Source organism: Thalia democratica, chromosome 1 (assembly GCF_965202585.1).
Source record: "Thalia democratica chromosome 1, ktThaDemo2.hap1.1, whole genome shotgun sequence".
Lineage (NCBI taxonomy): Eukaryota > Metazoa > Chordata > Thaliacea > Salpida > Salpidae > Thalia > Thalia democratica.
This window is the reverse complement of record NC_139165.1, coordinates 98,420,294-98,492,382: the sequence shown is the minus strand read 5'-3', so window position 1 is coordinate 98,492,382 and position 72,089 is coordinate 98,420,294. Positions and strand designations below refer to the sequence as shown.

The following is a 72,089-nucleotide window of genomic DNA, read 5'->3' as shown; positions in this document are numbered from 1 at the left end:
TAGTATATAAGTTTATTTAATTGTGATCATCGCTTTAGCGTGAAATAATTGTTAAGTAATAAACTCAATATAACTTTTGTCTTAATTGTAAGTTTAGTTTATGCATAACTTTCTAACATTATTGTTTCTACATGTAATGGCTAAGTGTGTACAGACACATTTAAAACAGTGTGTATGACATAAATTAAAATAGTTTTTGTTAGGCATGCATTTTTATTTTTCAAACAATGTTTTATGGCAAATTAAGTTAATTTGTTTGCGTTGCATATGCATACTATTATATACAATTGCTGTTTTTTGGAACTACCTGTTTAATAAAAACTAGTTTTACAGATGGTAATTTTATTAAGTTTGTACATTTTTAATAAAAAAATAAACATTCAAAACTATTTGAAGATTTCAAATCTCAGGCCAATTTAGTCTTTTTTTTTAAAGAGTTTGGCTTGAATTACTTTTTGTATACGAAAATATCAGACTAGTTTTTTCTCAATCAGGCTGGCTTTTTTGCTTTAAAGAGTTACAAATTAAACTTATGATTTATGTTTTGTTTAATTCACTGTGTGGCTTGAATTATAATGTATGTTAAATTTAAAATTTTAAAGCTGATATAATTTAAAATATTATTAACATTATTGTATACATATAAGTAAGTAAAACTTAAATCCCAGAAAAGCTTGGAATTTGAAAATTTATTGTTAAAAAATCTGGAAAAAGCTTTAACTTGAGAATTTTTGAAAAAACCTGGATTTTTAAACACTTTTTATATGTAAAATAATGAAATCTCGATATGAAACAAAAAACTTACCATAATAATGTTTTTTTATTAAAAAACACACTTAATTAGCTTAACTTTATTTTTTTGATACTGATATATTATATAAGGCAGTTATTTTTACTTTTAATTTTATTTTATATAAAAAGCCGTATAAAAAAGTGTACTTTTAAAAACTTTATATTGGAGCGTTGCACCTTTGCTTTTAAAATGTTTTGTTGTGGTTTGCATTGGAATTAAACCTTTTGCATTGGAAGATTCTTCTAAAATGTCAAATTTAGTAAAATCACCTCTATATAAAATTTTCAGATAAGCAATATTTGTTATATCAGTGCTCTCATCTTAAGAGACTTATTAAAGTCCTAATTTGATTTGTACGGCTTTAAAATCTTCAGACTTTTTCTAAACACGACTTCTTGTTTTTATTGATAACAAACAAAAATATTTCATTACCACAAATATAAATTCTTTAGAAAATAAAGTTCTAAATGGTATATTCTTTTCAGCAAATAGTGTTGCTGCCTAATAGCTTGCCTTAACAGTTTCTTCGATCATTAGTTCTTGATGAAGATAATCATGTGTTTTGTTGGAACTGACTTTAGCGATTTATTTTTTTGGTTTCTCGCAATAACTCCTAGCTACCGTTTTCTAATTCTAATAGTTTGTCTTATACTTATTATGTACGCTTTTGAAATGCAATATTTTTATTACAGAATGATTGCTATAATGCTCAATAAAAATAAGTTTTTCTATTTTATTAATGGCTTAATAAACTTTTATACTTTTGTTAAAATTTTTTGATAAACCTATATGTCCATTTAAACTAAATTATAATATTTATTTGCTATATATATTATTCACTGTTAATAAGTTCGTTGTTTCTTTATTTTAAATAAGATTGCCAAACAAACAGGCATGTTTAAAAACTTGAAAAACTCAGAATAGTCTAAATCTGTTTAAGACATTTTTTTAAAACTCAGGTTTGTGTCATACTTTTATTTTAAACACTTTGAATAAGTCTTCGAATTTTAAGAGTAGTTTTTATGACTGTAGTGTAAGATACTAGTTATAATTTTTTTTTGTCATCTTAAATATTGTGTACTTTATTATAATGATGATAATTTAGTTAGGTATTTAAGCTTGATTAACAGCAAGTTTTTAGCTTTTAGATCTTTTAATAAACTTATGATTGTTTAACATAACTTAAATATTTTTGCTTTTAAAGTGACAACCATATAACATACTAGTTTATTACTAACAAGATGTTTTATTAAAGTGTTCGAGAATTAGTTATGTTAATATACTTGTTTTAGCTTTCTACAATACAAATAGGTGTTATTTTTTTTAGCTAGCTAATAAATGAGTTTTTTAAAGAGCGTAAGCTATTTAAGACCAAAAATATATTTAAAAAAAAATTTAGAAATATGAAAAATGGGTTAAAAATATAAAAATTGTATAAAAGTACCCATAAATGTTTTTCAAGCTCGGTTTTTATAGAGATCTGGGTTGTAAATTAAATTACAAAAATTTAAGTTTAACTTAATGAGTCCTTAAAAAAGTACATAGTTTATTAAGACTTAGGGATATTAGTCAACGTGAGTTTTATTCTAATAATTTATTATAATTTAAATAGGCATTATATTTATAGCAAAAAGATATTTAGAATAATAAAGTGATTTAAGGTAAAACTTTCTCTAGTTTTACTAAAACCAAAGTATTAATCAAATGTCACTAAAACTAAAACTGCGGCCCGCAAAGACTTTGGAAACTTGAAATTTGGCCCGCGAGCACCAACTACCTGCCGACCCCTGACCTATATGATTCAAAACAAATTATTAAAACATAACTCATAATGACTTAAAATAAAACCTAAAATCTCTAAGACAATTTCATAGAAAACATTAAAAAAGGTTTGTTTCTATTTTGAATTCACCATAAAAACTACTAGAAATTTCGCTTTAAAACCTAAATATTTTAAAAATCTGTTGACCTGTAATCTAAAAATAGTATAAGGATGGCTAGGTACTCTAAAAAAATGAGATCTTGACTTTTAAAGTATTCTCATGTTAGTGGAATTCCTAAATACTTATTCTTAACTTTTATCTTAGACAGATAATATTATAGGGCACTCTATTTGTAATATAAAGAATCAAAATTATCAAAAATTTTCAGTTTAAGTATAAATAAATATACAGTTCTGGTTGAAAATATAGTAGCAACATTTCTAACTGGTTATAATTAAAGTAATTCAATATTACAAGATATTTAAAAATTGTTAAAGATGTGTAATTTAACAAGACAAGTTAAAAGCTTGGTTCTCAACATTTTAGTGTTTTCTTTTTTTTAATTTGAATACTTACAAAGAAATCTTTTTAGAATTATGTGGTTGACGATACAATCACAGCTGCGGCACAAACAGCAGGTAGATATCATTTTACCAGGATTGAATTGAGACCTATAGAAATATTATTGTAAATAAAAATATCTAAGAACTAATTTCTGTTTTATGGAACATTTAAACTATAACTTTCTATATATAAAATCAATTGAAAAGAATCTAGTTAAGCATATTTTGTAATTATTATGAAAGAAAATGAATCAAATAACATAGTTGGAAAATTGAATTTTTAAAAAATACAGTTATTTTTTACAAAACTCGCTTATTAAGAAACTAGCCAAACATTTATAACCTCTTCGACATGCATTGTCCCCAGGGAGAGATGTTGCCTACTTTGGGAAACCCTGGCCTAAACTGTCAAGTTCCTGTTTTTTCCATGATTCAAAGTTTTTTGTCACCCTGTTACTACAAGTTTTAATTTCTAATGTAAAATTGTCGTTACGGTCAATAATAATTAAAATATATTTTATTTTTAATTTACGTCTAATGTTGTTTTTAGAAATAGTTGAACAAAGTCTAGTTTTATATGTAGAAGTAAAAAATTACTAGTAAAACTCTAAACTTGTTTTGTTCTGTACATTATTAAAAACTTAAATATACACATCTAAGTTCTCAACAAAATGTTTTTCAAAGTGCGTTTTACAAGAACAGCTTTTGGTTGCTTGCATCCACCTCCAAATCAGAATCGAACATTACGAGATTGAACGACTCAGCAGTGATCCTTCCTCTACATTGCAGACACTCTTTCTTCTCGCTCTCAACAATGTTATCAGCGCACGAGCAACACAAAGGGTGTCCGCAGGAGGGCGCGACGACGTGATGGCCTTCTTCAATGATCTCCTTGTAATCACTGAGACACACTGAACATTTTAAATCTTCAAATCGCTTCAAAACTTCGCTTTTGTCATCGAGAGTTGCCAACTTTTGCTTCAATTCAGACTGAGAAATCCCTGTTGCTGATGAAGCTTGACACTTCTGAGTTGTTTTGCACGAAACGTGAGGGGGAACTTTAACTTCTGCTGTTTGTTCTTCGCCCGAATCGTTTCGTTGCATTTCGTAGACAGCTTTGACTACGTGCGGTTCCCAAGGGCTAACACGGAAAAGTTTCAAATCGTCTTCTAAAACACTGTTTTCTGTAATGTTTGGATAGGTAATCGTGTTACTGTCAATTTGAGCGTTATTTTCGTCAAATAGATCAACGTCTAAGCTTATCCACACATCACTACCCGCAACTTCTACTGCCTTAAACGTCCTCCTTGTTATTCTTATTGTTGTTAAAACCATTATAATATTTTTTTATATTCTAAACACGTTAATAGTTTGTCTGATGTTTTAATAAGAATTTTAACAAAAGTTGATAACTATCTAATAGCTCATAACAAGACTATTTAATATTGTTACATTTAGCTAGAACAGTTAGTTTTTTTATTTCTTAAACACTTAAAAGACTAACAATTTGTAATTTTTAAATAAATTGATTGTGTATAGTTACATGCAAAACCTTAAACACCAGTCCACTATGAATTTTTAAAGTTTTTCTACAAATATTTTTACTTTTCATGATGTGAACAAGCAAGCTTAAGTGACAAGAAACTATGCCGAAACAGTAGTTTTAAAAAATGTGTAAAATAAAATTGAAAGGTGATGAAATCTAAAAACTGATTTTTAAATCACTTTAAATGTAATACATATTAAAATCATAAAAACGATAAAAAGGAATTGGGTAGGTGTCAAACTTGAACAAGCGGACGAAATTGAACAATGGGACTAAATTTCACAAAGGTACGTTTGCACGAAGACACTTGCACGAGCAGACAATTTTGCACAGAGATATTGTTGCACGGTTGTAATTTTTTAATTAGTTTTATTTTTAACAGTTTTAGTAATATTACTTTTTTTTTTACTATCATTGTTACCCCTAACACTTTCCCCTGGCTGGTAACTTTTTTATAATTATTTGTTTTTTATTTATACTTTATATTATATTTCTATTTTTAATTATTTTATTTATATTTATACATTATTACAGTATTAGTTTTTTTTTTTTTACTATCACTGTTACCCCTAACCCTTATTCTCGGTCAGCAATTTTTTTTTTGGTTTTTTTAATATATACTTTTTCCGGGTTTTTTTTTTATTCTCCATTTAAAAATGACCGTCCGTGCAAAATTAACCCTTATTAGAAAATTGTCTTCGTGCAATTTTTTCATAATTTTCCAAAGAACCAGGGACGTAGCTAGCTCTAAAAAGTTACGAATCTGCAAAAATTAAAACACTGAAATAACTCGTGATAACGTACTAGCGGAAACACAGCAATTTAAACTATTTCTAATGTTATTAAAATATAATATAAAAAAATGCAGTATGTTAACCCATGAAAAATGGAATGTTGAAATACGAGTGATAACTGTATACAAGGCAATTTAATTTGCTCCACACCCCCTATGACTCTTTATGTCTTGCCACTTGTGTAAACCCAGAAAAAAATTATTAAACGGGAGGAAATTTTATGGGTAGTTTTAAATATTGGGTACTTTCAATTGCAGCAAATTTGCAAAAAAATACCCGATATTTTGATGACGTCATTATTTTTACTTTGGGTAGTTTTGAAGCTTAAACTTAGTAAGAATATAGAAAATTGCTGTCTAGGCCTATGACAAATTCACTTTTTTATTTTTTTAAGATATGAAAATAATCATATCTGAAATAAAACAATTGAACAATACTAAACACTTCCTTATGTTAACAAAATTATAGAAAAAATTTTTTATAACTTATAATTTTAAATTCAAACACAAGTTAAACAAATGATTTTAAAAATTTTTCTTTTATAGTTTATTGATGAATTTAAGTCATAAAAAAAATTGAACTAATTATACATGAGTTATGTACTTCAAAAAAAGCTACCTTTTTAAATTTTGAAATAAGATAAACAGGGTGGCCAATGGCCGTCAAACCTAGATGCTTATGGGAATATTGGAATTTTATATAAAATCCTAGAATGAATTGAAACTCTGATCACTTATTTTGTCTAAAAAAGTCAATAAGACTCGCACTTAAAAAATATACTGAATTTAAAAAAATTGAAAGAAATTTCAAAAAAACTTTAGGAGCCACCTTGGTACAGGAAGGGTGTAGATCACTTTTATTACAAGTTGATGTCACTTAATAAATTTTAAAATAAACTACAAGTATCTTAATACAGATATTTTATACCAAAACCAATTTTTGATGTAATATTAAAATAGGAGAGTACAGTAGGTTTTAGTTGTCATCTTTTTTTTTTTTAAATTTTATTAATAAATATTGAAAGGAATACTTCCTTAAAACTTGAGCAGGGTGCCAAAACACCTGGAATTCAGGAACTTGACAGTTTAAACAAAAACTGGATAAACCTTGAATTTGTGAAATTAACAAATTTGAAAAAATCTGGTATTTAAAACAAAAATCACCAAAATATCTGTAATTTTTAAACTACTTCTACATATAAAATAATAAATTTTTATAGAATATGATAACTCTAATTCATCAAAAAACTATAAAAGAAAATTTTAAAAGTCAATAGCTTAATTTGTGGTCTTATTTAAAACTGTAACTTACACAAAAAATATCAAGGTTGAAAATTATATTTCCTTAATTTAGTTAACATAGTGATTAATTCAGATACAATTATTTTCATATTTAGAAAAATAAACAAAGTGAATTTATCATAGGCCTAGACAGCAATTTTGTTCACAAAGTTTAATCTTGAAAACTACCCAAAGTAAAGTTAATGCAAAATATTGAGTACTTTTTTTGCAAAATTGCAGCAATTAAAAGTACCGAATACTTAAAACTACCCATTAAAAGTCTTAACCTTCATTAAAAATAAGTACAAGAAATCACAATTTAACTCAAAAACACTTATACTGTTTTGAAAATCAAACATTTTATGTAGTCAATAGTAACAACAAGTTATGCAAATTTTTGTAACAAAAAATTGTATGACTTTGATTTTTGAAGCTACAGCTTCCTTTAGTATCAATTTTGCATTGTAGCTTTTTGACAAAATAAAGCTTTAACGCCTTAAATGTTACAATTTGGATGTATTTAATTTTCGTTTAATTCTTACGACACTTAAAGTGCTGAAGAGTATATATATGTCAAATTTATCTCTCAGAAGTGCATAACTAAGTATAAATGAATACTAAAAGCTAAGAAAGCAGAGTCTTTTCAAGCTGAAATAAAAGCAAGTTTTTTGCAGAAACCTACCAAGCTACGTCCCTGCAAAGAACATATATTTTAGAAACAAAAATGTATTGAAATTTTGAAGGACTAGTTTGGTATTTTGATGGGAGTGAAGCATCGGAGCAGATGCTCTGCTAAAAGATTAACTGAAAAATTTATTTAAACATTTTATAACAATTTTAAAACAATTTTTTGACAAAAAGATATTTCTTTACAAACATTTTTTTTAACTGTAGACTGTTTATTTTATTCAAATGGTTAAAATAATCAAATTAAACTCTTAATGTTGTTTTAAAATTCTACGACCGGTTTGTCCTTTTTGGGACTCATCAGGCAGGCTTAGATGCGAGAAACTGCTGTTGTGATCTTAACCAAGCGGGCTTAAGTGCAAATGCAAATAAAATAACTTCACATCATAAGTCTAAATATTTATAGTCTTTGTAAAAAACTTTTTAAATTATTACCTAAATTAAGAAATACCTGCAAACTCAAAAAACAGAACATAATAGATCGATATTCTTAAAAATAAACTAGCAAAAAAATAGCCTAACATTTAATGGATAAATGTTACATCTTAGCAAATAACTAATTATTTTTACATGTACTTATGTGTACTTTTTGTTTAATCATTTTTTGAGTAAAATATGTGTACTTTTTTAAGTTATTCTGTAAAATTTATAAAAATGAGAATTAAAATAAAAAATTATCTAAGATATGTTAGTAATAATATTGTACAAACAGTTTCTATCAATTGATTATTTCAAAGTATTAATTTATTTCATTTTGACAAGCTATTAAGTTTATTTTAAATAGCACCACTCATTTTACTGAAAATTAATACTTAAAGAAAATAAAAACAAATTATACAGTAATCTTCCTTTATTCTACCAACATATGTTTCTGTGTGTCAACGAATCAACACACTTCAACTGGGTTCTGTAAAAAAAATAATTACTGTAATGAGAGAATAGAAGCATTAGACTATATTTTGAACAGTTATACTTAAAGAAAACAAAATATAAAATGCTGTTTATGAAAATGTAAAAGTCTGACTTGTTTTCAACAAGTTGATGTTATTTTATTGAGCTTATTATATGTTATAACAAACCCAATTTTTACCACTTGACGAAATTCAAAGCGCCTATTGAGCTGTAAGTTATCAAAGTCAATGGGTTTAAAATGTACAATAAAAAAGGCAAAAAAGAACTTTTTTCAAAAACCTTTATTTTATTTTACATATATTCTTTCTGTATACAAAAATTTTAATGATAAGCTTTAACTTATATTTGAAAGTTCATATAACACCTTTTTTATTATTGATAATTAAGGCCATGGTGGGGTAAAAAACTATTAGTTCTAGGGATTTGTACGGATTTTCAAATATTTTCAATTTTTTTAGAGATTCATAGGGATTTTCCAGAATATTGCAAATCTTTAGGGATTTATAGGTAAATGGGAATCTTGATAATACTATAAAGCTAATTTAAATATGGTTTTTAAATAAATATGGTTACTAACAAACGGGTTTTTTAATGAAAATATCTTAAATGATACAAAGAAATTTTTATCTTTATTATAAAGTTTTAGTATCTAACAATATTGTGTTACTTTGCATTTTATAATTTAAAATTGTAGATTTTGTTTGAAATTCTAGTTTATTTTCAAAATTATAAAATGTCCAGGTTTTTTTCTTAATTTGTCAAATTTCAGTTTTTTTGGCATCACTGACCACAGTTTCCTCAAGTAGCTCATTTTAGAAACTTTAGGGGGCATAAACTGAAAAGGGACATAAGGACATAATTCGAAACTTGTCATAGATATTTTTAGTTGAGGATGAAAAGTAAAAATAATGAAAGATTTTAAGCATTTTCAGGGTTGCCCTTAGTTTTAGAGAAATTTGTAAATATATAAAATATTTGATTTTAATGTAGTTTAAGTAATGAAGTATTAACAGTTGAACTTTCAAAATTAAATTTTAAGATTCAATTAGAATAAAGTTGTTAGATTTGAGGTAGTTTGTATTTAAGCGGCAGAATGCTGTATAATAAGCTGAATTTATGTGTTTTAATTTTAGAAAGAACACTACTGACTGTACTTTTTGAGCATAGTAGGCCAATTTCAATCTTTAAGTGATATTTTGTGACCCTGGCACAAAAGGCTCCGGTATCAAGATTGGGGAATACCCAGTAGTATATGATTGGAGCCTTTTGTACCAGGGTCGCAAAACGACACCAAAAGATAGGTTTCAGCCTATACAGTGCAAAAATTACAGTTTGTGAAATAATTTTGAGTACACATTAGAGGTTGAGTACTAAATTTTATATCAAAAATTAAATAAACTAGTTTACCAATAAATTTTTAATACGATTTTTGCTCGTATTAAAACAATTTTTTATGTTGTTGTTATATAAATGTACTAATTTAATAAATCGTAGTGTGTATTTTACTTTTTTAAACTTTGCTGTAACGTAACTTTATCACCTAAGATACTATTTGTAGTCAAAAATTGAAATGAAAATTTTGTTGTTTGAAAGTAGTTGTAACATATACTTTGTTTAAGTTAAAATCACTTTTTATAACAACATCGAAAACTAACTTTATTAGTTTTCGAGTTTTTTAATATTTTTAAAGTTTTTAAGTACTTACTGTTATGGTATCTTAATTTAAACAGATTTTTTCACGAAGATCTTATAACATTTTATTAGAAGCTGATTCACAGAGTTTTGAACTAAATAATATTCATACAATTAATTAGTTTTCAGCAATATTAATATTACAACATTAAACTTCCCCAACCCTCTTAATGTGTCTTTTACCCCACATACAACATTAGACCTGTAGCTTACAATGACACTTGTTCAGACGGTTATAATGACATTAGGTCAGAAAATTTTAATATCAATGAGTGGTCATAAATCGCTTACCTTCCAATGCGGTAATTTATGGACTATTCTACCATTATTTTTAAATATCTTAGTTGTTTTGTAACGTTTCAGGAAAACTTAAAATTAATTCATTAGATAGTGTTTATCAAGGTCGTAAGTTATTACTGGACTGTTTTATTTTGTTTAATAAATATACCCACAAATTTTTAACCAAAAATTTTGTTTAGTATGTTGAACTGTTGTTTTACAGTAACAGTGGTTCAGTATAATTTGTAGCATTTTTACTTGGCCATATTTCAGATTACTTATTAAGCTTGCTAATTTTATTTAATTTTATAGAAAACTTACAAACTTCATTCTGGTTTTCAAGCATGTCCAAAATATTTTTTTGTATAAATGAATATATTTTACAAAGATTTAAGTATACAAATAGTAGACTGAGTATACTGTTTAAGGTTAACTTAAAGCAACTTAATTTACTATTTTTGTAGAAACCTAAATGAAATATGGTGTTTGAAATTATTATTTGTTTTATTATAGTTACATTTTTAGGGCTTAGAAAACCACTGAAATATAAAAAAGTATATTTTACAAAAGTAGAATATTTAATGTTGTTAATAGTTTTTTTCTGTTTAAATGTATTTTTATTATACAAGCTAAGTTAATGGCTGAAATCAAATCTTTAAAAAAAAACAATAAAAAAGTGTTTGAATATAAATATTTTTATCTATTTCAATCACATTATTATATAAAATATGACTAGCTAAAAGATTTTTATAAAATGTTTAATTATTTCATTGTATTTCACTTCACCTTCTTTAAAGAAGTTAAATCCAATATTTTAAGTATTTTGTTTGTTTATTTGTTTTATAAGTTAAGCTGTAGATATTTTTTACGTCCAAAAATGATTTTAGAACTACTTTAATTCTTTGAAGTTTACAGCTTAAACTCTATTGTTAATTGTATTATACACAATAATTTGAGTACATTTTGAATACAACTCTCAAGTAAATATATTTCTTAATTAGTTAATTTTAGTTAAGTTTTCTTTTCTTTCAACTGTTTGTTTTATTATTTATTTTTTATTGAATAACAAATTCTTAGACCAAATATTTTATCTTTTTTTTTCGTTTAATAAAAATAACATAAACTATTTGCGCTTATTACAAATGTAGCCAACACAGATTTACTGTTATTTATACGTTATTTCTAGCTAAAAAACGTTTAACTTATTGAAACAGAAGCCATTAAAGTTTTTGCTTTTTTTAATGTAGCTAAGTTTTTTTTTTTTTTTGGCAGAAAAGTCTATATGCTGTCAACTGTAGCTAGGAAAGTTTTTTATTATTTCAAATATGGATGTAAAAAACTTACAGAGTCACATAAAATACTTCAAATAGATATTGTTATATGAAAAAAAAAACGATGATCAAAATATTCAGTTCTAGGAGCTAGTGCATGTAGAATTTTACGGTTATCGAATCGAACACTATAGATACCTTTTAATTTAAAACTTAAGTCTTATCTAAAACATTAAAACTTAAGTCTTGTCGGATTCTTTACACTGTGAGAAATGTTTTCATTTTAAATTTTAATCTATAATTATACCTAATGTAAAGGTCAAAGCGATTTTTGGCAACAAAGTAATTGATTAAACATTGAACAAAAAAAAGTTGATAAAGTTAGAAATATAATAATAACTTTAATTTATAATATTTTAGCAATTCCCTCTATTAAACTTTTTTTTTCAAAGTTTTAAACAAAAGTGCTCAAGTAACAAACGAAATATTTTAATCCAAACGAGCAGTTTGTAGACTTGTGCTGATCTGAATCGATCAAAAATGTTTACACATATAAACAAAGTAATCTTTACTTTTAAATTTAGATAGGTTTTAGGGGTAAACTTAATTTGAAAATATTTTTTAAATAAAGTTTTTCTGATGCTTTGTTTTATCCTTTTTTAATACAAAACATTTATAGTATTCTATAGCTGGCATAGATTTTTTATGCTTCAAATTTTCATTAGACCTATTACTGTTTTATGTTATATAGATAATAGTTGTTTATATATAATTTTTTGTTGCACAATGAAAGTGTTCATTAGAAAAACAAAGCATGATATAAGTTTTTTTTAAACTACCAAAAACTAAAGAAAATATAAATGTTTAGTAGTATGTACACGAAATATTGCAGAATAAAAAATTTTATCAAAAGCGGTATGTGACATATAAAATTTGCTAATAAAATAGTCATACTTTTAGTCTACTTAAAATGAAAATGATATATTGAAGCTTTAGCATAAACTTTAAAAGTATATTTTTACTTTACAACAGCAATGTTAGCATACAAAATTCAAAGCCCTATTATTAAAATGCTACGTATTGACATGGAAACAAAAGCAGCCTGCCACATCAACTTTTTATTCAATTTGGCCTGCTTGTTTATCATTATGCTCATCAATAGCATCATATAAGACCTGGTTACTGATAATATTTTCTTCAACCGAAATTGAATAACTGACAAGTCCTACCTCCGTCAGCCATGATTTAATGCCGAAACCAAGTCTTAAATTCAGGAAGCTGTGCTGCTATCAAAATGTTCATTAATGTGAAAAACGTTCAATTTTAGAATACAAAGTACGTTTGACTCGACGTACGTTGTATTCTATCGACTGTTGCAAATTGTTACTATGTAGGCTGTTATTACTAGTCTTCCCACTACAGTGCTGGGTGGAATAACTGATACAAAAGCCAAGTCAGGTTGCAACTTATCATATTTTGAAATTATAGTAATGTTGCTTTTGAATTGGTTTTGATAATATCTATAATCATAAAAATATATCTGTACTTATAAAGCACTGCTTTGGAAATATAAAACTAGTTGTTTTGAAAGCTACTTGTCGCTTATAAGTATTTTATCCAGAAGGAGAAAGTTAACAAATTTAATTAATTTCTACGAACTTTTTATGTCATTTTTGTTCAAAAATTCCTACTAAGAAGACATTTTTAGAAACTATTTTTTATGCAAAAGGAAGTATGCAAAATTCTTTTTTCCTTCTAAGAATTTTTTGCAATTTAAATAACACAGAAAAAGCACAAAATTCTAGAAGTTAAACATATTCGTAACTTGATAAAAGTACATCTTTGTAGTAGTTTATCTTAAATAACCAAGATATAAACACGTATGTATAAGTTTGATTACCATATTTAGATTAATAATTAAAAAGTTAGGCAATACCAATAAAATAAAATTTAATGTTCATTACTTCATAAACTTCGATTAAAAAAAAAACAGTTTATTACAAACCGAGTACAAAAATATCAACAACTTTCTCAATGTAGATCTACTGAAATCAAAAATTTGAATCTGGCCTAGTAAGGATCGTTTTTCATTACATTATGACACACCGTCTGCTTGTAAAGTTCTGCTAAACTTTTGATGATAATCAGTTTGCACAAAAATAAAATTGAATAAAGTTTCAATTTAGATGTATGACATAAACAAACTTAAAAATAAACTGCATTAATATCTTCACAATTATATTATTTCAAATTTTTACAAAGAGAAAAAAAGTATAATTTTTCAAAGGATAATCGACTTGCAAAATATTAGCTGAATGAACTCAGTCCGTTACGTACGAAATGCCGCTACATATGGCCCCACTGTTACTAAAAAATGTCGTGCCCTATCAGAGCGTACTGTAGAAAAAGATACAAAACTAACTAACTAATAATAAAACTAAATCACTACAGAAAAATCAAATATGATCATGAAAAAAATAGGAAAATTTTTCAAAATTGAATAACAAAGATCCTTTTATTGACATGTACGAAAACTGAAAATTTTCTTTGATGTTTATAAGAAGTCTTTGAAGCTTTAGTATTTAAGTAGGAAGATTTATAAGTATTTACTACAACATTCATCAACTACAACTTTATAAATAACTACCACTGTGAATTTGTCTATATTTGATGTCTAATTGTATCTTTTTAGGACTTTTTCTTGGAACTAAATACTATAGAAGTTTTATGAATACAGACATTATGTATTAACATAAAAAAATGCATATTTCTATTAATTTCATCTCTATCAGTCCAGATCTAATTTTGAAACCATGATCCGGTAGATCATAATTTTTTTTAAACTAGCATCTGGCCGGATTAGGATCTTAGTAAACATACCGGATCAAGTAGATTTATAAGAGATACATAATCTGCGTTTTATTAGTTATCTAGTTTACTTATACTAGTTTTTTATATTTATAGTTTTTTACATAAGCTGAAATTTATATGTAAATAATTGATTTCTAAATGTAATACTTTTATCATTAAATAACAGTTTCGAATTACTTACATAATACATGCATTACAGAAAAAAGACTAAGCAAAACTTTTTATAAAACATTTAAACTGTCATATTATAAATATTCATAAGTTTAATATTCTATCACATTGTACGCAACTACTATTTATAAAAAGTTTTTTTTTAACAAAAGCATTAAGTTATCTGAAAATTTCATAAAATTCAAATATTCTTAATAGGTGCAAAACATTTTTTTAAAAAACGTATATAAGAAATCACTATCAACTGTTACTTACTTTCTTAAAAAAGTTTTTTTTTTATTAGCACTACAGTAGTAAATGCAATTACAGATTTGAAAAGTTGTACATTTGTTCGTTAATTATCCAAACAATCGTTAAATAACTTCTTTTTTGTTTAATATTTTTTATGCTTACTAAGCTTTTTTGAAAACAAAAACAAACCTGACTTGTAATTTTACTCTTGAAAGTAAGAAAAGGAAATTAACTACATAAGTCAGGTTTAACACGAAGATTTTTGCATATACTGACATTGTTCGATTTAGACCCACACTAACTATCTGTTGGTTTTCGCCAGTTTAGTTTCCAGATAAAGATAATGCCATATTAAATAAGTTATTGTTCTGTAGCTAATTAGAAATAGAACTTTCTATAATTTTTTTTTAAATTCAGAACTTGCATTTGAATATGGCCCCTGAAGTTATCATAAAAACTTAAGTTTTTCAGAGCTTAAATTATTATGTAACTGCTACATATACCTTTTAGATTTATTTTTAGAGTGCTAGCTCATTTATTTTTAATTAAATAAATCTAAATGAATAAACACTAATATGTTTACTTTTTGAAATTCCCTTTACCAATAAATATACTTACATTTAGCAAATAATCGTTGAACGCGTTAAAAAAAGTATATTATTGGTAAGCAGACTTGCCAGAAGTTTTATAGGGTACATTAATGTCAGCCTAGATGAAGTCAATTAAAGCTTAACCAGTATTTTTGGAAAATGTCAATTCAGATTATCTAAAAAAACTTTCTTGCTTAAATTTTTTTTAATTATTGAAAACATTATGACTTGTTTTTTTTAAGCTCTTTTGTTGCTAAGTGAGTAACAAGTGTTGAGTATTTATCAGTACAAATCTTTGAAAATATGTTATAGAAATGAAATTTTTTGTTTGTTTTTTTTGCAATATTAAAACAGTTTTAAGACTTTTTGGCACAAGTCTTAGAAATGTACAGAACTTCTAAAATTACTTGAAAGATCATTTAATGTTTTTTCCTAAATAAAGTATTCAGTTTTTGTAGCCTCAATGTTAGTGAGACTAGAAAACACAATAAAAAGAATACTATATTTCGGCTTTTTATGACAAATCACAAACAAGCTAATTACTTTAAAACTGTAGATAAGAGGACTCATAGTTCGTAAATCGGAGGTGAATATATCTGTTGGTATATACTAGTTAGTGTATCAGTGTGGTGTAATTGAAGTCATTTTATAGAATGTTGTGCTTGCAACGACTAAACAGAAAGAAAAACTTGTCTGTTAAACTTACATAAGGCTTCAACTACTTTATTTTTAAATTTTTCAGGGGCCATGACCACATTTAATTAAGTAATTTCAAACTGAAAATAGCAACAAAAATATTAAAAAGTTAAATTTTTACATGTAACGAAGTAATCACTGGTCTTACTTAACTGAATTCAAGTCCAATCAGATGCTAACCAACAAGATTTAGTTAAATTGAGAAATGTTAGCTATCAATTAAAAGATTTGGCTTACGAACCCCTTTTGGGCGACTAAAGTAAATAAAAGGGCAATAACTAGTGGGGGGGGGGGAGAAATTATTTTAAAGTTAGGCAGTAAGTGGGCAAAAACTAAAAGAGAAATAAAAACGAACTTATACTAGTTATTCTGATGGTTGTAAGGGTATTTGGTATAATTAAATAGAATTTTCAAGCTTACATTAGATTAGGGTTTCCTTAACTATTTTTACAATTGCCCCATTAAATAAATTAAAAATAACTATTGCCCCTCCAACAAAACTACTCAAAAAGCTACTATTTTAAACAATCAGAAATTTGCTCTTTATCTGCAACTCAAGAATGTCTAGTGTAAGTTTCAAAATTTTAAAATCCCTCTTCCCCTAACTAATTATTGTCCCCAACTTATTAAAATCGCTCCCAGGGGGCGATATAGCCCACTTTGGGAAACCCCGCATTTAGATGATCTGGGGTTTGTAATGAAAAGTAGAATAATATTTAGAGGTAAGTAAAGAGACATGAAAATTATACTTAATGTTCTTGGGTTTTTAATGAGTAATTATAAAACGGTCTTAAAAATAATTGAAGAAAGATTTGAAAATTACAATAGAAATTTTGGAGGTTCTAATTAATAGTATAAAAATGATCTTAGGGAAAATTGAAGAGAGATTTGGACCATACAGAGTTAAAGAGATCTATAGATATTAATATACATAATATAACATAAAGAGATCTATGGATAATATTTTATTTCTGAAAAGAGGTAACTGTGGAAAAGAGTATTTAAAACCGAGATTTAAATTAAATTAAGAAACTCAGATGGTTCGCATTATAATATACTTCTATTTTCATAGTAAAAGTGCACGTAGACAACAGTTATTTAAAATATTTACTATAATTAGAATAGATTTATCATTTAAAATACACATTTTATAAAAAAGGCAAAAATAAGGCAATAGTAACTAGTAAACAAAAAACTAACAGTGAGTTTTATCAACATTTTAAAAAACTTTTAAGTATAAGTACAAAGCAATCCGTGGTTTGCCGACCCTTGCAAGCCTTAAACTTATAAAATTGCATAAACTTTTCAATATTTCTGAAAAAATATTCACGTTCTAATTGAACTAAGATTAAAATCAGATAACATAATTTGAAAAATTACAAAAACAAGGTAGCATTAAAAACGTGCAATAAATGAACAAAACTTATAATGCTGTAATATCAAACACAAATATTGTTCGGGCAATTTGCGTCCTTCTCCCTTTAAATTCTTCTTCCATACGAGGGAATGAGTCCTAAGACATACTAAACATTTACATTCGAAATACATTTAATTTGTACAGACAAAATCTTTCATTAACAGTTTAAAAAGAATATTAGAACATTTACGGTAAGTTTTAAATTAATTTTCATTAAAAAATATGTTTTTAAAACTGACAAAAACAAATGAAAAATGTATAAAAACTATTTAAATAATAAACAATAAGTAAACCTTACTATTTTTTTTTTGATTAATAAACAATACTAACTCTCACTCCCAGGTGCTTTTTGAGAAGTATGTTAGGGGAATCCCCATAAACATCAAACCTTACAGACTTCCAATTTTGTGCAGAGTTAGAAGGTCGGAGCATTTGTTGAAAATGGGCCTTTTTGTTGATGCTGGACAACTCAACATTTGACATCTGCAATTCGGTAAACTAATCAGTATACATGATAAATGTTAAGTGCAAGTACAAGCAAGACAACATTTACTTGTGCCTCATAACATACATTTCAAAGTTTTAGCAATTATTATTAAAATATTATATACGCAAACAAGCTTGGTTGATAAATAAAATTAAACTCTCAAATCAAACATTTTGTTTTTATGTAACATGTATATCAAGTATGCTAAAGTTATAAATAAAAATAATAAAAAGTAAAATTTTAAGTTAACAAAGTAGTGGTCTTCACAGTGTTCAACACTAGCAAAACTTGTAGAATTTTTGTACTCAATGTTAAAATATTTTTTTATAACTTTTGTAGAGTTTTATCTAAGCTTGATGTTGATATTAATATTTGAATAATATACAAATTAAATTTTGATAATATATAGATATGAGATATAGCAGGTTAAAGTCAGATATTACAATAGAAATAAAATACTAATACAATGAAGAAAGAAAAATCTATCTCCTCCAAAATTTTTAAATAAAATTCTTTTTAATATTTAGAAAAATATGTAGTCACAAAATTGATAAAATTAAAAAAAAATATGATGCCCAAGTGGGCTCTGGATAATAGTTGTATAAACTCTAAAGAAAATAAAATGTTGCCTACTTGAAAGATAAATCAAAGAAATATAAACTTGAGAATATATGTTCAAATGAAACATTAAAATATATTTTAATATTTTTAGATAGTAATTTTTTACTAGTGTTCAATTCAAAGAAAACTGGATACAGTTTAGTTGTATAATTGTTAAACTAAATTTGAAAAAAAGGCTTGAAATTAGTTTACAAGTCTGTCAAAACTTAGTTTATTACCAAAAACACAATATATACTATTTAGGTTTGTAGCATATCCACTCTACAGTTTTTTAAAAAAAAGTAAATCAGGGTATCCACAGATCTAGATGAGTAAAATTATTAACAAGGCTTTTTACTAAAATTTTCCTAATTTTTTCCAAATAAATCAATAATTTAAATATATTCTAAAATATATATTTCAACACTTGAAACTTTGTAAAGCTTATACTTCCTCTTATCATTTAGTATAAAAATTTTAATAAATAAATCTACTCTTACTTGTTTTAAATACTTCAGTCATTGTACAAAAATTACAAGGCAGTTAACTTAACCATTGAATAAACCTGTCTAATAACTTATTTTTTAAATTTAAACAACTTTAAAAAAATATAAATAGGTAAAGTGTACACATAAACTTGTTACATAAAACACTAATTTAGAGCTTAGTTGTAAAGAACTTATTTATTTATTTGAACAAAAAACACTTTAATTCTAAATTCTGCAAGATTAACGTTTGTGTATATATTACAGTTTCACTATGGAAGTGTCCTTGTCACAGATCATCAATAATAAAAAGCATAGAAAAACTGCTTGTTTAAGTAGGGTAGTTGATCAATATGTTAATAGAAAACTATTGCAGTTTTTTGTAGGAATTCTTTTTATGTTTTTCAAATATGAAAACTAAGTAATTTTGTAAATTTTAGTCTGACTTTAATGGATTTTTTATCAATATTTGATTATTTGAAGGCTTAGAAAACAAAAAAAAATGCAAAATTGAACTAAAAAAATCAAACGTTTATTTAAATTTTGTCAAATTTCCTGACTCTTTTCAAAAACCCCTATTTTTTCCAGACTCTCCTTAACTTTTGTTATTTTTTTAAGTTTTTTCTCACTTTTCCTGAACTTGTGGAAACCATCATAAATATAGCTTAATATACTTAAATTATGTATCATGGTCAATACTAGGTAGTTAAATTATAAATAGACTAAATTTAGCAGTTAAACTTTACATAGTAAACTGTCTGACTTAAGATGTTTTCTGGCTATAACTACATTTATTCCGTATCTCACAAGCTTAATTGTTATGATGAACTATACTAATGATTGGAAAACTATAAAATTAGTTCATAATAAATTAACAAAACACACACAGTATGTTTCATTTTGAAACTATTCAATATTCAACTAAAACTTGTAAATAGGAGGGATAATATTTGTATAAATTGTAATGAAAATAAAATTTTGCCTAATTGAAGGATAAAACAAACAAATATAAACTTGTGAATATATCTTCAAAAGAAACATAAGATAATATTACAATATTTTTTTATATGAAATTTTTACTACTGTTCAATTCAAAGAAAACTGGATACAGTAAAGTAGCATAACTGTTTAACTAAATTTCAAAAAAAGGCTTATAATTAGTTCACAAGTCTGTGTCAAAACTTAGTATAATGCCAAAAACACATTATATATTCTTTAGATTTATAGAATATCCACTTTACAGTTTTTAATTAAGTTAAATTTCCTAGCTTAAAAATGTAAAGTTCTAAACAACATTTAAAAGTAAAATAAAAATAACTTCTTACCATTAATTAGATTTATTTCTACTTTTAAAACTAGCATCTACTTTAAATCAGGGTTTCCACAGATCATGCTGAGAAAATTGGCTTTTTATTAAAATTTTCCTGACTTTTCCAAATCAAATTATTAATTTAAACTTTGAAAAAAAAATGATTCAACACTTCAAACTATATAGAGCTTATACTTCCTCTTATCATCCAAAGTAATAATTGTAATAAAAAATCTACTCTTACTTCTTATAAATACCTAAGTCGTTCTACAAAAATTACAAGCAAGTAAACTTAACCATTGCATATCTGTCTTAAAACTTATTTTAAAAATTTATACAACTTTGAAAAAATTATAAGCTGCAAACTTTAACTAAAGTTAAAAATTAACTGACAGTAAACAGTATATACCTAAGAAATGCGTATTGAGCGGAAAGTTAAGAACAAAAAAAATTGTGAACCCCCTTTAAAACAAGTCTAGACACGCCCCTGATTCATTATCATTATGTCATTGAAAGTTATAAAATAAATACAAAAATTCTGTCTACTAAGTTTATAAACTGTTGTGCTGTATTCTAATTTTAATTTTTGTTCTAATTGTTTTATTTGGAGAACAATATTTTAAATTGTTTCTTTACTTTTTTTTAAGTCATAAGTTCTTGATAATCTAAAAAAAGACACAAAACTCATTAATAAAGACTCAATAATAAAGCTGTTCGCATCAGAATGATCCAAAGTTGACATAAAACAAGGTTTTTAAACTTATAACGTATCAAACAGAAATTAAAGCTTAAGGTAAGTCTGACTTGCATATTTGCTTCAACATTGTTATTATTTTCTAGTTTCTACCCTTATTATAAATCTACCTTACTCAAACGTGGTGCACGACTAACCAAATTCGGACAATCCAAATTCTTAATAAAAAAAAACGGATAAAAATAAATAGGTAATGTATATTTGTCTAAAAAAAAAAAATTCATATGTAAATCATATTAATATCTAAAGGCTATTTTTTTCTTTTGCAAAAAGTTAAATATTTTTTGAGATATGGCTTTCTTAAAGTAAAAAATATAGTTATATTAATGATTTTAAAACTTTTCAAATAAGATAAAAGTGGCTTGTAGATATTTTAAAATATACATACGCTTTTTTTTCAAGTTTATATTACATTTTAAATACATATATTTTTTTAATAACTTTAGTTGTCGGAATTTGAGTTTTTCAAATTTGAATTGTCATTTACCCCTTCAAACGTATTAAAATTTAGCAAAAAAAAATTTCAATAAGTAAAACTAAAAATAAAAACAAAAATAAAGTATATTTGCTGACTTAGCAAATATTAGTTACTGTAATGATCACGAACAACTGACCTTTTTGTTTAAAAGCCCAATCACACTAATCATAAGCAGTAAAAAAACAAAAGCAGTTAAAAAAAAGTTCAAACTGTTTAATCTTGTTAATTCTACTGTTTCTATTCGAATTAGTTTTACTAGATCAGCTCCAAACATTTTTTTTATTGAATAGTGTGTATTGTTACTTTAGTGTATAGTTACTGCTAGAGGCGTAGCTCAGGGTAGTGCACTGCCGGAATGCATCACCTCAGAAATTTGTAAGAAAAAAATAAGTATTTATATTGTTTATGCTATTTTTTTAGATAAAAACCTATTTTGAAACACATTTAAGCTACAGCAAAATAAAAATTGACTTATTTATTTTTTCTACAAGAATGGTTGCATCTTTACAGGGTCCAATTTTAACAAAAACGTAAACTATCTACTATGAAAAGTGTTTTTTTTATTTACAGAGGTAAAATATTATATTTCAAAAATAATTAATTTTAAATTTATTTACTTGTTATAAAACTAAAATTAAATAGTTAATATCAAGAAAAAAAACATCTGAGTCCACTTTTCAAGTAATAAAGATTTTAATTATGTACAGTATTGCTTAATAACATTATTTTTTTGTGATTTTTAACCGATAATTTTTTCTCTTGATCCATATCAAGTTTATTCTATATTTAGGTTATATTTTTTAACTTATAACTTGTTTGTATGTAAAGTTTATTAGATATTTATTAAGTTTTCTTCAAAATCTATTTGTACAGTATAAATTATTATTTCTTTTTACGTATATATTTACATTGCCTTAAGTTTTTACAACAGTTATAGTTATGAGAATTATCAACCATAATTGAGTTATAACATATACTAGAAGTACTAAACATTAAGAAAAAGATTTTTTTTAAATACATGCAAGCACATACTAAGAAAATTTATAGGTTTTCAAATAGTATAGAATGATACAGCTTTTGTTTTATACTCATGTTTATTCTTATTTAAATATTTACAATTTTTTTTTCTTTTAATATTTATATTCATTAGCAAATAAATTTTATATAACACTTTTTTTTTCCAAATGTTAATATTTTGTACTGTTTAGCCTTATTCTAGAATTTCTAACTCAGGCTATTCGAGCTAAGTAAATGTCAATAACAAAACTCATATTTCGTAATGTTTGGCCTTATTCCGGAATTAGGAATTTTAGAATAAGGCTAAATAGTACAAAGTATTAACAGTTGGAAAAAAAAATGTTAAATTAAATATATTCGCTGATTAATATGAATATTATAAGAAAAAAAAGTTTTTTTTTTTTTTTTTTAATTCGAGCTAAGTAAAAAATGATAAAAAAAGGTCTTTCTAAGGGGCCCCACACTAAAACTCAAGCCCCAATCGAATAATTTTTATATATTTATTAAAGACAAAGGACAGCTCTTTAAAATAATAAAAAAAGTTATTATTTAGCTAATAGGATAAGGAAAATAATTTGATCTAAAGTTTAGACATTTTTTGAAAAATTCATTTAAGCTAGCTTTACACTCGTGATTTCTATAATCAATATTGGAAAAAATTAGTACAAAAAAAAGTACAACCAATATTTTTCTCTTGAGTATATTTAAATAATAATACTTAATATAAGATATCAATAAATAATAATATTGATGTTTTATTGATCTAAAGTTTCATTTTCATAAAACTTCTTAAAATTTTATAAATTGAATGGTGTGAGGCTCGATGACCCAAAGGTCTTTCTCCACACAAATCCATTGATCATATTGTGAGTGTTCAAATTTTTCTTTCTTTCTAAAAACAAACTATCATCTTAGGGACAAGTACTTGAAATGTATAATAAGTAAATTGAATTATATTATCAGGGACAAAAACTATTGTAGATGTTATAAATGTTTACAAAAACTTGCTATATTTGACATACTTTGCCATATTTTGCCAAAGTTGCCATATTTTTTCTAACTTTATTCTTTTTGCTAAAATTCCAATATATATTTGCCATAACTGCCATGATTTGCCATATTCGCTAATAATTGCCAAAATTTTACCATACTTGCCATACTTTAACATATTTGCCATTTTCTGCTATATTTGCCATATATGGCCAGTTTTGCTCTATTTTTCATATATACCAAATAATAATGCTAGTAATATTTTTGTCACATAAATTTTTTTATTATATCTACATTAAAAGTTTTTGACACTGATAACTTAATTAAATTATACTGTATAAATTTAAAGTTTTTGTCTCTAATAAGGCAATTTAAATTTTATATCTAAAGTTGGTGCTTCACCTCAGAGTTACAATAAGTCTGACATTTAAAAAAATCCTTAATATGTACTATTAAAAACTTCATTAGCTTCACCAACTGTACTAAAAAGAGTTGAGTTCCTGAGAAAATGACTGTCATCAAAATAAAAATACATAACTTACATACAAAAAAGGGACCTGAAAAAATATTATTATAAAATATTGAGCCCCTAAAAAACTATATGTTGAAAAAAATTTGACTAAAAAACATTAAGTTTAAAAAATAAACTAAGATACAACATTTTGTAAAACATTTTGTGCAAAATAGTGAAGGGTAAAGAGTGGAGGTTAATAAAAAAATTACATGTTATTCTTATTTTAAATACTTTAACAGTATATTGAATTTTAATATAATAAAAATGACTATTATAAAAGTATAATAGTTAATTTCTAATATAGTTTTCAAAATAAAATTTTTAGTTGCAACCGGTCAAAGTCAGAAAGTACAATAGGTTTATAAAAAAAGGAGCAAACTTAAACACCAACAAAATACTATTTCCTGAAAACTTATATTTTCATTCATTTTTAGATTAATTGCTTTCATATTTTTACAGACAAATCTTTATAAAATTTTATGAATTGTTGGTGGGAAGTTTTAAATTTTTAAGTAAAGTATATATTTTTATTTACATTTATTTTTACTTCTTTTGTCAGTTTTTTTTTTTTTTTTAAATATACTTTATGTTTTAAAAGAAACATATAAACATTTTGGGTGCCTTACTTATAATATAAAAAAGTTTAGTTATTGTTTCAGTTTTCCCTTTTAAAAAAGATTCTTTTGTATACTCTAACAATGATTTATCTTAAAAATTAATATGAGTTTTTTTTAATCTGGTAAAAAAAAACTTAAAGCTAAATCAAAACTGTATAGTATAAGTTCAGCAAAATTATTCTAGAGTAGATGTAAAAAGCAAAGCTTTATCTTCAGGTATAGAAAATATCTAGTTGTGTTTATCTTTATGGGAAAAATTTTTATACAATAAAATCATTCTAATACCCTTTAAGTTATAAATATAATTAAATTCTTTATTTTAAAAAATATTTAAAACTTTTTTAGCTATATTTAATATAGCCTCATACTCAGGTAACTCAGGGTCAGTGAAACTTAGGGTATTTTGGTTTTTCTTAAAAACACAAAGAGATTCAGGGAATTATTTTAATATCAGGGTAGTTTTAAGATTTTTTAAAAATCTCCAGACAATTTTTTTAATAGGTTTTTAAATGAGATTAAGTTGATTTAGTTTAAATATTTTATTATTTAATAAATAAATATTAAAAAAGTAATTTTTAGTGATTTTGACCATTTTTTATTTTTTATAAAGATTTTGAAAAATTTTAGAGTGAGTCAGGGCAATTTAAGGTCACTCAGGGCAGTTTTTTGACTCAAAGAGTGGCAGCCCTGTTACTATGAAATGTATAACTTTTATTTTTATTTCTATAATAAAAGTGTTTATTTGTTTACCATATGTAATTAAAAAGAATTTTGTTGATCAAAGTAATTGCTACCTTTTAAAGTTTTTATACTTTTGTTTTATCTAAATTTTATTCTACTTTTAGATTTAAATTTAGAGCTTTAAAACAGTAACCATAAGTAAGCTCACATACTTTTGAGTCTTTAAACTTAGTCAAAAAAAATTTTTTTTTTTAATTCTTATATTTACTTCAATTTCAGTTTTTACTCATTCTTTTTACAAAATATTTTCTTTAGTATATTTTTTTTTTCTTAAAAAAAGTTTGCTAGGTTACATTAGCAATTTAATGTAGTTGTACTCGAAAATTCTTCATCTACGAAAAAAAAATGTTTAAAAACAGGGTATATTTTCATTAGCTGCACCGCCTAAGAAAAATACCACGCGACTGGTTACTGGTCAGTGATATCTATTGATCATTCATAATATATTCAGTGAAGAACTTTATAGGTTTAAAGTTTTAATATGAATCAGGTAAATGTTGGACATCAACAAACATCATCAGTTAATCCATATAAAAACTTCAGTACGAAAAAACGAAAAATCCAAAATTATTGTAAAAACTTTGGTGCAAGTACTGAATGCCTTTGTTTTGTCTTCCAATGCCAAAAAAAGACCAGGAAAAAAACTAAATTTTTCGAAAAAGGTTAATCATATGTTAATTTTGTATGTACTGTCAGTTTGATTATAATGTAGCAAAAAAAAAACATAAAAAAATATGATAAATAATGACAAGTTGAAATGAGTAAACTTAAACTTAAAACATAGTTATACTTATTCTGGTAAATAGTTTATTTTCATAAACACTACAAGTTCTATAATTAAAAGTAACATAACATACATTGTTTTTTTTTTGACCAGTAGGTAATCAACTATGCAAAAATACTTCACAAATAAATCATATTTATAGGTTGTTTTTATCTATCGCGAAAAAAAATGGAAGGTAAGGCTCATGTATTGTTTATAAATAATTTAACCTAAATCATATAACCTACACTTTTTAAAAATTCCAAACTAAAACTTTTTAAAAGCTTGCTCATTTTGAAAAAAAAATATTCATATTAAAACTTGTCTACTTTTTTTAATATAAATTTTCACTCAGTGGACCAGAATTGCAGTGAACTCGACTTTTTGGGGAGGCTGTAGTTTTGCAGATATTAAATCAGAAATTTGCTTTTTTGAACACTTATTCGCTATAAATAAGTTTTCGTAAAAAATTATGGAGCTTACAATTGTTATTCAATTTAGACTAAAAACATTTTAAACGATTATTCTTGCTTTGTAAATATTACAATTTTAGTTTAGATTGAATAAAAACAATAAAAAAACTTTTTTTTACCTCAAAATTTAACCAATTTTTATCTTGTTTATTTAATATTAAGCAACTAAGTTTCGTAAAAAAATAATCGAGCTTACAATTCTTATTAAACTTAGACTAAAAACATCTTAAACAATTTGTCTTGCTTTGCAGATATTACAATTTATGTTTAGATGGAATAAAAACAACATAAAACTGATTTTTTTGACCTCAAAGTTCAACACTTTTTTCTTGTTTATTTAATATAAACCAACTAAGTTTCGTAAAAATTAATCGAGCTTACAATTCTTATTAAACTTATACAAAAAACACCTAACACGATTCGTCTTGTTTTGTAGATATTATTTATTTGGTTTAGATTAAATTAAAACATCAAATCATTTATTTTTTATTTACCTCAAAGTTCAACTAATTTTTTTCTTGTTTGTTCTATTAAAAACAACTTAGTATCGTAAAAAAATAATGGAGCTTACAATTCTTATTAAACTTGAACAACAAAACATCTTAAACGATTTGTCTTGCTTTGCAGATATTATATTTTTGGTTTAGATTAAATAAAAACATCAAAACATTTATTTTTTTGACTTCAAAGTTAAACCAATTTTATTCTTATTTCTTCTATATAAAACAACTAAGTTTTTTTAAAAAGTTTATGGAGCTTACAATTGTTATTAAACTTAGCAAAAAATATCGAAACGATTTGTCTTGCTTTGAATATATTAAATGTTTGGTTTAGATTGGTTTTAAACAAAAATAACCTTTTTTTTTTTGACCTAATGTTCAATTTTTTTCTTTGTTGTTTGTTCTATATAAAACAACTAAGTTTCGTAAAAAATTAATAAAGCACACAATTCACATTAAACTTAGACAAAATCATCTTAAACGATTCATGAACATTTTAATAGCTTCCTTAGATGCTTGTCAGCAATCTTTAGAATATCTTTCTTTAAACTTGAAACTTATTATTATTTTAACTAGCTTAGTCAAGTCATTTAAATAGAAAGTAAATGAAGGATTGATTTTTGAATTAGTTATATTTCAAATTATGAGAACTGCAAGATTAGTAACAGTCTATTATGATGTATGAGTAAAAATATAATTTTTAAAATAGCAAAAGTATAAGCATGATATTTTTATATAACATTTTACACAACTTTTAAAAACGGTAGAAAAAATATGATTTAAAATAGGTATTACAGTTTTGTGTTTTAATGCTCCTCTATTTTTTTACGAAACTTAGTTGTTTTATACAGCATAAAGCAGAAAAAAAAAGTTGAACTTTGAGGTCAAAAAAAACGTTTTTTGATGTTTTTAGTCAATCTAAACCAAAAATGTAATATCTACGAAGCAAGACAAATCGTTTAAGATTTTTTTGTCAAAGTTTAATAAGAATTGTAAGTTCCATTAACTTTTTACGAACACTTGTTTATATCGAATAAAAATTCAAAAATGCCAATATCTGATTTTAAATTTCTGCGAAACTTCAGCTTACTGACTTATTTACTTACTCATGGATAACAAAAATTGAACTTTTACCTGAAAAAATTATTTTTAACAAAAACATAGTTTTGCAAAAATTTAACTAGTGTAATGTTTTCAAAACTTTTTAAATGCATATGTTGAGCTTGCATAGGAACTTCTTTAACTTATTTTTACTAGATTGGTGACGAAACAAACGTTATACAACTCAAAAATATTTAAAAAAACTACTAATTAGACTTATTAAACTTATTTTCAAAACAAATGCTTTAAGTAATAAATAATGAAATATACAAAATAAAACCAACTTTTTAAAAGGTTTTTACAGTAACATTTGATTTGTTATTAAAACTATTCTGAAGCTTTTCAAGCCTACTTGCGCCTACCTGGGTAATTTTTTATGTAAACAGCATCTATAGACTTGGTTTAAAATTACAAATGCGCTAAAACAGGGTAAATTTACTCCTGGGGGTAATTTCCTCGTTTTACTGGGGTAAATTTTGTTTGTTACAGGTAATGTAAGATAAAGTTTGTTTATTTTGCTTTTACTTTATAATTTATATTTAACTGTAATTCTTTTTAAATTGAGTAAACTCTTTAAATTTTACGATTTTTTGTACTTAGTAAGCTTAAAGTTTAATAAGTCTAGTTATAAAAAAAAACAATATTAAGTATATTATTGGTAAACTCGGTATTTACCTCCCAATGAAGGGTATTTTATCAATTACTTTCAACAATGAGGTAAAAAATAATAAAAAAAGGGTTACATGACAATTAAATTCGGACAACTCAAATTCCGACAGTTCAAATTCTTGGAAAAATATTTAAAAATATCTATATCTCAATAAATTATTGAATTAGAAAAAAAATAAAATATACTTATGTAGATATTATTATTATCTATAAGCCACTTTTTTTTCTAAATTTTAAATACTTTTAAAATTTTTTTTTAATTACTCAAAATAACTATGTTTTTTACTTTATTTAAAAAATATTTCAAAATATTTTTAGTTTTTTTTTTAAAGACAAAATTGACTGGTAGATATTAATACGACCTACATATGTATTTTTTATTTTTGACAAATATACATTACTTTTTAATCTAGGCCGTTTAAATTTTTTTTCAAGAACTTGAATTGTCGGAATTTGAATTGTCCGAATTTGAATAGTGATGCAGCCTAAAAAAATTTATTAACCGCTAAGCTAGAATCTTAACAAGAATTGTGAAAATGCTAATGGTTGTTGTGCAAATTGAGCATTAAAAGAACAAAATTTTAAAATTTTAAGTAAGTTTTTTTACACTGAATAAATAAAACAATTCCTATTCCGAAGGTAGGTCTTGACTTTCCGTTAGTTAAAAACCAAAAAGGTTTTTTTTATTTATCTTTGCTACTTAACGGAAGTCAAGTTACAACTAATTTTAATTTGGTCTAAGGTTTTTTAACACATCGATGTATGACCACATTTCTATTTTACTAAAAATACAGACTTTTTTTTTCTTTTGTGTCTAAAAAATAAAAACTAAACTTTCATGAAATTACTTATTGTCAGTATAATTGTTTTTTTTACAATTGAATAAAATTTACTCTACTAAATTTTGAAAAGCATATATACAATATCAGAAACGACATAAACTTTTTCAACGTAATTTAGGTTAATTCTTTTGAATTGTTAATGAAATGAAAAATAAAAACAATTAATGAAAACTTATTTGTTTAAGTTCTTTAAAATACTGATGATTGTATTCGATATCTGAGTTTTTTTCATTAAACCAAATTTAGGATGCCTGAAAATTGAACAGCACAAATTTATGCCAATTTTGAAAGCAAACAAAATTTTTCTGAGCGAAGGCTTGGAAAACGAAATCCACTTCGAAGACAAAATCAACGAAAGCAACGCAGCAGCAGCCTACTTCGCGTCACGGCTTTACCGCCTCCCAAAGTTGTCAGAACTATCGTTGAGTTTCTTAGAACACCACTTCTCCTCAATCGCCCACTCACGAAAATTTCGAGAGCTCGACTTCCTTTCCGTCGTCAAAGTGTTTTCCAGCGATCGCTTGAACGTTGATTCGGAGCTGCAAGTGGCAAGCGCGGCAAACAGTTGGCTGTGTCACGAGTTCAGCAAAAGAACCAAATACGCAAATCGCCTTTTGTTCGCAGTCCGTTGTTCATTGTTGTCGGTTCATGCATTGAGCAGTTTGTTAAGTGCAAATTTTTGCTTTGCCGTCAACGATGAGTGTGCTTCTACCATAAAAAAACTCAAAAGTGACAAAGTCGGCTTGAAAAATTCCCCTTCCGCCAGCAGGTACTGCAACCACATGAAATTTGACGTTGTAGTTTGCGGAGGCGTTGACATTAAAGATTGTGTCGTTAGCGACGTGCGCAGGGTCAACGCGAACAACTTGAACGAACCGACCGCCATGCCGAAGATGAAGGAAGGTCGAACAATGTTCCAAGTGGTTTGCAACGACCGAGAACTTTTCGTGCTCGGTGGCAAGGGCGCCGACGGCAACAACGTTCTTTCCGTTGAAAGATTCTCGCCGCTCGGCGGAGCGGGAGAGTGGGCGAAGGTGGGCGAAATGCCCGACGATAACAGCGGTTTCAGCGCGTGCGCTTTCATGGGCGACGTTTACGTTGTCGGCGGCGGGTGGCGAGGAAGAAGGTGCTGGAAATTTTACACGAGGTACTCGAGGTGGAAGGGCGTTGCGGAGGTGAGCCGGGCCAGGCCGCTCTCCGCGTGCTGCGCGTTCGAAGGAAAGATGGTTGTCAGCGACGGGCACGACGGCGTAACGCTCGAATCTGTTGAGGCTTACGACCACGCGGCCGACGCCTGGTCGCCGATGCCCGGCATGGTCGAACCGAGGTGCGGTCACAAGTCGGTTGCGGCGAGGAGCAAGCTTTTCGCGGTCGGAGGGTGGAAAACGAGCAGCGAAGTTTTCGATTCAAACTGCGGCAAGTTTGTTTTGCTGAAGGCGCCCGAAGAAAGCTTCAGCAACATGGTGCTGCCTTCCGGAGCCGTTTTGATCGGCGACAGACTGGTCGTGCTGTACAGTCGTTTGAGTAAAGTGTTCTTTTATGACGTCGTCAATGGAACGTGGGCGTCGGAGTCGTGCGAATGGACAAAGTCCAGCAAGTGGTTCGGTTGCGCTAAAGTTTCCCAGTTGAGGTGAACTTTGTGTGAAAATTTAAAATTGTTTAGAAAGCTGTTCGTGAAATTGCGCATATTTAACTATTACTTATTAGTAATAAATTGTACCAACTTAACAATATTTGCAGTTTGTAAGCAATTTTCGTAAATAAAAAAATATCAAAGTTATTTGTATCTTTTAATTTTTTTGCTAACACCTCAAGAAGCTAGAAGATATTTTGCCACACTAATTTATTTAAGTTGTTTTATTTTACTAAGTTTTATAAACATATATACTTGAAACTAAAAGTTATCTTGACAAGTAGTATAATTCTTAATGATTTATACTCAAGAAGGTAAATCATGTCTATTTGATAGCGTGTTTTTTTTATATGTTTTGAAAGTAACAGAAAAAATTGTGGTAAGTTCCTTTTTGTTTGCACTACAACCTTTAAATTAATATATTAATTCAAAAATTCATATTTTTAAATTGTAGCAACTGTAAGGAAAAAATATTATTCAAACTCATTATTGCTACTAAACTGTGAAAAGACCTGCAAATTTAAAAATATGTTCTAAAATTTCTTAAAGTTAAGCAAATTATGAGGTTTACAGTTTCACAAAGGTGACCTCTTAAAGGCACCCACATAAGTTCTACAATAAAAAACCACAGTTAATTAAAGCTTAAACACGAGTTTAATTGTTTGAATATGCAAAAACTGTTTTTTTTTTTTTCTCAGTTTATAAACTAAAACTTGAAATTAACTTACATTTAAGTAACCCGAAAATTTAAACAAGTAAAGCTTTCAAATTTTTTTACATTTACTTAAATAAGTATGTTGTATAAGAGTATAGAGTTTTTGTTGATAATTTAGTTTTACTTAACAGTTGAGAGTCTAAGCTTTTACACTTACTAACAGATTCGAAGAAATAAAAAAATTTTTCAATAGCATAAATGATTGAGTTGTTAAATGTTGTTTTCATTTACTATAGTTTGCATAGTAACAAAATAATATGAAAAATTATAAAAAATAGAAAAATGCGTTTGAAAAGGCATATTACGTAAGAGGTAATATTTAATAAAAAAATAAATTTCGCTCAGTATTAAGTGAGGCTAGGCTTTTAGGGTGGAGGAGGGGAGGTATGGAACAGCGCCATCGTGCGGTGAAAAAACACGTAAATAAGTTTAATTTTTTTTCATCTAAATCTAATTTCGTGCAGGGTTAAAGGTCAAATGGTGACTCTGTGGCGCCACCTAGCGGATAAAATTTTTCTATTTTCTTTATGCGTACTTGGACACTAGTTTTTTTGTTTATAGTTAGAGCTTTAAAAATCCAATTTTTCGTATGTTTTTTTTAAATAAACGTCTTTAAACTTATTTTACTTGATATACCGGACAAAGTAAAAGTTAAAGTAATGTCTCAACTTCAACAATTTTCCACTAATTAAAAAAATAAATATACGATAAAGAGATTAAAGAAATAAAACATGTAATTTCATAAGATTTATGAGCTAAATTTTAGAATTTTTCGTGTAAAATTTTCTTTTTTTTTTGTTTAAAATGTTTGTTTTCAGTAAAATAGAAACATACTGACAATTTCATTTACTTTCTGCATTACTGTTTAGTATTAGGTCAAAAAAAAGTGTTACTTACTTGTTAGTAAAAGTTATATAAAAAAATTATTTTTATAAATGTTATTAATTTTACTCATACGAAAATCTATACGAAAATTCTAGTTACAAATTAGTTTAGAAAATGCTTTCATTATAAACTTCGAAAACACTTTTAAAGTTCATATCCGATTGAAATTTACGCTAAACTTTTGAAAGATGCAAGTTGATTTTGTCTGCTTAACTTAATATTAATAAGTACAGTCTCTAAGCTTAAGAAAACCTGTATTGTAAGATACTGTTTTGTTCTTTAAGTAAGTGCTATCTTGAAATTAGTTGTCTGTCTAAGTATGAACTTAAATTCTCTAAAAAATTTAGAACTTTTAGTTTCATAATATAAAAGAAAAAATTATGTTTCGAGGTTTACAACAGGCATGAACTTGTTTCGAATAAAATAATAAAAGTCTTGTTCAATGTTTCAAAGTTTAACTAGTAATGGTACCTTTTAACTTACGATGCTGTGCAATATTTTGATACTTCAAAAAACCTATAGATGTCAATGAACAACTTTTTTAAACTTAGTTGAACCGTGTTAGTTAACGTTGTAAAAAAAGGTAGTTAACGATCTACTTCCAGGTGTATAGTTTAAAACAACTTTTTTGCAGTTGTTAATAAAATTTTATTCACTATACGACAAAATCGTAGATCATTTTGCATCGTTTAATTATTAAATGACTTTTGTAATTTTAAGCTTTAAAAAATTGGTAGAGGAATCTAAATATTTTAAAAGACTTTTATTGAAATAACATAATGATATACACAACTTAATGGTTCATTTTAACAAAACAATACTTTAAAAGTTTCAGTTAGTTTGTTTACAATTTCAATGAAGCGCAAATAACAGTTTTAAGAGATTATAAAGTATTATATATTTTAGCGTAAAATCAACATACACATTAAAAACTAAAACTTTTACAAATACTGCTTAGTAAATTGAACAATATTGTCGTTGGTAGGCATCAGATAAATTCAAAAGATAAGTATACTTTGCAACGAAACCCAGATTAACTTTACTTCTAACCAACTATTTCCTGAAAGAGTTCTTTCATTCATTTATAGTATTTGTGTTGCCTACCCGTTTAAACAATGTTGTGCAAACAGTTACGGAATTTATACTTTGAGGCATATAATATGTTGCATATACTGTCGATTGCATCTGTTAGAATTACTGTGATTTCAGTACATTCGAAAAGTTTTTATGGCTTTGAAAAGACCTTTCCTCATTAGTTAAGCCATTTTTCGTATAGTTTCAACTGTTATTTTTTTTATAGTTTGAGTATATACAATTTCAAATTCTTCAACGTATCGTTGCTATTGTTCAGGAATTTTGAAAAAGGTTGGTGTATATTTTTTAATATAAAAATATTGTTTTTGAAAGCTTTAAATTAAATCGTGAAAATATATTAAACTGTATTTTCTAAGTCATGTATAAATAAGAAATTAAAATGGTAATTTTGAATTATTAATCATTATTAACGAAACATGGACCATTTTCAAAGGTAATAAACTGAAGAATACAAACAAGTTAGTACAGGTTTAAGTTGCCAAGACCTTAAAATTTACAGCTGAGACTGTACCAAGACTACGTTTGTAAGAGTTGTTTTTAGATAATATCGATAAAGCATCATGAAAGTTCATTATTTAAACAAATTTTTGTAGAAAAATGTATTCAGTTATTGTCAGTAGTTTAAAAATTTACCAGCTTAGGTATTTCATTTCTAACATTTATAAGTTTTTACACAAAGTTGTGCGATTTAAGTTATTTTGCAACCAAAACAGAAACCTTAAAATAAAAAACGGTTTTAAAGCTCATTAATACATTTAACAAAAGTGTTGCATTTTAACAGACTAATTATAGTTGCATCTTTATGTACTTCGATAAGCAAAAATAAATTTTGATTGAACAAAAATTCAAAGGTTTTATTTTCAATGCGCTCGTGATGAATCAACAAAAGTATAATGATGTTTATTTAAAGACAAAATCATAATTTTAAAAGTCAATTCTATAACTCAACTTATACCCTAATTGAAATAGTTTAAAAGTGCTGCTTTGTTTAGATGAGTATTTGTGTACATAGAAATATTTTTGAAAACAAATTAGAAGTTAGTTCAGCGGTAATCAATAGACATCCACAAAAAATGTTTAGTAGGGCTAACTATCTTCTACTTCACATCAGTCTTAGCGGTTTAAATAATTCTACAGTTTTATTAGACATAAAATCAGACTAAATAAGTTCAACTTATTTCTAAATATGCTAACTTACTTTTATAGAACACAATAAAAGTCATATATTATGATAAAAGTCATTATAGACGGTCTAATAACTTGGATCATTTAAATGTTTTACTATATTTAGAAAAGACCTAACCGGATCAAATTTTTTAACTGCTAGACATTGTACTAGATATCTAGCCCGATATGATTAAACATAATCTTTATTATCAATTATTAACAAGCGTACTCTCATTTTAGGAATCAACAAATTGCGTACATTTTAACTAAGACCCGCGGAACGCTCTTCTAGACAGTAATTCACGCGAGCAGATATTTTAAGAAAAACTTGCCAACAATTTATACAAAACCCCTGTTTTGAACTTTTGTACAACGATGTTTAATTAATTTAGTCCTTTAATAAATACTCGGTCTATTAATATCTTTATTTAAACAAGCCCGGCCCACAAAACAGATTTTTAAAATCAACTACATCTATCAAAAACATTTCAACTATATTTTCACTTATCACATTAGGTAGCTAATGATTATTGTCTTTCAAATACCTAACTATGAATTAAATTTTATGTAGCAATCGATAAAACTAAACTCAAACGCTCTTGTTTTCCTTTTATTTTGAGCTTTACGTAAAAAACCTCATTAACCTTGTAAGCGGAATTTACATTTAATTTATTAGAAATAACTGCTTGAATTATGCGAGAAGAAAAACTTTTCATAACAAGGTAGACATTACTTATGACATTAGCAAACTTTTAAACTAAATTTACTTATATGTATAATTTTAGTAACTTAGGTACAAAAAATCCATTTTATAAATAAACCCTTAAAAGAGCAATCAAGTTTTATCATTTAAACAAAAAAAAAGGCCATTTTAAGTTAATCATAATTTTATTGACAATAACATTAAAAAACAATTAAAAAAATGAAGAAGCTGCCATCATTTTTCGTCTGCCAACTGTCATTTTTCGTCTGCCAAGTTGTTTCAATGTCGTCCATTTCTGTTACATACGTTGGTACTTTTTATGAAATTTTAACTAGTATATCATAAATAAGTAATAAATAACTACATATAACAACCAACTATATAAAAAATTTAAAAGATTATTCACAGTCGTCTCTTAATTTTATTTTAAAATGTTAGTTAAAACTGGCGGAAGTTATAATAAAAGCAAACAAAATTTGTTAAAGTGTACTACTATACAATTTTTAATCATTATTTTTTGTTAAATTTACAAAACTTATTGTAAAATAAAGTTTTATTAAATAGGAATATCGATTACAAACCAGTACTACATAAAGAACATAGTATTAGAATAAAGGCTTCAATTAATAAAAATTAATTATTTCTAACAATAATTCAAGACTAAAAAGTGTCAACACTAACAATTAAACTATACTCAGGGTTCGTGCGCAAATTTTTCTTCATTTAGCCTGACTGGGACCAATTTAGCCTGACATTTTTTCAAAGTAAGGAAAATCCCCTTAGAAGTCATTTTAGATATTGAGGGGTCTTAATTATTACTATTGTAGTCTCCGACTTCAACTAGCTTTATCTCAAAAACATTTTGAGCTTTAAAAATCTGCAAAAAGCAACTCATAGCTTAGTTACAACTTAATAAAATAAGAAAATTGTGAAAAAGGTGATTGACCCCCCTATGCCCTTAAAATAACAAATTCAGTGATAAGTTTTAAAACAAGTGTTATATCTAATACTAGTGTAAAAATTTAATATATATTACTAAACACAATTGTTCAATTTAATTAAGCACTAAGTAAAAACATTATAAACAGAAGATTTTTAACAAAACGACGTGTGCATTGTCGTGTTTTATTAAAATTTAAAATGAAATGCTTGCACGAGTATTGAAATTCAAACAAACAGCTAAGTTGTTGAACTAAACTCTAACGTTTAAAATGTATTTTTTTATGAATTTTCATAATTATGACGTATATAATCTACGCAAAACAAAATAACGAAGATAGAGATTTTAAGCATTTATTTTTACAAATACTGACTGATTTGGTCTCTAATAACTAAATCATTGTTTAGAAATGAATTCACATCTTAATTTGATCTTAAAAAGATTTCTCAATTCTTTTTAATCAAAAATTTTGAAGCATTTGAACTGAGAAAAATTGAGATTCTCAAATTTTTAAATAAAAAAACTGATTTAGCCTGACGTTTTTCAACTTTTTTCAAAAAAACTGATTTAGCCTGACTTAGCCTGACGCGCACGAACCCTGTATACTTTAAACAAGCTTTAAATTATTCTAAGATTCTGGCTACTATGAAATGAACAAAAACTTACTTAAAAATGTTTAACAAGTGATGTAACAATACAAAACGTTTAATAAACTTAAACAATGAGCCAAACGTTTAGCCTAAAATTAAGTTTCGGCTTAACAAACATATTTAATGTCATTTAAATTAAATGCAGAGACTTTGAAAATAATAAAATCTACAATAACCATAAGCAAAATTATTTTTCAAAGGTAAAACTATTAAATAAGTTTAGTTTCTTAAACTTTATCTTTACAGGAAATACCTTGCAATAATAAAAAATACTTTTACTCAGGATTGGCAATAATTTTTTTTAAAGTTTTACAGGTTTTCGTACAAGTTTACAGTTTACGTTACAAGTTTTTGAGTCTACATTTAGTAAAAAATTAAATTTAAGCTCTTAAATTGCATAAAAGTAATACAAAGATATTGTGATTCTACTTTAAATACAAGTATTCTTGTATGATAGATTTTTCGTACTTAGTCTAAGTTTTATTACTTTAAATGTGAATTTGTTTTAAGTTCTAGGTTTTTCCAGTTTTGTTTTTGCCTGGATGGTTAAATTCCAGGCAGCTCTGATTAATTTGTACCTGATTTATCTATTGGAAACTTATTCTAATATGACCAAAAGATAGATTTCTTTTCTAAACTTTTTTTTTAACTATGACGTAATTTTTCAAGATAAAAACTTTAATCTGTTAAATGTATCTTGTACAAAAATCTAAGACAGGATTTAATCAAAAAAGGCATCTTTTATTAAAGCAAACAACAAATAAAATCGATTTCGGCTAACGCTTTTCAACTACTTTTGTTAGCAACTAATTTTAAGATTAAATTTCGAGTACATAAACAGTTAGAGGTTACATCAGAAAAAATCAATTACCACTAATTAGCATACTTGAGCAAAAATTAATTAGACATTCACAATTCATAAACACATATTTAAAACAGTTGATCAGTAATTTAACTAAGATAAGCAACAATAACAAAACAAAAACTAAAATAAGCGATAAATTCAAATAAAATTAAACAAAATTTTAAAAAATCTTAAAAATAAATTTCCTTAAAAATTTCCTTTAATTTAATTTATAACAACATATGAAGATTATAATTATAGTTCTATATGCAACACACTTTTAAATCTAAATACTCAATTCTATAAAAGTGCTTTTAAATTAAACAAAAAACGTCTTGCAAACAAAATCAAGAGTAACTGAAGTATTTTGATAAATACATTTTTTAATTCTTTAAATTACAAAGTAAACTAACTTTTGTATCGTTTGGTCAGTTTAGATCTCGGACCCCTTTGGTTTGCAAAGTTTCTAGTTACTTTTCCAGGACTAGTTTCCTTTGTCACTGGAGGATGTTACGGTTGGTTGATTTCTAAAATATGATTTAATTTCAACTATTTTTATTTTTAACAACTTTGTAAAAAGTTTTCGTTTTTTTTTTTTTTATAAATCCCAAAATTACTATATAGCTAAGCTATTTAAATTGTTAAACCTCTACAAAATGAATATTTTTTTTCTCTAATCACTAAGAACAAACAAGACCTTAATAAACATAAAAATTAAAAACAACTTTATTTACAATTAATGAGCTGGCTGCAACAGTACAGCTTTGGGCTAAGAAGCATACCATTATTTTATATCCCATTAAGAAAAACTAATTTATGCAAATAAGTAACTAAAGTCTGATGAGATAGTACAGTATAACCATGTACCAACAATTTTAAATACAATTCAGCCTAACAACCTCCCTCAACTATACTATTTTTAATCATAAACTGTTTTTTTAAGAAGTCAAACACAAAGTAAACAAATTATTTTAATATTTTTAGTTGTAACTAATATTTAATTACATCACAGTTGAAACAAATAAAATTGTGTTTCTTGAAAAACCTGTATAATAAATGTTCTTGTGTATGAGGTTTTTTTGGTATGATTATCATTTTGTTAAAACAACATACTTAACTTATGCAATATTTCACTTTTCTTTAACAAATAAAAATTTATAGATGTAGAGAGCATTATCAATAAAAAGAAAAAAACTTCAAATATATAATAAGACTATATTTCTACAAACTTAAGATTTGTCACTATTAAATTAATAATTTTATTATATTTCAACATATTCTTTGTAATATTGCACAAAAAAGATTTCATTGAGATATACAGGTCAAAAACTTAAAAAATAAAAGATAAATTTTTTGTGGGCTTTTAATTTTGCCTCCATTAAAAACGTTCCATCTGTAGTTTTTCAAAGTGTTTATACAATGGACAAAGTGCTATTTCATACAAAAACTTTTTTATGTTAGCAGTTAAAATTTTGCAGACATGTTCTTAAATATACATTTATAAACCCATTTGGTTTATATATAATTCTTAATATATAGTTTTATTATACTTATATAGCTCTAAATACTATATAAAAACTTTTGCAACTGAATTTCAACCAAAAAAAAAAGTACTTTTGATTTTTATACTATTATCCATTAACAAAAACATTCTAGGACAAACAATTTTTATAAAAATAATTCTTAAATTTTCAGATGAGTTGATAAATGTACATTTACAAACCAGTTTGTTTTTTATTGTTCTAATTAGCACATTAAATATATTACAACTCTGGAACTTCTTAAAAAACACCTTATGTTTGTCCAATCTGATTTTGTCAAGTTAAAAAACAAGTATATATGTTTTAACAACTTTTTACATAAATGTTTATACATAATAAGTTGCTTTAATTTTATATACTATATTAAATCACAATTATAAATCATACTTGTAAGATTAAGAGCCAAGATTAAGTTAATTAAGGTAGAATGTTAGACACCAATTAGCCATAATTATATTTAGCTTGGCAATATAAAGAGAATTATATCATTTCTAAAAAACATACTACATAAGTTGACATTCTTGTAGGGAAAAAAATTGTTTGAATTGAGTTATTTGAACTTTAATAGAAAAATTCAAATGTTAAATTGTTAGTGACAACAGTGAAATGCTATCGGTGAGCAAGCTTCAACAATTTCAACAAATAAGTTAAGTTAATAGAATTTATCAACTAAAAGAGAATTTGAAGTTAAACAAAAATAATTGGTTAAAAGGAGTTTCTTAAACAATTTCAGGAAAAATGCTGAGGTTTGCAAATAACACTTTAAATAAAATTTTTTTTTTCTAATTTTTTTTTAATTAGCTTTTGTTACCAGAGCAGCCTTAATGTAGTTAGCCTTACAAACCTTAATCTATATAAAACTTTATTGAAACAAACTTATTTACAAAATAGACCTCACAAATTTTCCTTAAGGTTTCATAAAATGTATTGAGATTTAATTTAGCTAAGACCAAAGTTATATAAGTACATTTATTTCATTATTTAGTGATTACATTTTTCAAAACTATCATATCATATTTTATATGATAATTACACAAACTTTATAGCAATAAATATAAATTCTATTTAAAATTTTTTAAACTAAATCTCAATTTTTGAGAAATAATTTAAGACACTATAAACTGTTCAAATGCTTTAGAATGAAAATTCATTAAAAAATATTAGTACTTATAATTCTATAATTCATCTAGTATAACAGTTACCAAATTACAAAAAAAGTAAGAATTTATGGAATAACAAACCTTCACACAACTGTTGGAAATCAATTCTTCCCATTTCATTGCTGGTGGGCATTAGCTAATGAATTTCTTCTTTCATCATTGGTTTACTTATGTAGATTTAATTATATACTGTCGTATATCATAATAATGTTGTTATTTCAAAATTTTTTATTTCATGTTTATGTTTAAACTAAGATTTAACTTTACACATATGAATCTTTCTTAAAACCAGATATGTCTATCTTAAATATTTTATTGTAAATAATTAACATTCATTAAAGAATTAAACTATCCAGCATTGTTAAGTACTATTCTAGATTTTAAAGACAAATTTTGAAAATTTAATACTTTAATTGGTGGCCACAGGATTTTAATAAATTTCATTAAAGTTTTATGATTGACTTCCAGATTTATACAATACAATTTTTTCTATTTACTTATATACTATTAATGCTACTAAAAATTTATTTAATAAGAAAACAAGATGTTGTGTTAAAAATTTTATCAAATGTCATAAATATTTCTAACCAAAACTTTATCTGAATTGACCAAAAATTTGTATTTTGGCTCAAGTTTGAAGGTTTTTTTTTGCCAAAATCAAGTTCATGAGCTGAAAAGAAGCCTGGGGATGAGGGAGGGAAAATAAGGGGGTTCTTAGGCCATAAATTGAAATATGATATTTTAAAACTCATCAAAATCTTTTAACTAACCTGAATTAAACAATGTAAAAGTATAAGCTACTCAAAAAGTCTACAGTAGACAGGGTACCACAGAGTTATGAAACATGTAGTTGTAGATTTAAAAACAATGAAAAACAAATGATAGCTTGTGTTTATGCCTTTTCAAAAGCATTAGTTTATATTCAACATACACCATATTCTAGGTTACCATAAAAAAAAGTAATGTACAGGACTATCTGACCAGGGCTTGTAGTTTTACAAGTCGAAAATATTTTATAAATAAATCAAAAAAACTATTGAACATTAAAAAAAATATTTTAGTTCAAATAATACTGAAAAAGTTTATTTTCACGGCAACTTTAACTGATTTTCGTGACTTTAAACTATTGTCAGTAAGTTGTTATCTGTGAATAATAATTTAATATACTAAATACGTTTATTTCCTTTTTTCCTTTTTAGTTTTTTTTTTAAACTTATTAATGACTAAAATAAAACTTAATGTTTTAAATCTAACTTTTGATTTAAATTTCTTTTTGGTTTTGATTAAACAAAAACAACGCATCTAAGTTTAAAATAAGAGATTGTAAAATAATATTGAAGCATTTTCTTACTACTTGATTTGTAACTAAACATTGTTTTAAACGAGAGCTGGCTAACTTCAAACAACAAGCAAAACTTTGAAAAAGTGTTTTATTTGTATATATATGGTCTGATAGCTCCTAACAAGTTAATTTCATTTTATTTATCAATGAAAAAAATATATAAAAACCCTAAACTTTAATTTATATATTTTTCTTAACTTGAAAAAGGCTTATAAGCGCGCTTTTGAAATGTGTGCTCTAGAATACAAAATATTAAGGCTTAATATAAGCGTGTAATAAATCTTTAATGCTAGAAAACGAATAGAAACCTTTCTAAAACTAAAGAAAACGTTTATCTTTTCTTTCCTATTGAAGTTATTCAAGTGTTGAGTTATTGAACTAATTTATACAGTAATCTTCCTCTTGTTTAAGCAGTTCCAATTTCAATCGGTTCAACATGCAGTTTTTATACATACTGTTTTTGATTTGTAAACAACCATATGGATAGTAAACTACCAGTTTTAATATTGATGAAGTAATTTACAAGTTAGTCATGTTAATATATAAGAAATATTACAACTATTCATTTAAAAAAAACTTTCAAGCTTATACATATTTTCATATATGAAAAATAGTTTAAACAATTACTTAAAAGATATTGTCTTAATTTTGATTTTCCACTTAGAAAAAATTGTCGAAAGTTAAGTTTAAGGCGATCTTTAAGATTTTTTATTTAAGTAAATCCATAACTGGTAAGCAAAAAAAAAAGTACATATAAAATTAAATGAAAAACAATAAAGTATAAAAAATTACAGAAAACTCTTTTCTTTTTTTTATTAAAGTTTTTTTAAGAGCTTTTGTACAATGTATTTCAACCCATATAATATCATAATTAGAAATATAAATTAAATATATTTTTGTTTTATAACCTTGCTTAATTTTAAATTTGAGAACATAAAACGTAAGAACTAGAATAAGTTAATAACTACAGTACTAGGCTTTGAAAAATGAGAGCTTGTAGTTTTGTTTTAACAGCTAAACAAATTTATAAAAACTAACTTTTACAGGAGTCTTACAAACTTTGTGAAACACAATCCAATCATTGATTCTCAAGTAAAACATTGTAGCCTCTCTTCTGCATTAAATGAACTGCTAAAAGTGGGTTAAGGTTTAAAACGTAGATACGAAATTTCAAGTCTAAATACAACTCATGAAATGCTAGTGAGAATAGAAAGAAACGAAAACGTTCAGAATTTACAAATCAATTTACAGTCTGTGCAAGTACGTCGACGAAAGCCCGTTTGATGACGTCATCAGCGTGATAGAAGAGCTGGTCATGCAACCTGATGAAGTTTTATACGAAAATACGTTGGGTTCCATCAAAAAACAACAACTACTTTATAGGAGAATAAAAAATGGTACAGTTGAGTTGAAAAGCAACTTTGTTGTTTCGAACGAAACTGAAAAAAATGTCATGAAGAGATTAAAACCAGCGAAAACGAGAAACAAGAAGTGGAAATTGGTAATAAAAATATATCTGATGACGTAGAAAACGTAGTGAAGCAAAACAGAATCGGTTTAAGTTTAGAAAAGGGGGTTTGTGGCTTGAAAAACTTGGACAACTCATGCTTTATGAACTGTGTACTCCAATGCATGTTTAAAACGGTTGAACTGGCAAAGTATTTTAAATCCAATGACTACAAAAAAAACTTGAACCGAAACAGTAATACAAATGGTAGACTTGCACAATGTTTTGCCGTTTTGTTGAAAGGATTTTGGACCGGTCAATATAGCTATCTAGAACCAATAGACTTCAGAGAGTGCTTTAAAGAATTATCTGTAGAAGAAAATCTAATGGACGGTGGTCCGCAATGTGCTAAACAATTCTGTGATTATTTTTTGAATGACGGTTTGCACAATCATCTAAATTCAGAATTTGATGGCCGCGGTGAAAATATTACGTCTGAAGTCCAAAGAATTTTTCAACTCGTAACAAACAAACCTTGTCCCGGTGATATGTATTGAAACTCAAACATGTTTGTGAGACTTGTGCGTGATGAAACGAAAAAAACAGGTGAATATTTAGACCTAGAACGTATGTTAGCACTAAAATATGGTGATCAACAAAGTAACCATAAGACCATCTCACGACTGCCACCAGTTATAATTTTTTTTTGTTCCTCGGACAAACATAAATGACCGAGAAAAAATTAAGTTCCCTGTGAACGGCCTTGATATGAACGCTTTTTACGAAGGACATGAAGAAATAGACAAGTACGATTTGTACGGTGTATGCAACTTCATACCGCTGGATGGAGAGATATATCATTACACTGCCAAATGCAAGAACGTGTCGAATGGAAATTGGTACAAGTTCGACGATGATGAGTGGTTTGAAGAAGATGAGCCTTGTTTTCGCGACAGCGGTGAGCTTTATATCATGTTTTACACGAACACGAAACGCTCGCATTACGAAAGTCATATTCTAAGCGGGTCTGATTCTGTAGGATGAATATTTTCTCCTTTCGTTTATATATTGAAAAATTACTCTGAGGTACTTTAGAAAGTTTTTGCTTGTATAACAAATGTTAACTTTCCTTTTTTATTGTATTACTTATTTAAAATATTTTAAACTGAATTTTTAATTCTGCTTCGGTTTAAACTTTGTTTCAATAAAATTTATAAATAGTTTTTTTCTTCTTTTACTTGTTGTAGTCGTTGTATATGAATAAACAAAGTATAAATTTAAGTATGTTTCGATTAATTTTTCATAGAATGAGCTTAAATCTCAGTTAAACTTAATCAATTTTATATATAAAACTCCGTCAATTTTAAGGTAAAATCTTTTAGATTAAATTTAATTAAATCGAATTGAGTAACAATTATCAAAAAATATTCTTATCTTTGCTACTGATTAATTTGTTTAACAACTGCGAGACATGCGTAAATAAGTTAATTTAATGCTAGTGATAACTATCTTTAATCAAAACCAGTAGGCTAAAAGAAATTTATAGTTTGTTTTACCATAGTGTAATGAAATTTAAAGCGTCATTAAATTTAATTCTCTGTATATAAAATTGGCTTCGTTCGCAAATGCCAGATTCACAACATCTAAAAACGCTAATTGAAGTAGAAAAACGTTCTATAAATATACTACAAAAACTACCCGCTTTGTTTTATAGTAAAACAATTTTTAAATATTTTGAGTATTTTCAATAATACAAGATTATTAACATTTCGAACATTTAGACAAAGACCGAATTATTAGCTCTTAGCTCAAAATATCCTTTTAACAGTTAATTAAACAATTTATAAAAATAAAAAGAAATTTCAGGAACATATTTTTACTAAACAAAATTAAAAAAAAACAAAATTGTTGCTGCAACTTTTTAATCTTTCAGTGTTATAAATTTAACCCACATAATTTTAAGATTATCAAAAAATTAAAACATAGTCAATAAACAACGTTTTTAGTGATATTCTAAGAGTTTTTTTCTCTTTTGTTTTATTTTTTTTTCAGGGGGTTCACAGGAAACAGGAAACCAGACAAAACACGCGAAGTAGTAAGTAAGTAGAAAGAAGTAAGTATAAAAGTAAACTACTAGTTTTGTCAGTATAATTGTTTTTTTTACAATTGTATAAAATTTACTCCACTAGATTTTAAAAAGCATGTATACAGTGTCAGAAACGACATAAACTATTTCAATGCAATTTAGGTTAATTCTTTTGATTTTGTTAATGAAATGAAAAAAAAAACGATTAATGAAAATCTATTTGTTTAAATTCTTTAAAATACTGATGAGTGTATCGATATCTAAATTTTTTTCATTAAACCAAATTTACGATGCCTGAAAATTGAACAGCACAAATCTATGCCAATTTTGAAAGCAAACAAAATTTTTCTGAGCGAAGGCTTGGAAAACGAAATCCACTTCGAAGACAAATTCAACGAAAGCAACGCAGCAGCAGCCTACTTCGCGTCACGGCTTTACCGCCTCCCGAAGTTGTCAGAACTATGTTTGACTTTCTTAGAACACCGCTTCTCCTCAATCGCCCACTCACGAAAATTTCGAGAGCTCGACTTCCTTTCCGTCGTCAAAGTGTTTTCCAGCGATCGCTTGAACGTTGATTCGGAGCTGCAAGTGGCAAGCGCGGCAAACAGTTGGCTGTGTCACGAGTTCAGCAAAAGAACCAAATACGCAATTCGCCTTTTGTTCGCTGTCCGTTGTTCATTGTTGTCGGTTCATGCATTGAGCAGTTTGTTAAGTGCAAATTTTTGCTTTGCCGTCAACGATGAGTGTGCTTCTACCATAAAAAAACTCAAAAGTGACAAAGTCGGCTTGAAAAATTCCCCTTCCGCCAGCAGGTACTGCAACCACATGAAATTTGACGTTGTAGTTTGCGGAGGCGTTGACATTAAAGATCGTGTCGTTAGCGACGTGCGCAGGGTCAACGCCAACAACTTGAACGAACCGACCGCCATGCCGAAGATGAAGGAAGGTCGAACAATGTTCCAAGTGGTTTGCAACGACCGAGAACTTTTCGTGCTCGGTGGCAAGGGTGCCGACGGCAACAACGTTCTTTCCGTTGAAAGATTCTCGCCGCTCGGCGGAGCGGGAGAGTGGGCGAAATGCCCGACGATAACAGCGGTTTCAGCGCGTGCGCTTTCATGGGCGACGTTTACGTTGTCGGCGGCGGGTGGCGAGGAAGAAGGTGCTGGAAATTTTACACGAGGTACTCGAGGTGGAAGGGCGTTGCGGAGGTGAGCCGGGCCAGGCCGCTCTCCGCGTGCTGCGCGTTCCAAGGAAAGATGGTTGTCAGCGGCGGGCACGACGGCGTAACGCTCGAATCTGTTGAGGCTTACGACCACGCGGCCGACGCCTGGTCGCCGATGCCCGGCATGGTCGAACCGAGGTGCGGTCACAAGTCGGTTGCGGCGAGGAGCAAGCTTTTCGCGGTCGGAGGGTGGAAAAGGAGCAGCGAAGTTTTCGATTCAAACTGCGGCAAGTTTGTTTTGCTGAAGGCGCCCGAAGAAAGCTTCAGCAACATGGTGCTGCCTTCCGGAGCCGTTTTGATCGGCGACAGACTGGTCGTGCTGTACAGTCGTTTGAGTAAAGTGTTCTTTTATGACGTCGTCAATGGAACGTGGGCGTCGGAGTCGTGTGAATGGACAAAGTCCAGCAAGTGGTTCGGTTGCGCTAAAGTTTCCCAGTTGAGGTGAACTTTGTGTGAAAATTTAAAATTGTTTAGAAAGCTGTTCGTGAAATTGCGCATATTTAACTATTACTTATTAGTAATAAATTGTACCAACTTAACAATATTTGCAGTTTGTAAGCAATTTTCGTAAATAAAAAAATATCAAAGTTATTTGTATCTTTTTATTTTTTTGCTAACACCTCAAAAAGCTAGAAGATATTTTGCCACACTAATTTATTTAAGTTGTTTTATTTTACTAAGTTTTATAAACATATATACTTGAAACTAAAAGTTATCTTGACAAGTAGTATAATTCTTAATGATTTATACTCAAGAAGGTAAATCATGTCTATTTGATAGCGTGTTTTTCTTATATGTTTTGAAAGTAACAGAAAAAATTGTGGTAACTTCCTTTTTGTTTGCACTACAACCTTTAAATTGATATATTAATTCAAGCATTCATATTTTTAAATTGTAGCAACTGTAAGAAAAAATTTTATTCAAACTCATTATTGCTACTAAACTGTGAAAAGACCTGCAAATTTAAAAATATGTTCTAAAATTTCTTAAAGTTAAGCAAATTATGAGGTTTACAGTTTCACAAAGGTGACCTCTTAAAGGCACCCACATAAGTTCTACAATAAATAACCACAGTTAATTAAAGCATGTAAAAAATGTGAAATTGTTGCTGAACCAAAAAATGACAAGAAAGAGTCGTTTGTTATCTGTAAATTCAACTAAACATAATGGGGGCTGCTAATACACTAAAGCTATTACACTCATTGAAATTGACATGACAGGCACGCTTTTTAACAAGCTTTTTAATAAACTAGTGTGGAAAAAAATTAAAATCACATATCGCATAGATAAAAGACTTAAATTGGTTGAATCTTTTAAAAGCTTTAATTACAAGAATAGTCAAGTTTTTTCCGAACTTTTAAACATTTTATGACATTTAATTTGTCTTTTTCATCTAAAATATAAGAATATTATTTTGTATTTATAATATAATAAAGACATTTACAAAATATAAAAAAGAACTTTACTTGAAGTCTATTTAAAAAGTAGAACATCAAATTAAGTAGATAAAAACTGAACTTTTAAAGTATTAATGAAATTCTAAAGAGTATTTGCAGTTTTTAAGATATTATACTTAACTTATAACTAGACTATTTGCAAATTATTATACACTTTTTCGACCGTTTTAATTTAAACTTGTATAAATAAAAAACAGTAGATATTATGTTCCATTACACCAATTCAAAAAAATTGTTTGTATAACATTAACTAGTCAAAATTTGTTAATTACAGATGCTAAGTATTTATAAGTCATTTATACCATTTGTAAACTAAAATTTTAGACACATAACTTAGTTTTGTTTTAAAATAGGAAAAAAATGACTTCGTAATTAAATTTAAACAATTAAACTATTCAAAAATAAATTTTACAAAATTTAGTAGCAATTCATACTATTATGATTACATAATGTATACATTTGTTAATTTTTTGAATTTTTTAATAATAAAAACTGTATCTGTTAGTTTCTTAATCTGGATTTCTTTTATTGCCAAGTACTTGTGTTTTTCACTTTTCCTCTGAAAAAAGTATAAAACAAGGTTTGGTTTATAATAAGACGTATTAAAACATTCTGATTACAATTTTTTGCATGAATAAATGTGTTAAATCAGATAAAAAAACTGCTAGCACTCTTGTTAGCGCGATGTTAGCTTTTTGTTTAAATAGTATTTTTTTGAAAGTAAAAATATTTATTTAGATAAGAAAATTTTTGACAATTATATGATAGACATTCATAAAAACTTCTAAAAATTTTATTAAAATCTACCACACATAATACTTTGTTTTTTAACAAAAAATTGTACTACTCACTGAAAAAAAGCTAGACATGTCTCTGCTGCTTATAATTCTTTTTATATTTCTAAGCAGAAAAAACATTCTAAACACAAAGTTTTTCGGCTAAATGTTGCGTACTTAACTGACAGTACGTACCTAAGAAATGCGTATTGAGCGGCAAATTAATAACAAAAAAATTGTGAACCCCCTTTAAAACAAGTCTAGACACACACCTGATTCATTATCATTATGTCATTGAAAGTTAAAAAATAAATACAAAAATTCTGTCTACTAAGTTTATAACCCGTTGTGCTGTATTCTATTTTTAATTTTTCTTCTTATTGTATTTAAAGAACAATATTTTAAATTTTTTTTTTACATCTGTTTAAGTCATAAGTTCTTGATAATCTAAAAATAGACACAAAACTCATTAAAAAAGATCTTTTTCGAGCTGTTCGCATCAGAATGATCCAAAGTTGACATAAAACAAGGTTTTTAAACTTATAACGTATAAAACAGAAATTAAAGCTTAAGGTCAGTCTGATTTGCTTAAAAATTGTTATTTTTTTCTAGTTTCCACCCTTATTCTAAATCTACCTTACTCAGACGTGGTGCACGACTATCCAAATTCGGACAATACAAATTCTTAATAAAAAAAAGAACGGATAAAAGTAAAAACGTAATGTATATTTGTTAAAAATAAAAAATTCATATGTAATTCATATTAATATCTTTAGACTATTTTTTTTCTTTTGCAAAAAGTTAAATATTTTTTAAAAATTTTATACAAAAACTTATACTTTTTTTTCTTTGTTTTTTTGCAATGAAACTTTTTTACATTAATTCTTGAATACAGATGGTTCAAATACAGTAATTAGAGTAGACAGGCGGGCGCCTGTATTGCCCAGCGGTTTGCCTCTGCGACTGCCGGCCGTGCGTCCCGAGCTCGAGTCCCGGTGGCTGCCCTCCATGGGGACAACCACGCAAGTATATAAGAATGCGATCAGCCGCCAGCACCCCTGTTAGCGCGCCGTGCATCAGATCGCAAACCTTGTTAGGTCGTTTTTTCAGAGGGAGATTGTAATTCCACTGGGACGTGAACCCAGCACGCAGGACAGGCAGCCGATATCAAACAAGCAGGCTGTCCAGTGCCCACCTTTTTGTCCCTTCAATGTCTCTTTCTGATCAGTAACTCATATTTTTCACATAATTTTAATATAAATCTTATACTTTTTTCATTGTTTTTTTTTTTGCAACAAAACTTTTTTACATTAATTTTCGAACATAGATGGTTTATATACAGTAATTAGAGTAGACAGGCGGACGCCTGTAAAGTTGTTTGATGAATAAAGCTTTTTAAAAGTTGAAAAGTGTAAAAAATTAAATTAGTAATTAATGTTATATAAATAAGTCTATCTGAGACGTTACGTGGATTTTAATATTGGAGCAGAAGCACCTTAAGAAAGCTAAAATACTTATTATTGCTAAAAACTGTTGAAATCTTGACTTCAAAGCAACAATAAAATTAAAAAAATAACACTAATAATGAATAAAAACTTAAGTATAATCGTATGCCATAGAAAATTTTCAAACAAAATAGAGTACTAAATATATATAAATTTATAAATAAATTTATAAATAAAAGAAAAAATTTCAAAAAATATCAAGATACAAAATATTTAGCTTGATGGATAACAATAATCACAGTTTTTTTATAAATTGCATTAAAAACTATTGCTTTTCAGGTGAGCAATTGTCAAAATACAAATAATCAAGATAAACCATAACAAACTGTTGACAAGAGTTGTGTTGACTTCCGAATAAAGGATGAACCTAAACAATTAATAATAAATTACTTATTAAATTAAAATTCAACATAATTAAAAATTAAACAAATATTATATGTGCTTTATAACAATCCTTAACATCATGAAAATATGTTACTTTTACTTATTTATTTTAGAGTTATTTTAATTTAAATAAAAAGCTATTTTAATTGATTATTTGTTCATACCCTTATATTTGATAAATCTGGTATATTTAATTCATTGTTTAATTTTAAAATTAGAGACATCAAAATCTACTAATGTTTTCTTTCAAATCATATGTATTAAGTGAATCAGGTTTAAATTTCACGAGTGCACAAAATTGCACGAAGCCAAATTAACACAAAGGGTTAATTTTGCACGAGTTACATTTTTTGCACGAGAATAAAAAAAAAAAACAGAAAAAAAATATACATAGCAACAGGAAAAAAACTTTAAGATAATTAAATAAAACAAATAAAAAAATATTGACTGAAAGTAATGGAAACAGTTATAGTAAAAATTAAAAAAATATCTAATGCAAATTTATAAAAAAAAATAATAATTAATTTAAAAATAAATCTACCGACCGAGGGTAAAGCTTAAGGGTAACTGTGATAGTAGAAAAAAAAATCAATAATAAAAACTAAAAAGAAAAAATTAAATGAAAAAAATTAAGAAATAAAAAAATAAAATAATAATTTAGCGACTGAGGGTAAGGGTTAAGCGTAATAGAGGGAATAATCAGAGGGAGATTGTAATCCCACTGGGACGTGAACTTGGTACGAAGGACAGGCAGCCGAAATCAAACAGGCAGGCTGGCCAGCGTCCACTTTTTTGTCCTCTCAATGTCTCTTTCTGATCAGTAACTCCTTTTTTTCACACAAATTTTATATAAATCTTATACTTTTTATTTATAATTTTTTTATTAAAATAAAACATTTTTAGATTCATTCGTGAATATCAATGGTTTATATATAGTAATTAGAGTAGACAGGCGGGCGCCTGTATGGCCCAGCGGTTTGCCTCCACGACTGTCGGCCCTGCGTCCCAAGCTCGAGTCCCGGTGGTTTCCCTCCATGGGACGACCACGCAAGTATATAAGAATGCGATTAGCTGCCAGCACTCTTGTTAGCGCGATGTGCGTTAGATTGTTAACAGTGTTAGGTCGTTTTTTCAGAGGGAGATTGTAATTCCACTGGGACGTGAACCTGGTACGCAGAACAGGCAGCCGAAATCAAACAGGCAGGCTGTCCAGCACCCACTTTTTTGTCCTCTCAATGTCTCTTTCTGATCAGTAACTCCTTTTTTTTCACACTATTTTTATATAAATCTTATACTGTTTATTTATAATTTTCCATTAAAATGAAACTTTTTTAGATTCATTCTTGAATATAGATGGTTTATATACAGTAATTAGAGTAGACAGGCGGGCGCCTGTATGGCCCAGCGGTTTGCTTCTGCGAATGCCGGCCGTGCGTCCCGAGTCCGAGTCCCGGTGGTTGCTCTCCATGGGCACGACCACGCAAGTATATAAGAATGCGATTAGCTGCTAGCACTCTTGTTAGCGCGATATGCATTAGATTGTAAACCTGGTTAGGTCGTTTTTTCAGAGGGAGATTGTAATTCCACTGGGACGTGAACTTGGTACGCAGAACAGGCAGCCGAAATCAAACAGGCAGGCTGTCCAGCGCCCACTTTTTTGTCCTCTCAATGTCTCTTTCTGATCAGTAGCTCTTTTTTTTTCACACTATTTTTATATAAATCTTATACTTTTTATTTATAATTTTTGAAACTTTTATAAGCAGAAAACATTATTAAACAAAATCTTTTCACAAAATAATTAAACAATATAGACGAATTACTACGTTAAGGTTGTGGTACGGTTGAATCCCTTCTCCATCTGATGAGCACTTATATATGACTGCAGTGTGCAAACGCAAAGTTTCATCGATTAAACACGTGACCTTGCAATCTTTCTCTTACACGCTCGGACAAAAAAGATTATCTTTTTGGTTATCTATACTCGACAAGGATAGCGAGTTATCTCTATAAAAAAGGTTATCTATCCTGGTCAAGACATTAAAAAGTATCCGTAGTGTACGACTCGATAACTGAAAGGTTGTTCTTGCACCAAGTCCTAGGACTAAATATTTTGAGCATTATTTTATCGTTCAATAAACTATATCTGAAAACTTAACTTTAAATTAAAATAGTTGTAAAATATTGTTTGATATTCTGTTACAACACATAAAGTTTACTATTCAAAAAAATTGTATTTTAACCGGATGATTTTGGTTATATCTATTTCCAAACCTAAACATATTTTATGATTAAAATTTTAAAACATCAAAAATAAATGGTAATAAGTAAAATATACTATAAAAAGGTTTTATTTTTATTGTTTTGCAAAATTTTGTATAATGTTAAATTATTTATTTTTATATAAAAAATAGCTTACAAAATAACCTTTTTCTAGTTAGGCAAAGACAAATAATTTCAGTGTACAAGATATGTTTCATGTTTTCTTAACAACTGTATGCAGAGCTAATATAAAAAAAGAGTTTGATTTATATACATATAAAATAATCGTAAAGTAATTGCAAGAGTGTTATAAGGAATAAAAACAGGTAATTATTAATCGATTAAGAACTAATTAGTCTCACTTGAAATTAATTAAAATAGTTTAAAAAACATATTAATAAAATTTTAATAAAACACTTTGAAAATCATTTTGTAAAAATAAAAACTTAACATAATTATTTCACTTGTAATCAGAAATTTTAGAAACTTAATGTTTAACTAAAATTCAAGGAAAAAAGCAAGTTAAATTATAACCTCGAACTGTCCTTAAGTAAATATTTTCTTGTCAAACAAAATAATAATTTTAAATTTTACTAAAGTACAATGTGAAATAAAACAAGTGTTTACTAGTTCCTGTTATAATACTATTTGTTTCCGACTTTTATTGTAAGCTGCCACCTCTAGGTTATGTGAGCAAATGTTTGAAGAGTTTTGATTTGTTAGAAGTGGACCACAGTGAAAACATGACCTCAGCATGCTGCTGAATCACAGCTTTTTTCAATCATGACTGTAAAGTCAAGTTGAAGTTAAATTAGATTTTTTTGTCAGTAGTAATTAATGAATGCCTAAACAACGATTAAAATTTTGTATCAGCTTAAGTGTGTTTTTGCTTTGAAGTTAAGTCCTGCTTTTAAAATATTTAAAACGAAAAGTAAGTTGATTGTAAAACTTTAATGTTTTCGTGGTTATTGTATTGTTATATCTCCCTTGTAATACTGAGGAGATGTCGAAATACTTTCTAGCTATATTTATATTTTCTTTTAATTGTTAGTTTTACTTTGCTTTGATTTGGCTTTGTTGTTCTTGTAATAAACTAAATTAAGCTTTTAACACAAAGGTATACTGTTCTCCGTATCATAAGGTTTCTGTTAGCCAAGATTTACTTTAAATTTTAATTACTTATTTCTAAATATCTTGTTTAATCATTTAGCTAATAAGTTTTCTTAACACTTAAATATCATAAACGGTCCTACATTTTAGCAACGAAAAAATGATATAGCTTTGCTATATAAGTATTTTTTAAGATAAGAATGTAGTAATTGTAATTGGTAAATAAAAGCTGCTTAGTTACCAATATAAAAATAATTGTAGATTTTTTGACTTACGCATGTTTCAATCATGTTTCTTTTTTTGCACAGACTTTGTCAATTTAACGTCTAGGCTTGCCAGTCAGCTCCATGACAGTTAACATCACGTTTCACTGCGCAGCCCGACTGTCCGCAAGGCGAGACACTCTAACACGCGACGCAGCGCACTCTGCCATAGCTCATCACACGCGATCACAGCGGACTGTTTAAGCTTCCTGGAAAAAAGTTATAAGTTTTAAGTGCTTAAACAAACAAACACTTCGTTAGTTTTATTTACTTTTTTATTGTAACGATCTTATCGGATAAAACGGTCAATGAATAAAACCTGGTGGTTATGATTGTTTCAAACAAATCCAATCTAATAGACTTAAGATTTACTTTCTCATTATTTTGATAGTTAACAAAATACGAATTTAAAATATTTGTTATCAAAACATTACATTACGCGATTCAACATATTAAAGTTATTGTCAACATATTAAAGTATATAGTATTTTTTTTCAAACACTTCTATTAAAATTTATCTTAAGCTTATAGATATTCAGTTTTGATTAAATTAAACTAAATGAAAAGTTTTAATTTTATTTACGTATACATGAGTAACTTATTTATTTTCATACTATTTAACTAGATTACTATAATTTATAATGTATGAACTGATATATCTAGTCTACAAACTGTAATATTGCATACTAGTTTCATAACTTAAGATGAATATTGAAGTAATTTACAGATTATTGTTTTAAAAATTAATTAAAACTTATTAGTTGTTCAAATGTTTAGACTTTTTATTTAACTTAAAAAAAATTCAGTGTCTACAGTTTGATGAGTTTATAACAACTTTCATTTCTTAAAAGAATAATTAAGAATAGTTGAATTATTTCTAAAAATGGTTACAAATTTGTTCATATTAAAAACATACGGCATAAGATAATAAAAAATAGGTTAAAAATATCACTTGCAATTTTTTAAATACCACACTTGATATTTTCAAATAGTTAGTTTTTTGACTTTCTAATATATTATAAATTGAAAACTATGCAAATTTTTAACAAAAATAGTACAACCTTTTGTATTTGCAAGTTTAAAACCAGTTCAAGTGTAAAAAAAAATATTAGTTGGTTAATCGTTTAATAAAATTAACTAAACCATTTTTGTCTTTAATTAAACTGTTAAATAAAAATGCTCAAACAGACACTTAAAAAACATAAGAAATAAACATACCTTTAAGAAAAAACTAATAAGTTAAGAAATCACAAATTTAATTTTTACACAACAATTCACACTGAACACAAATCACTTAAAATATGAATGTGTAAAAAGGAATATTAGACTAAATAACTTGTTTTGTTTTTATAGGTAACATGAAAGAACACTTTATTATACTAACAATAGAAGTAAATTACAAACTAAAACTTTAAGATATCATCGTAGAAAAAAACTATAAAAGTTAGTGTTGTACTAGATTTGGTAATTTTTCAATCTATATTTTGTTTTTGAGTTAACTGACTCGTTTCATTAACAATTAATATTTTTTAAATTTAATTATTAAAACCTTTTAATTACTTTGACTATCTGGCTAAGTTTAGTTTTTAAAACTTTAACGTGTTAGAACTTTATCAGTTTATACTAAGTTTCTTTCTGTAATGAATACTTTTCTTAAAGTATTAGTAGCTACTTTTAAAATGTTAGTTAATATATATTTTTTATAGTCTAACACAAAAAAAAAAACTTTTGCTAGTTTATTGCTCTTAGTCTATAAATTATTACAGGTTATCAACTACAAAGTAAACAAATACTTGTTTTTCTTGATCTGAACACAGGCTATTGTAATTTGTTAAATCTTGATATGATTAAGTTTAAGAATTTGACAGATAAATCTTTCGAAGTCTTGTTATATTTAGTACTATAAAGTAAAATCTTTAATAATAGAATTAGAATGAAATGATAGGTTTTAAAAAAAGCTTGTACAACGTTAAAATTAAAACAACCTTTAAAAAACGTATTATGTAAAACAGTTGATAATAAATGTTAATGACATTTGATAGACTTTAGATAATACATCGTAGTCAAATTTAAACTGTTTTTATGAAAACCTATGAATATTTAGTTTTAACTATGTTAAAAATACCTAGTTTAATTAAAAAAAACAATTATTTTAAATTAAGAAATCAAAGTTTAAATAAAGTTCAGTATATGTTTCTTTATCAGATCAGAATTAAAACAAAACTACTTTATATTGATTTATTTACTATTTTATTCAAATTATTTAAATTTCTTTCTTTATTATTTATTAATGTACAACATTTTTAAACAAATGTAAACACATAAAACACACTATAACTAGCCAAGTGTTACACAAAATTACAACCTTTTAAAACCAAAGTATATTAAAAAATATAAAAAGCATATATTTTATTTAAAATTTTAATGCATTTTTAATAAATAATTTAAACAATAGGTGCTTCTTATATACGCATTTTTCTTCTAGGCCCAAATAAGTTGTAACGTAAACCATGTTAACTCCTCAAGAAAGAAATCAATACATCCAATCCGTCCCAGAAGCGAAGAGAGCTGCAGTTGAAGCCTTTATTGGAGAACGAGAAAGACAGTATTCAGAAGAAAAAGAAAAGCATCCGGAAGCACTAAGAAGCATCATGAGCGTGTTCAAAGAACTCATCAGCTCGAAAAATGTGAATTCCCCGACGCACACCGTCAACTGCAAGAACCCAAGATATTCTTTAAAACTTCTTGATGAGGACGACGGCGATCACAATTTGCTGGCGCGAGCATTAGGTTTAAGGGAAAAACCTGGAAAAAAGATCAAGCTCGACGTTGAGCCCCGTTCGCAGCCAAGCTACAAAGTCTTTCGTGTAATGCCCGTTAAAATGGAGGTTAAGGATGAAGGCAGAGAGAAAGAAGAAGAACAAGAAGCTGGTGACCATCAAGAGAATACTGATGAAGAGTTTGTGCTGCTTCTCCACGGGACCAAGAGCAAAAACATCGACAAAATTTTATGCGATGGATTTTTGCCGTCGGAAGCAGGCACGAAAGGTCCGGGAGTTTACCTAACAAACTATTACCCATTTGCTCTTAATTATGGGCGTAGTTTTTGCACTAGCCTCGGAGTAGTAAAGACATTAGAACATGTGTTCATAACAAAAGCACCTAGAAAACAAAAGAAAAAAAACATTCCTGGCTCTTATAGTGCGGTTGGATTCATCGAAAAGAGAATAATAGAGTTCAACGGGAAACATTTTGTAGATGCAGGAAAAAAAAAAGACTCTTCTTTATGTCAGAAATATATGTCAGACAAGCCATTTCTGCAGCGGATGGAATCTGAGTTTTACCAAACAAAAAATAAAAACTTGAAAGCTAATGTTAATGACGAAAGTGACAGCAAAAAGTCAATTGTACAAAGTGGTAGCTTTCTTAAAAGCAACAAATTCATCTACCTGTGCCATCACTCTATGGTAGATCCTCAATATTTAGTGGAGACAGAGTGCACTTACAGCGTAAAAAAGGTGGTACGAGAAATACTTTTTAATTTTATTCCGACGATTAAGTCGTATTACAACGTTGACGAGAAGAAAGTGAAGGAAAATGAGGGTGATGTGAAGGTAGCGGAAGTAAATGACGTGTTGAGAGCAGCCGAAGTAGAAGTTATTAGGATGCAGAGGGAACATATTAATCAAATGAAGAACATTTTTATACGTCAAATAGTAGAATTTTTGCATGAACTAAAGTTTTAGGAGTTTAGGATTCGAAATGACTGCATTTTCAAAGGTTTGCCAAATATTTTTATAAACGTAATAACCTTTCTTGATATTAATATTTTCGTCTAGATATAGTACATAATGATTAAAAATATTTCAATTAATTGTAATACAATATATTTATATTTATTCTTGTACCTTTTTAGTATTGTAAGTTAATCCTAACAGCTTTTTACTTTTTATACTTTTATATTTTCAAATAATATTAAATAAGTAGTTGTAAAAGAAGAGTAATTGTAGTTAGTCATATAAAAAACTGCTTATACAGAAATTTTATAGTAACCTTATCTTAAAACTATGTCTGTTTTACAACTTCAAACTAACTAACATTTTTAAATTGACAGAATGTTCCGCTGTAAAAAATGACGGGGAATATGAAACTTATTTGTGTACTTTACTTTATTATAAGTTAAAAATTTTTAGTTGCTGCATGAAAATTTTAGTTTCCAGTTTAAAGTTTGTTGATGTTTATCGTATAATAAACTGTCTTTTTCCAATCTGTATTCAATATCGATATTGCATAAGTGTTATAAATTTAAATACCAGAAACCTATACATAAAAATTATACTCAGCATAAACGTTGTAAGCATGAAAACAGTTCAGCTTTAGATTGTATAAAAGTAAGGCTTACAAAAGTAACCGTTAACTTTAAAAAAAAAAACCTAACTCAATAAACTGATAATTAAATATATGTGACTTTGCCAATTTCTTACTGAATTTTTCACTTAGACAAATAAACGCTTATTTTTGGTATACATTATATTTTCATTCCAAAAAACATACTTTAAAGGACATTTTAAAATTATAATTTTGAAAAGATATGTTTTTTTTTAAGAAGTTATAAAAGTATCTATAAAACTTCAATTTTAGTAGTTTCACTTAAAAAATATGATTCTCAGTTTACTTTATTAAAAGTAATAAATTTACTTAATTTTTGTAATAAAGTAATAAAGTGTAACATTTACGTTTATTAAGATTGAGTTGTGCTAAAACATTGACCAACAAGGAAAAAAATATTCGGACTTCTAAGGGCAAAAAAAAGGCTTATTTTTGTGTTTTGTAGAAAAAGAACAAAGCTATGTTAGCTTGAAAAAGTTTGCGCAGGTTTGATTTTTAGGCTGCTGTTTTAAAGTCTTCAGAACTAAAACGCTATGTAAAATATGTCTAAAACAAAACAAAATATGCCTTACAAAAATAAAATTCACTTTCTCTACGGGATTCTACGGGATCTACGAGCTTGCATATACAAATAAGACTAGAACAATTAACTACTGAACTAGCCAGATATAATTTTTTAATGTTCAGATTGTGACGCAAAAAAAGATAATATAAATCCTTTGCCGATAAAAATTTAACAGATTTGCAATGACTGTAGGTTACAATACGTATTAAAGGTACAAAAAAGAAGACCAGACACACTACTATTTTCTCCAAAAAAAAACAATTAATGAATTGACACACATCTCGGGCTACAGCACTTCTTGCTTAAGTACACCGGGGAACCTTAAACGAATGTCGATGATGAACAGAAAAATTAAGGTTGCTGATTTTCTGAATAACCATCTCAACTGCCACAATACAAACAGAGAATTTTTGTTATCATATATTTCGTACGCAAGAAAGTAGTAAAGTAAATTGGGTTGAAAAAGGCGTTTAGAATGAGTATATTAGATTCTACGAAAAAACGGTTAGCTTTGAGGCTACAAAGACTCACAGTTAGAAGTGTTAGCATTCAAAAACTGCTTTTTTTTTATTTCAACACTAATTCAAAGCAACCTTCGAAAATAGATGGGTAAAAGAAACAAACATTGATAATATCTGAGTAACTATTTAAAGTATAAGATCACGTTAGTCAATTTGTAAACAAACTATTATTTTTTCATAACTATTTCATATAAAACAAAATGAAATATATGTCACAAATATCTTAAAGCGTAAGTAAATAAAATACACAAAAAATAAACTTAGAAAAAATTAGGAATGTAGGTAAGTGCTTAAACTGTCATTCCATAATCGTTTTTTTTACCTATAAAATTTATTTTTTGCTCTGTTATAAACAACATGTCTTGTAGTGTAACTAGTTAGGTTATAAAAACACAAAACTTTTGTTTGAAATGATAGTTTTAACTACATCAGGTAAACTACACTTTAAGCAAAACATTTTATTTTCGAACGTAATTTTTACTTGTAATGATTATAAACGCTACTTTATCATTTTTTGTGTTTAAGATTTAAAATAAAGTGTTAGTATTTCTATTTTTTCAATATTAGCTTTAAAACTTTAGTTGAAAAGTTAACTCTTTCAGCTTGAAAATGTAAGTATAAGCTATACATTTTCAACAAAAGGGTTGATAATATCAATTTGATATCAGACCTCAAGGTTCGGTAGATCGTCATTGGCATTGATCAGTGACGTCAGCATTGTCTTTTGCTGTGCAACGTTTAATACACTGTCTACTAGGCAAGAAATCTGCATTCTGGTATGAAGCTTAAAGTTTATGAAGCATTTTTTTTTCGATTTTGAAGTTTAAAAATATTTCAAAAAATCTTAGAACTCATGCAAAAAGTTACCTAAAAAGTTTTATTAAAATACCTTATTTTTATTTTTATTTTCCCTGGTTCAGACTTTATTTAAAAAAGTCAAAAATCCTTTTATAACAAAAAAAAGTACATTATTCATCATTAAAAACAACTTTTACGAAAATTTATTTGTGTTTTTGGGCAATATCTGGTGTTTTTAAAAGTTAAATTTCTTAAAACCCCTGTCACAGAAAACTTTGAATCTTTCTAAATTAGCCATGAAAAGGAATCATTTAACATTTGTGTATCGTGTTAGGAACATAATTTATTTTTAAGCTTATAATATTTTTGGTTGTAAATGTCAGTACTCATGAGGTAGCTGATTGATTTTTCCTAATTCGAATTCTTAAGCTTCATTTAAAATCAAAACTTTATTTTTGTTTTGTCTAAAACAAACCTTATAAGACTCTATTCGATTAGTGAGACTAAGTGTAACTTTTAGTTGGAGCTTTTTGTGGCAATTATATGTCAATGGCCGGTTGCCTGCATTCTGTCCCATAGTTAAAAACTCCTGAAATATATAAGTTTAGTTGTTGTTTCATCTTTTTTGCATGATATGAAATAGTTTTCTTTTAATTCAAATTTGAGCGCTGTAATTAAAACAACTTTTTAACAATTAACAAATAACTCTAAAATCACTAAATGAATATGATTTTTTTCTGACTTGATTAAATCTAATAGAAAGTTTTGTATTTTGAAACTTTGAGTTAGGGACTAAACTTTTTCTGAGGTTTATTTTAAAGAATATTTGTTGTATTGGAAAAAGAAAAAATAGTAATTATTAAAAGCAAAAAAAAAACAGTTTAGAAACTAAAATTTTACAATGACTAATCCTTATTTTCAATGAATACCATACTTAATAAAAATGGTAAAACAATAAGTTTTAACTTTGTATTACCTATACATTTGTGAGTCACTTTTTGACAAAATTTAGAAGAGTTTATTGTAAGTTTTGAACATAAAAATCTTAACATTTATGTATTTGAACTCAGATAACTTCCGTTACACTTGATGCAATGTAGAACCAAAATCAGTTTTGAAATGAATCAAGTTCTATCCGAAAATGTAAAACAACTCGTTTTATTTTCTTTTGAACTGTTAATTTTCAGTCCATTTCTGCTTGACCACCCTTTTCAGCCCAACGTGTATTATGGATTTATATATGTAACTGTTTTAAAAATGTTAGTAAATTCGTACAAAGTAAATTAAACTTTTTGTTTCATTCTTTCATCCATAAAACCTTTGTAAAAAATTCATAGAACAAAGTTAATCAAGCAAATAATTTATACAATTAGTCATGAAGAGGAGAAAAAAAGACAAGTCGATAAAAAGATTTTTTTTAAATCAGGTAAAGTTTCCAGTTTTTAACCATAAACAAACGGTTGTGTTTAACAACTTAATTTTGAAAAACCAAATCAGTAACGATTAAAAAGACGCTGTTTTGTTTGAAAGATTGTCGTAACAAATAAAGTCGACAGACTAATTTAAATAAACTAATACCATAAATGATGTTTAAAAGCTGTTAAAAAATTAACCGTGAAACTATTCAATACGATTTTTCTGCATAGTTTTTAAAAGAATTAATCCCAAAAATATTTCGTGATTAATCAAAATAAAAAATATATTTTTGTTTTGAATAAGAACTAAAAAACTAGTGAAGAAAACTAGAAAATAAATTATGCTTAGATCAAGGTCTCGCCGAAACAAAATTTTGAAAGAATTGATACAAGTTATAAACAAAGCACAAACTAATAATTTTGTTAAAATAATTAAAAAAAAGTCTTATATCAAACTTGTTAAATTGCAAATTAACAAACCGGTAATTCGATATTTAACTATTTAAAACTTTTAGCTATAAACAAACGAAACGTACTCATAGTAATAGTTACAGTAGTGTATTTAATATAAGATATTTGATAATGGTATCTTGATTTATCCGATGCTCATTTGAGTAACATACATCAAATTTAACATGTTGATCCAGCAAATTGCAAAATGAGGCAATCAAAAAAACATTTTTTTCAACAAAATTAAAAGATATTCTTTTATCTTTATATTAGCACTACAAAAACAGACGACGCAGGAGAGAACTAAAAACGTGGAAAAATGAAGTCCAAACACACAGATCAAAATCATTTGTGCTTAAATAAACTTGTTTAAAGTGTCGTATAATTCTTTTTTTGTATGTAGATAAGTTGAGTATGTACTTTTAAGTTTTTATTATATGAAAATTGAAAAGTTTAGTTTATTAAAACCATTTTTAATAATGATAGTCTAAGTATCATGTTAAACTTTAATCTATTTTATGATCTTTTAATTTTACAACACTGTTTTATTTGACTGTAAAGATGTCAATTTTATAATAAAGTCTGAATTATTTTTAAACAAATTTTTAAAAGCTCTTATCTCTATATATTTACTTTAATGTTATAACAGTATGTATTGATAATTATACATTCTATATAACAAATTTTATATAACTAGTTTTACAGTTGTTACTGTTCTGAAGTATTTCAAATTAGTATTGTCTAAAACTGATAGTTTATTTTTAAATATTATTTAAGTTTTAAGTGCATTTACTTTTACTTTTTTTTAATCTATAAACTATTTTTAACACTAGGACATTTAAAAATACCTACATAATTATTATACTTACTTTAGCTGTCTCAAATATTTAGCATATTTGTATTTAATTGTTTACAATTTTTTATTTTAGCTTTGTCGTAACTACGTTTCATATGAAACAAGAAAAAGTTTTATTGCGCTACAAGGTGGTAAGAAAAATCACAATTATTCAAAGAGGATGAAATATACCTTGTTTAGTTATATTATGCACAAAACTCTCATTATATTTCATTAATCTAAACAAACCACCACTATTATAATTTATCGATCAGCTTGAATTATTAAAAATATTTTTGTTTTGTTCACGGTTTCAATCAAAGTTCAACTTAAAGCCAACCTTAAAGATTTATTAAAAGTTTAATCTTTACTTGGATACAAGTTCAATGAACGATAGAAATACTTTCAAAAATTTTAGTCTAAAGAACTGGTGTACAAGAAAACATGAGGTTATTGAGTCATGCTCCACAGATACAGTTTAATGTAATTTCTACGACTAGTTAACGTCAGGAACAGTTTTTTTTAAGTTATTTCTAATTTTAATGAATTATAAAGCATCTTAAGATAAGCAAATTTAAAATTAGGTAGTTTTTTTTTCAAAGTTTTTCTTTTATTTTGACTTTATGACTTATACTGTATTATTTTAATAGCTGTAGAATGCTTGCATTAATTATATACAGTAGTATCATCAAATATAATAATCATTGTACTTAAAAATAGGAGCTAGTGATTAATTTCTTATATAAGTTTTATTTTTAGATATGGTTCTCAAAACGTTTAAAATTAAATGTATTTTGGCTGTTTTTTAATAGATAACAACTTTTTTTCTATACAAAACTAAATAAAGGCCATCATTTGTTAACTTTATTCTAATAATTTTAAATTTGTTAATTTCAAAAAGTAAATATTAAAAAAAAAAAAAGAAAAAAACATATTAAAATTTATTAATGCAATTAAAAAAAAACAGTTTTACTGTTTATTCAAGTGATCGGGTTTTCAAAGAATCAAAATTCTACACCTTCCGACTTCTAGCAAAAAATTATCTCATAAATGTAAACATTGGTTTTGGTCAAAAAACTTTTGAACCTTTTTTTGGTTGAAAACTTGTTAAGATAATTAATAAAACAAAATATTTTTCGTACAATACTTTTTATTAAACGACTTTTGTAAACACTTTATTATCTAAATTGCCTAAATTATTGTACTTATCCGTCTTGTTTTTATGTCGGTTATAAATTATTAAAAGATGAGGAATGTGTACAGAGCCTAAGCCAGACTATTTTATCGATAAAGCATTTGTAAACCAATTCGAATTTAATTTTTTAAACTATCTTGTTGCATAAGTGTTACTTGCTATTAATGTTTAATAAAAAGATGTTCAAGTTTGGTCAGTTGATGTTGATAGCAGAATAATTTTTTGTAATGATGTCTTCAATACTAAAACTTTAGAAAATTAATAAAATACTCTTTTCCTAGGTTTATTATTTCGCTCTTTCATATATTTTACACACATGCTTAGTGTAGTTTAATTTTATTGTCAAGTTGTTATTCTGTATAAAGGTGAAAAGACGTTATTTATTGCTGAAAATAGAAAATATTTTATTTATATTTAGTAATTAACAGTATCTTAATTCTAAATTTCTTCATAAAATCAAGCTGATGTCTTGTACTTGTAACAACATAGTAACCAGATTTTAATCAGATAATTCTTACGAACAAAACATTTTATGTTAAACACTTTCAAGTATTCAGTTAGTATATTAACATTAGCTAGCCTGCACCTCTGCGTAAAAGACATCAATAAAACGAAAGCTAGTAAGGATTTATCAGTTTTCGTTTTGACCTTTTGATGAATATCTCACATACATATAACACGTTTTTATAAATAATTTCATTTCTCTAGATGCAAGCACTTTTATATAGCATATAAGTTATCATAGCCGGAAAAAGTACTAAATATTATTAGCTTTAGTTCGTATGCAAAAAACTTTAGCAAAAAATTTTTACTATGTGATAGAATTTTAAAATTGGTTGTTTAGTATATTTTAATATCTGAACGCATCTGCCTTTTTTCAACCTCTTTTTCAACATTTTTTTTTTTTTCAAGGAACAGTTTTTTCTTCTATGAACTTATTCTAAGATTTTACTTATCGACAAAAACTCGTATACATATTTAATTGCAGTAAGGTATTAATATAAATAGAAATTAAATTTAGTTTAACCAATTTATTTTAATTTTATTTTTATACTTTATATTTTATCACTGTATTCGAAAAAGTGTTTTTAAGTTGCATAAACCTAATATAAACACAGTACAAAACCTAAATGAAGAAGCATATAATCTATATACTGTTTATTGAACAAAAACATAAAAAAATGTTTGAAAAGTCAATTTGACGTACAAAAAAAGAAACTTTACGGTTATCGATTTATACTCAATGGATACAGTTTAAGATTTTGTCCACGATAAGAAAACTAAAACTGTAATTCATCCTTATTGTGAGTCAGGAGGTGGTTGAGTTTGCGAAGAGGTGAGGTTTTGAAGCATTGCTGAATGTAACTGCAACTGCAAGTTCATTATTTTCCTTGGGCAAGCTGCACAGCTGAAAGTAATAAAAATGGCATAATTATTTGATCTCGCTAAGAAGAAACTAAATGAGCTAAGATAAGCAACGCATTTATGAAATTTTTTTTTAATGTTAATGCATATGTTTCTAACTAACACTTACCATTGAGTAGTACCGCAAGGAGGTATTTGAAATTGATTTTGAACCAAAAAGTTGAGGTAGTGATAAAATCCCCAATCGTATTGTAGTTGACAAAAGTTAACTGTTTTAGTATTTATACATGTTTAAATTGGTATCAATATTTTAAACAAAGATATTTTTGAAAATTGCTTTTAACCATAAAGCTATTTTACGTATGCTGCTAAAAATTTCATCTAGGTGAGTAAAAAACTGCTTCCAATTTTACAAGTAAAAACAGTTATTACTTTTGACTACTAAAAAATTAGAGTATATAGTGTACAAGCGTTAGAAAACTTATAAGTGTTTATTTAAGTTTAGTTTATATCAAAGCAAATGTTTTTGACGTAACAGCTGGTCAGACTGACTAAGTAAAAATCAAACGTACAACATGTGAATGTTTGAAACAATAATAACAAGTCTTAGTTTTACAAACATGGATATTGAATATTATTTGTTTTATCCTTTAAATATGACCGCTAAGTGCTGTTTTTAACAATAAATCAAAACTTCTTAAAGTTGTACTGTTACTTATTTTAGTATTCTAAATTATACATAATAAATACTAATAGATTAAAGACAGTGTAACACTGATTTAATCTAAACTGTAAAACAACTAATAAATACTAACTAGGAAATCGAGGGGTAGTTTGGCTAGTCTGTATAGTACGAGTTTGAGGAGTTGGGTTAGATTGTGTAGGAAGTCTTTTTGGTTGTTCGTTTCTTTCCATCTTCGATTTTGGATTCATATCTAAAGTATAAAAATTATAACCTAAGCCCCTTTAGCCATTTTTTTTCTAGCAACTAGAGGTAATAACTTTTTTTTTTGATACTTTCTGCTATATACACAATTAATCCAGTTTTATATATAGAAAAAACCTACTTTGATTTTCAAAGACTTTAAAAACTCTCACATATTATTTAAATTCGATAAAATTCTCTACAAAAAAGTTTTCTTACTAATCAAAGCTTATCTTACAAATAAAAAATGTTATATGTTTTAAATAAAATTACAACAACTTTAATTATTTTTACATCAGAATTGTAATTGAACAACCAGTAAGTCATACAACCACAAACATCAAAAGTGAACAAAACTTAACATAAATTCTAACAAGTTAACTAAAAAACTAAGTATACATATAACCGCTTAGCCTCTAGACTCAATCTTATATGTCAACATAGTTTTTAATTAAACCATGTATTTGTGCTTGCAAGCAACTAAGGAAAAATAATTAATTACAGTAATGTAAAATAAAAATACCTTCGTTCTTCATCGTTTCGTAAGCACATAGCTGTTCGGTTTGTTTGTTGTTTCTCATCTTCTTTTCTTTATTTCTTTGGTTAAGAAACCAGGTCTGAAATAAACTTAAAGTAATAATTCTGTACTACAAAGTTATTTTGAACGTTTTTATCACTATTTAGTTTCATTTAAGGGTTCGTTTTTAAACGAGCTGACTTGAGAAAGAACTTATTCTGCACAAAGAAACAATTGTAAGTTCAGAAGAAACATCGTTGAAATACGAATAAGATGTACGCCCTATGCAAGTTAGGGTTTAAGTATAAAAAATGTTTGATCAACAACTTTAAAAATCAAACTTAAAACAAAATTATAAAATGAATCAACAAATTTTTGAAAAAAACATTTCAACTGTAGAATAAAATTTATAAAAAAAAAAATTTTATAGAAAATAAATAAATATAAAATATTAGTCTGTGTTAAATTTGTATAATTGATATAAAACTGTAAAATTTTAAATAAGTTTTACTGTTTTGCCTTTGTTTAAAGTGCCTACTTAAATGATCACATAATTGTAGCACTGTAATTTATAAATAATTGTTATGACAAATCTAATCATATAATTATATTTCATATAACATTCATTACTAATTTAGAGATTTATTTGTTTTTTATTAAAACTTAATTTATTTTTCAGTTGTAAACACTTAAAAAGTTTTATTATCAATAAATTATTAATTCAAAAAAAAAACTCTCAAAAATAAGTAAACTTTTAATTTTTAGGAAAGCAGTTTAAGTAAAGCTTAAGCATTGAAAAAAAAAACATTTGATCTAACTTTGATAACATCAACTCCTTTGCCTAGTTGCTGTCCTAGCTGCTTTTTTTGCTCATAACTTGGTAATGTAGTTACATTGCGGTAAAAATCCTCTAAAATTTTTCTTTCGTTTTCAGTATAAACAGTTCGTGATCTTTATTAATTTTATTTATCATTAGCAAGTAATTTAAATTTATTTCAAAACATTTGTCTTACTTTCTTGCTTTTCCTCCACTGAGAGTGTTTGCTTGTCTATTGTTCGAATTTCCATCTTAAATAATATAAGTATTTGAAAGTACTAGACATGTATTAGAAACAACAAAATATATCTACAAATTAAATACTGTTGCTAAGTAATCTTTACTTAATTTTCTACACACTTACAAAAAGAAATAATTAAGATTTAAATACTAAATATAATCGCAACAGTTGCAAGTAAAAAAACACCTTCGCTCTTCTTCATTTCGTACGCACTTGGCTGCTTGTTCTGATTAGAGTTTTCCATCTTCTTTTCATTTGCTTTATGGTTATAAAACCAGATCTAAAATTAACTTATGTAATTATTATAGACTACAAAATTGTTTAAAAATTTATCTTTACTTAATTTGAGCTAAGGGTTTTTCAATGTGCTGACTTGAGTAAGACTTTATTCTACAATAGAGACATTTGTATGTTCAGTATAAACATCGTTAAGGTACGCATTTTAAGTTTTACGCACCCATACAAGTTAGGGACTAAGTATCAAGAAATTTTTGATTAACAATTTTACAAAAAACTTAAAACAAAGTTTTATAATGAATAGTTCAACAAACTTTTGAAGAAAATATTTTAACTGAAGAATAAATTTTACAAAGAAAACATTTTTTTATAAAAAGTATGTAAATATAAGATATTACTCCGTGTGAAATTTGAAAAATTAACTTTAAACTGTAAATTTTTTAAGTTATGCACTTTTGCCTTGGTTCAAAGTGCGTACCTTAATAATCTCATAACAGTAGCACTGTAACGTATAAAAAAGTTGTTATGATAAATCTAATCTAACATTTGATGATGTGTTGGAAAATCCTGAAAATTTAACAGACATACTAGTATTAGTTTGTATTAGATTTTGTATAACACTAATTACTAATTTATTTATTAATTTTTATTGAATAAATTTCTTTTTTTACTTTTCAACTTTTAAAAAGCTATAATTATCAAACGACTAATAATTCAAAAAATAAAAAATAAAACTCTCAAAAAAAAGTAAATTTTAAGTTTCAGGAAGGCAGTTTGAATTAAAAGCTTATAGGTTTAAGTATTGAAACAAAACATTTGTTCTTACGCTGATAACATCAAATTCTTTGCCTAGTTGCCGTCCTAACTTCACTTTTTGCTCATAACTTGGTTTTGTAGTTACATTGCGGTAAAAATACTCTAAAACTTTCTTTTGTTCTGAAGTGTAACTTGTTCGTGGCCTATAATTATTCATTATTAGCTTTAAATAATTTTATTACAATTTATTATTTATGCAACTATCTTACCTCCTTGCTTTTCCTCCACTTAGAGTGCTTGCTTGTCTGTTGTTCAGATATCTATCTGATATAATATAAGTAAATGAAAATACTAGACATGTATTAAAAAAGTGAAAAATATTCATTTATCAAATACTATTGCTAAGTAATCTTTAGTAAACTTTTGACAAACTTACAAAAAAGAAGTAATTTAGACTTAAATACTAAAAATTTTCACACTCTGTTAATATTTTTCACATACTGTTTGTTGGAAAATTCATGGCGCTTTGCACTTCAGTGTTTATAATACTTCGTTGTGGGTGAACTGAATATCGGCTTATCGATCCGCGTTGGTCAGCAAATTGCGTAGTTGTTGGATACTGGATATACTTATGTGCCCTTTTCAAAGTTGTAGTAGTGCTGCATTTGACAATTTTTATTAGGAATTAAAGGAGACCCCAGCTGTGAAGTTGTATGATTTGGGTTGTAAGGAGCACTTGGCTTACTTTGCTTCAAGTTCAGTCGGTTTGTGGCTGAAGGATTTCTTTTAGCAGGTGCCGAAGTAATAACTTTTTCGAAGGATTTTTTGTTTGGAGTTTGTAGAGTACTGTTTTCTACTGATGGAACAGCAGGAGTTTCACTGTTTATGTTTTGTGAGTCCATTGTCAGCGTTTATAACAAATTAAAATACCTAGAACAAATTTTGTTCAAGTTTTATGTCGTAATTGATTTATAATAGTTAGTCTCACTAATAGACTGAGCAGCATTAATTATAGATAAATGTTAATTTTACTGTTTCATTGTGTTTATGTAGTTGATATTACATGGCTAGATTTTAATGAACTATAAAACAAAAAACTTGAAGAATTAAAAATGTATAAATTAAAAATTCATGCTAAATAGCTTTAAAAGAACTTAAACATATTCCATATCTCAATTCTGTATTTTAGAAAATATAACTTGGTTTTGTGATTTATATTTATATTTGTTATGAACTAGTGGTAATTTAAGCAGATTGTTACTTTAATACTATTACAATAAGTAAATTTAAATAGTGCATCATCTTGACTTGTTTATTTGAAAATCTGATGTAGAATGATGCAGAATGTTTAGATTTAAATATGCTCTAATTAACTAAAAAAATACAAACAAGTAAAACTTAATTAAAGTTTTGTAATGAATAATATCACGCCAAAAAGACATGCAGAAATCTGCATAAACTTTTTTTTTTTATGAATGATTTATATTTTTAAAGCATTACTAATTAAGTTAAATAACATCAATAACAAATATACTATGCTATAAATATTTTTAATAAAATTGTTTGCTTTTTTCAAAGACTTTCACAAATTATAAGTTAATTATAATTTTTACTCAATCTATCTATAGCTGTAATATTGATATTCACAATCTTAAGTGACATTTTTTATCAATTGTTAAATTTGCAAATACAGAACTAAATATACAAGTAAAATAATTAAATCTGTATAGAGATACTAATTAAAATAAATAATCTTAAACTTAACTTTTTTTTTCTAAGAGATTTACAAACTTTAAAAAGGCAGTTTATATCAGCCCCGATTAAAAAAATACCAAATTAATTATATTACTTATAGTTTTTATACTAATTTTAATAAAATACTATGATTTTTTTAAACTTCTCAACCAAATTAATTTAGTTAACACATGTAAATAAACTGAAATTATAAAAATTTGTCCATTGATCGAATTTATTACAAACATA

The 72,089-nt window shown here is 26.7% G+C and overlaps 1 protein-coding gene across 1 annotated transcript; it reads left to right on the top strand.

The window, feature by feature from the left end:
* The first annotated feature begins 30,171 nt into the window (after positions 1–30,171).
* On the top strand, positions 30,172–44,543 carry LOC145841856 (kelch-like protein 35). The gene is made up of 3 exons (XM_082949145.1): positions 30,172–31,526; positions 43,823–44,072; positions 44,484–44,543. Exons 1-3 carry the CDS (start codon positions 30,172–30,174, stop codon positions 44,541–44,543), a joined length of 1,665 nt encoding a protein of 554 aa, XP_082805271.1.
* Positions 44,544–72,089: the final 27,546 nt, after the last annotated feature.

Coding starts and splice junctions, on each gene's coding strand:
- LOC145841856 (XM_082949145.1), top strand. CDS start 30,172: ATGCCAATTTTGAAAGCAAACAAAATTTTTCTGAGCGAAGGCTTGGAA. Junction 31,527..43,822: donor GCTAAAGTTTCCCAGTTGAG/GTGAACTTTGTG, acceptor ATCAATTTACAG/TCTGTGCAAGTACGTCGACG. Junction 44,073..44,483: donor GAAACAAGAAGTGGAAATTG/GTAATAAAAATA, acceptor ATCTAAATTCAG/AATTTGATGGCCGCGGTGAA.